Source organism: Babylonia areolata, chromosome 4 (assembly GCF_041734735.1).
Source record: "Babylonia areolata isolate BAREFJ2019XMU chromosome 4, ASM4173473v1, whole genome shotgun sequence".
Taxonomy (NCBI): Eukaryota; Metazoa; Mollusca; class Gastropoda; order Neogastropoda; family Buccinidae; genus Babylonia; species Babylonia areolata.
Genome location: NC_134879.1, coordinates 39310245 through 39380460, shown reverse-complemented (window position 1 = coordinate 39380460; position 70216 = coordinate 39310245). Strand labels below are relative to the sequence as shown.

At 46.4% G+C, this 70216-nt stretch overlaps 2 protein-coding genes across 5 annotated transcripts in view; one reads left to right on the top strand and one right to left on the bottom strand.

Annotated features, from left to right (window-relative positions):
* Positions 1-20553, bottom strand: part of LOC143281165 (uncharacterized) — a 25512-nt gene extending 4959 nt beyond the window's left edge. Inside the window, exons 1-8 of one of the 4 annotated variants that reach the window (XM_076586190.1) lie at positions 20407-20553; positions 15302-15628; positions 12015-12222; positions 11585-11700; positions 11057-11262; positions 8832-9000; positions 6739-6907; positions 3829-3923 (exon numbers count right to left, since the gene is read on the bottom strand). In XM_076586190.1, coding sequence (XP_076442305.1) covers positions 3829-3923; positions 6739-6907; positions 8832-9000; positions 11057-11262; positions 11585-11700; positions 12015-12222; positions 15302-15628; positions 20407-20499 — 1383 coding nt within the window. In that variant the 5' untranslated portion in view covers positions 20500-20553. Of the gene's footprint in view, positions 1-3828; positions 3924-6738; positions 6908-8831; positions 9001-11056; positions 11263-11584; positions 11701-12014; positions 12223-15301; positions 15629-15905; positions 15928-16473; positions 16626-20312 lie in introns of those variants that run through there. The other 3 variants (XM_076586192.1, XM_076586191.1, XM_076586193.1) reach the window with 3 other exon arrangements.
* Positions 20554-38894: 18341 nt separating this feature from the next.
* Positions 38895-68724, top strand: LOC143281164 (putative 4-coumarate--CoA ligase 1). The gene is made up of 12 exons (XM_076586189.1): positions 38895-39014; positions 41661-41986; positions 46293-46500; positions 48216-48331; positions 49371-49576; positions 50824-50992; positions 53504-53672; positions 59490-59587; positions 60873-61017; positions 62421-62503; positions 64654-64819; positions 67364-68724. Exons 1-12 carry the CDS (start codon positions 38954-38956, stop codon positions 67483-67485), a joined length of 1869 nt encoding a protein of 622 aa, XP_076442304.1. The 5' UTR covers positions 38895-38953; the 3' UTR covers positions 67486-68724.
* The last annotated feature ends 1492 nt before the right edge of the window (positions 68725-70216 follow it).

Sequence of the window (70216 nt, the reverse complement as noted above, 5' to 3'; positions counted from 1 at the left end):
CCGCCCGCCCAAGCTGGGCAGCCCCCAGCCAGTTAGGTGCTGTCCCGCCACGACCTGCCTTCTTCTATGGGTGTATGAAGATTAGGAGAACATCCGACAAACAGGTCGTTAATTTCCGCACCAGGCAAAAAGAAAACTTCAAGAAACGGATCAACAATGGAACTAGCCTGTTGGAATGTCCGGACAATGATGCCTGGGCTCTCCCAAGATCTGCAAGACATCAGCGACGCCAGAAAGACGGCCGTCATAAACAGCGAGCTGAAGAGACTAAATGTGAACATTGCCACTCTGCAGGAAACACGGCTGGCTGACTCAGGAACACTAAAGGAGAGGGGCTACACCTTCTTCTAGCAAGGAAAGAGCTCTGATGCCCCAAGAGAGCACGGAGTAGGCTTTGCAGTCAGGAACAGCCTGCTGAACATGATCGAACCAGGCAGTGGCGGATCAGAACGACTATTGACTCTCCGCCTCTACACCTCCGAAGGCTATGTCACTCTCGTCAGCGCATATGCTCCAACACTGTCCGCCTCTCCAGACGCCAAGGATGAGTTCTACGAAAATCTTGCATCAACCATAAGGAACATCCCCAGGACAGAACAACTTGTTCTCCTGGGCGACTTCAATGCCAGAGTGGGTGCAGACAACGATTCGTGGCCCTTCTGTCTCGGTTCCTTTGGAGTGGGGAAAATGAATGAGAACAGACAGCGACTACTTGAGTTTTGTACCTGCCATGAACTGTGCATCGCCAACTCCTTCTTCAAGACGAAGCCCCAACACAAAGTCTCCTGGAAGCACCCTTCTCTACACTCGCTCTTACCACAGCGCAGACTGCGAGACAGACCACTCTCTGGTATACTGCAAGATCAGACTGCAACCAAAGAAGTTCCACTGCTCAAAGAAATAAGGGAACTCTCGCATTGAAGTCAGCAAGATGTCTCAGCCAGACCTTGTAGAATAGTTAGCAGAGGCCTTTGAGAGAGAATTCGATGCATAGCAGCCCAGAGACTCTGCCACAGAAAGATGGGAAATGCTACGAGACACCATACACCGCATTGCTATGGCCACCTTTGGGAAGAAAACCGCGAAGTCCGACGACTGGTTTGAGGCCAAATCATCAGAGATGACTCCCATTATTGAGGCCAAGCGCACTGCACTCACCGAGTACAAATGGTCACCCAGTGAGAAGAACCTGCAAATCCTCAGGGCCGCCAGGAGTAAGGTTCAGTTTAACGCCAGGCGATGTGCAAATGAGTACTGGACAGAGCTCAGCGAAGAGATACAGAATGCTGCTGAAAGAGGCAACATCCGAGGGATATATGATGGTATCAAGAAGGCACTGGGACCAACACAGAGCAAGACTGCCCCCTCAAATCCTCCACTGGGGAAGTAATCAACGATCCCAGCCAGCAGATGGAGAGATGGGCGGAACACTACTCCGACCTCTACTCCACAGAAAACACGGTGTCCACCTCAGCCCTCGATGCCATCAAATGCATGCCGGTCATGGAAGAACTTGACGCAGAGACAACTGAGGACGAACTCAGCAAGGCCATTAACAGCCTGACATCAGGCAAAGCACCTGGCAGTGACGGAATTCCCCCAGACCTCATTAAACACTGCAAGACTACTCTTCTGCATCCTCTGCACACAGTCCTCTGTCAATGCTGGAATGACAGAGCTGTACCGCAGGACATGAGGGACGCCAAGATTATCACCCTATACAAAAACAAGGGTGAAAGGAGTGACTGCAACAACTACAGAGGCATCTCACTTCTCAGCATTGTAGGCAAAGTCTATGCTCGGGTCCTAATCCACCTGCAGAAACTGTCCAAACGCGTTTACCCGGAATCACAGTGCGGTTTCCGAGCAGAGAGATCCACGGTAGACATGATCTTCTCCCTTCACCAAATCCAGGAGAAGTGCAGAGAGCAGAGGATGCCCCTGTATGTCGCATTCATTGACCTCACCAAGGCCTTTAACCTAGTCAGCAGAGACGGCCTTTTCAGGGCTCTTCGAAAGATTGGCTGCCCCCCCCCCCTGACGCCCCCACCCACCCACCCGACGCCCCACCCCCACCCCCAAACTGCACACCTTGATTGAGTCTTTCCACTCTAATATGAAAGGGACGGTGCAATTTAATGGTAACCTCTCCAAGCCCTTCGATGTAGGCAGCAGTGTGAAACAAGGCTGTGTCCTCGCCCCCACCTTATTTGGAATCTTCTTTGCTCTTCTCCTGAGACATGCGTTCAGCACAGCGCAAGAAGGGATCTACCTGCGGACCAGATCAGATGGCAGGCTCTTCAATCTCGCCCGCCTCAGAGCAAGGACAAAAGTCCGCGAAGCCCTCATCAGAGACATGCTCTTTGCTGACGATGCCGCAGTTGTGACCCACACCCAGCGGGACTTGCAGTCACTAATGGACCGCTTCTCCCAGGCCTGCAAAGATTTCGGCCTGACCATCAGTCTCAAGGAGACAAACGTCCTAGACCAAGACACGCCATCTCCACCAGCCATCACCATTGATGACTACGAGTTTGAAGCCATCCATCAGTTCACTTACCTTGGGTCCACCATCACTATCAACCTCTCCCTTGACACCGAGATTGACAAGAGGATTGGGAAGGCAGCCACAACGCTAGTCCGCCTCACACCAAGAGTGTGGATAAATCCCAAGCTGACCACGAAGGCAAAGATGGCTGTATACAACGCCTGCGTCCTCAGCACTGTGCTGTGTGGCAGTGAGGCGTGGACCACACATGCTCGTCAAGAGAAAAGGCTCAAAACCTTCCACCTGAGAAACCTACGGCGCATACTCGGCATCTCCTGGCAAGACAAGGTGACAAACACCGAAGTCCTGACTCGCGCTGGCCTCCCGACCATGTATACCATGCTGAGACAGCGTCGGCTGCGCTGGCTGGGCCACATTGGCCACGTGGAAGATGGTCGCATCCCAAAAGACATCCTTTATGGAGAGCTCGCCACGGGGAAGAGAAGCATCGGCCGCCCACAGCTGAGATGCAAAGACGTTTGCAAACGTGACATGAAGACACTTGAGATCAACACTGAGTCATGGGAAGACCTTGCAGATGACCGCAACAGATGGAGAAGCACTCTCAAGAATCAGCTACGGATTGGTGAGGACAAACTGTCAGCTGCTGCAGCAGAAAAGCGAGCTCGCAGAAAAGGGACGACAGCTAACAGACCAGCATCAGCTTACACATGTGACCACTGCGACAGAGACTGTCTCTCTCGCATCGGTCTCCACAGTCACAGGCAACGCTGCTTGGTCCAAGCAGACAGACCAATCAGACATTAGGTCGGATATACTCTATCCATGGTCAGCCATGACCGAAGGAGGCCTACTACTTGTTCGTTGTCATTCTCCCCCTTACCGTGATCACTGGCCTGAGTGGTCGGCGAGGCTCTAAGCATCATGATTTTATTTAATTTGATTTGCCGTGATCACCAACATCACTACTGTTTTGCTGTTATCATCATCGTCCCCTCCCTCCCCCTTAAACGGAGTAAGACTGCCTACATGATGGGGGTAAAAACAGTCACACACGTAAAAGTCCATTCGCGTGTTCGAATGAACGTGGGAGTCGCAACCCACGAACGAGAATAAGAATCATTATCACAACATTATCAGTATTGCTGTTTCTGCCATTATAATTATCATTATCAGCAGCAGCACGACCTTCCATCCCCCCTCCACCCAAGTCCCATCATGATCACGGTTGTTGTTGCTGCCGTTGAAGCTATAGCCTTCATCATCAGTGCAGTGTGAACCCCCTCCACCCCACCCCATCCCATCCCCACAGGACTGACCTTGACCCTGGTGTTGGGCAGCACCTGTCCCACAGTTCCCGGATGTCCCGGGCTGCCGTCAGCAGTGATCACCAGACCCTCCGTCAGCCCGTACCCTGCCACAGCGGTCACCACAACGCTGCACACTCACCGCTATCACGTGCTTCACAGTGCAGTCGTCACTACAGTCATTGCATTCTTGACGACACTGAACACAGCCACAATCGTCACGTTTCTCATAACACGGTCACAATCATCACGTTTTTCATAAAACAGTCACAATCATCACGTCTTTATAACACAGTCACAATCATCACGTCTTTCATAACACAGTCAAAATCATCACGTTTTTCATAACACAGTCACAATCATCACGTCTTTATAACACAGTTACAAACACCACCTCTTTCATAAAACAGTCACAATCATCACGTCTTTTTTTACACAGTCACAATCATCACAATTTCATAACACAGTCACAATCATCACGTCTTTCATAACACAGTCACAATAATCACGTTTTTCATAACACAGTCACAATCATCATAACACAGTCATAATCATCACGTCTTTCATAACACAGTCACAATAATCACGTCTTTATAACACAGTCACAATCATCATAACACAGTCAAAATCACCACGTTCTTCATAACACAGTCACAATCATCACGTCTTTCATAACACAGTCACAATAATCACGTCTTTATCACACAGTCACAATAATCACGGCTTTATAACACAGTCACAATCATCACGTTTTTCATAACACAGTTTCAATCATCACGTTTTTATAACACAGTCACAATCATCACGTCTTTATATACCATTGCGTCTTTCATAACACAGTCACAATCATCACGTTTTTCATAACACAGTCACAATCATCACGTTTTTCATAACACAGTCACAACCATCACGTTTTCTTAATAGTCACAATAATCACGTCTTTATCACACAGTCACAATCATTACGTCTTTCATAACACAGTCACAATCATCACGTTTTTCATAACACAGTCACAATCATCCCGTCTTTATGATACATTTACAATCATCACGCAGGAATCTCAGTAGCAGAGTCACAGTGACAATCATGTTCTTCATAACAAAGCCACAGTGACAATCATGTTCTTCATAACACAGCCACAGTGACAATCATGTTCTTCATAACACAGTCACAGTGAGAATCGTTACGAAAGGGTTGCCACGAAAATCTTTCTTTATCCCTACCCCACGGCATATCACTGCACAAAGGGTCATGGAAATCCATCAATATCTCACGCTATCACACTGTTACCTTTCATCCTGTCACACGGGTGAAAAAAAAAATCCTTCCCTGGATCCTAACACCGGTACGAATCCTCCAACCCCCTCCCCTCACTCCACACCTACATCCTATCGACTGGTCGTTGGTCCGTCGCGGAGATATTCACAGAATTACAGAACACACACACACACACACACACACACACACACACACACACACACACAAAAATTTACAAAGTTTGCGTCGTCCGGCTGACAGACAATGAATAACAAAATCGGAGTAAAAACAAAACTTCTTGATGAAGGAAGGCTGGATAACAATGGCCGTGCTGTGCAATACAATGACTGTGCGCTGCCTGTCCCTTTTTGTTTTTCCCGGACTTTCTTGGGTCGACCACCGTTTTATTTCGTATATGAATTCATTATAACAATTCATAGTAGATGGAAAAGAAAGGGGAAAAAAACAAAGAAAGAAAAAAATTTGAATACAGTGAACATTAACAATAACATCGTCATCATCAGTCATTATACTTATATTGTTCTTTTTCTTTTTTTCTCTTTTTAAAAAAAAAATCAATTTGGTCAAGGTGGACACATTTTCATCATGTGTAACAGTGCAGTTTTATAACATATAATAGACATTATACCTAGCATCGGCACAGAGTTATGGACACTTTGCTTAGCTAACGTAATATGAAAAGAACACAACCCATACATTTTTTCTGAAAGAAAAAAAAAGGAGTATCTTATGTATGAACACATTTCCTCTAGTTTTCTATATGTGACTATATAAAACACTCATTAGACAGTCATGTTAAACATTATTGCTGCAGACACATAAGTGCACATGAATACACACATGCATATATATTATTTACATATTCGCATACTTACACATTCACGTACATCTGTTCTTCAAGTATAAAAATATATCATTGAGCCTCCATTATTGTTGTGCATTTTGATCTTTCATCATATTTTGTTATGGGTTATTGTTTTCAAGAAGTTTTATATATGGACACCATTTTCTCGTAAATACAACGCTTAACATTTCCGCTGAATGCATATTCCATTATTTATTAGTCGTAACAATGCAGTCCATATAACACAATACGAAACGTTTCTTTATTTATTACGAAGTGGAAGCCGCCGCGACATGAAAGTCCGTGCCTTCCAGAGATTTTTCTTTAGAAAAAAAAGAGTTCTCCAGCTAGAAATAACAAGCGTATTTTGCGAGTGTATTTGTTTTGAATTCAGAAAGGGATTTTCTACAGAACTTTACCAAGGGAAACCCTTTTGTTACCGTGGGTTATCTTTTACATGCACTAAGTGTATGCCTGCGCAAGGGACTTCGGTGTATCGTTAAGCACGAAAGACCTTTTCCCAACACCATGACACCTCTTTAGAAACGCACGCACGCACAGAGAGAGGGAGAGAGAGAGAGAGGGAGAGAGAGAGAGAGAGAATGAATGACATTTTACTGACTAAACACATATCTCCATTTCAAGCTCAGCTCCCCCACAAACAAGTTGGATCAAAGAATAGAAAACTGGATTCCAAATGCATTCACGCGTATTTATGTACATGATAATACGCACCTACTTGCCAGCCCGCAGAGAGAGAGAGAGAGAGAGAGGGAGGAGTATTCAACACGCCCACCTACCCTGGAAGATGGGAATCCCCAGTCGGGCGTAGCACTCCTCCATGAGGGGAAGTCCCATAGGCGCGGCTCCGGCCAGCATGTAGGAGACGGAGGTGAGGTCGTAGTGAGCCACTGAGGGGTGTCTGCTGAGGAACAGCACCATGGGGGGTACCGTGTGCAGCACAGACACCTGCACACACACACACACACAGAAACACACGAAACTCAGAATAAGCGCACATGACCTAAAGATTGAGAAAGGTAGATATTTAAATATTCCACAAGGAGACAGATTGTGCAACAAGTGTAACATCCTGGAAGACGAAATCCATCTTCTTGATCATTGTATTAAATATAAAACCTTAAGGCAACAATTTTTAAAAGATATTCAAAATTCGAATAACACAGGAAATATTCCCAGTCAGGTGATGCTAACAGATGATGAATATATACAAACAAGATTAGGAAAATTTGTTTATGAATGCTGCTGCAATTTACTGCATTAACTGATTGATTAATTGTGTGTTTTTCATTCATTCATTTATTTACCATTGCACTTGTGTCTTATAAACCTTACGGTTTCATGACAATAAAATCTATTCTATTCTATTCTTCTATTCACACACACACACACACACACACACACACGCATACACATACACACACACGCTCGCACACAAGCACAGACACACACACACGCGCGCGCGCGCACACACATGTACACGCACGCATGCACACGCACACGCACACACACACACACGCACGCTCGCGCACACACACACACATACACACACAAACACACACACATACACACACACACACACACACACACACACACACACACAAGCACTGACACACGCATACACACACACACGCGCGCGCGCGCACACGCACACACACACACACACGCACGCACGCACGCAAGCACACACACACACACACACACACACACAGTGTCTTTTTTCCCTTGACTCAACGCTCATTGCTGCAAGCCTACAGCTGGGCCAACAGCAAAACGACAGCAGTATGATAAATGGTTTCTCCACGGCAATGTGATTTTATTCACAGCTCAGTCTTTTGTGAAGGACTATGAAGTGAGTGGGGTGGAATTTTGTTTTATGTCCCGTCACGCATACCTGTGATTGAAGACATTTTGTTGGAAGTATTAATTATCACATTTGAATGTTATCGTTACATAGAGGTAACGCGTCCGCCTAGGAAGCGAGAGAAACTGAGCGCGTGGGTTCGAATCACGGCTCAGCCGCCGGTATTTTCTCCCCCTCCGCTAGACCTTGAGTGGTGGACTGGACGCTAGTCATTCGGATGAGACGATAAACCGAGGTCCCGTGTGCAGCATGTACTTACAGCATGTAAAAGAACCCACGGCAACAAAAGGGTTGTCCCTTGAAAATTCTTTAGAAAAAAATACACTTCGCTAGGAAAAACAAATAAAACTGCACACAGGAAAAAAGAAAAGAAAAGAAAGAAAGTAAAAAAAAAGAGGGTGGTGCTCTAAGTGTAGCGACGTGCTCTCTCTGGGGAGAGCAGCCCGAATTTCAGATAGAGGAAATCAGCTGTGACAAAAAAGAGAAATACAGATACAAAAGATAGGAGAGGAAAAGAGGGTGTGTGTGTGTGCGAGGGGGAGGGGGGCCGGGGGGGGGGGGGGAGTTAGTGGTGAGTTGGAAAAAACATGGTACAAGGAGGGTAGAGACAAAGATGACTACTTGAAATGAATATTTTAGTACGTGAAAAAACAACAAAAACAACAACAAAATATATCGACGTTCCCAGTGATTTGTGGTGACATATTTTCGTGCAGGTTATGGCTTCATCAAACCACAGTCAAAAAGTATGTTTAACTAGCATATCACTGAAACAAATGCCCTTGTTGTTCTGAACTTCACCAAGTCTGTTACGTAGGCAGAAAACATTCCATCCATCCAATCGCCTGCCCAGATGGCCCTTGCGGTTGGATGGACTATCAACAACATGAGTTTGAAAAACTGCACACAGCACACACACACATACACACGCACGCACGCACATACACACGCACGCACGCACACACACAGCAGCAGCAACAACAAAACAGCCAGCGCCGGAAGCCTGACCTTGTTCTGGTGGATGGCCTTGAGGAACATGTCCGGGTCAAAGTGCGGCACGGTCACCATGTGGGCGCCTTCAATGAAGGAGCAGAACTGAACCACCATGAAGCCGTAAATGTGGAAGAAGGGCAGCAGTCCTAGGGTGGTGTCCTCTGGGGTGATGGGCACCATGGACCTGCCAGCACACAGGCCTTTATATCTTTATTCATAGCTGGCCTGTGAGAACCATCCCAACGCCCTGGGGTGGTGGGGGTGGACATGACCAGCTTACTTTACTTGGGAAAAATTGCACTAGCTCTTAGTGCTGCAGCCTTGGGGGCAAGTTGGCCTTTGGGAATCATCCCCAGTGCCGACTGCCCTGAAACCCTCGTGGCCGAGAGAGTGGGGATGTAACTTGGGCAAGACACTCTCCACCGTAGCCCGGATAGTCGGGACAACAGTCACCTCTTCTGCTGTTCTGATGGTCATAGTCGAACAAGACTGAGAAGATATCAAATACTGACCAGTGCCCTTGTCACAGGCCCACAGACCCCCTCCCATATCCTGCAGTCCTGCTCCACCTTCGACGCTCTGAGACGCCAGGCCAGGTGGAGCTCCAGGAGAAACTGTGGGGACCGGCGGGGTCCCTGTGATCGTGGACTTCGCTGTCCTGACCGGACTGAAAATCTAGCGTGGCCAGGGAACGCGGAAGAAGAAGGAAGAACAAGACTATCATACATATCATACATGGGGACCATACAGCCGTTTACATCTTTATTCATGGCCGTCACACAACCGTTTGTATCCTTATTGACACTATATACCTGACATCACTCGACGGTTTATATCTTTATTGATGGGCACTATAGACCTGTCATCACACATCTGTTTGTGTCTTTATTGATGGGCACTATAGACCTGTCATCACACAGCCGTTTGTGTCTTTATTGATGGGCACCACACAGCAGAGTATTCTGCGAAGTCAAGAGTGCATCTGAGAGATGTAGACATTCCCAGTGGAGGGATACACGGCAACAGCTTGGAATGCATGCAGCACTTTGATCCCCGTGATTCCATGGTCAACGTAATGTTCTGCACAGAGGCGCGCCATGTCCCGTGGTAGGACAGCCCAGTCCTTTGTTGTTTCAATTCGTAAGCAGGTCTACAACTGTGTCATCAGCCATGATCTGTACATCAGTATCACACCAGCGTGCGGGCTGATGCACTACACTACTTGTGCTGTATGAAAAAACAAAAACAAAAAACCCCAAAAAACAACAGTATGCTAAACATTGTGGATTGCTTGATTCATGGTCTTGTAACTGATCCTGTCAACAGAATTTAATTATCAATGACGGTGTCAAGTTACTTTTGATGAACGATTTGCAGAGCTGCAGATAAGAGGCAGGAATTTAGTGGCGATAGAATTGTTGTTATATTACAGGTATAGTTTTATTTTTCATGCATCCTTTATTGAAATATTTACCCTTTTTTATACACACAGACAAATGTCATAAATACCGGTACACTCACAAGTGCTTTGTTACTCTCAATAATGTGTACGTAGGCCTATTTGCCGCAAAGCACGTAACCAAGAAAAATCAACTAACACTGTTTCTCTCATCCCTGCACCCATCTCTCTCTCACTCTTCGCTATGCCTCTCTCTCTCTCTCTCTCTCTCTCTCTCTCTCTGTGTGTGTGTGTGTGCTCTCTCTCTCGGTCACAACTTAATTCATAGTATCAATATGAATTTTCATCACAATAATTATATTAAGAACAAAAACTAGACACTGTATTATCGTAATTTTGGTTGTGTGTTTTCTGATTTCCCCTTCAGTTAGGGGTTTAGGTAGGTCTAAACATTTCGCATTCGCATTCTCTCTCCTCTCTCTTTCTTTTCCCTCGACGCTCTCGCTCAGTCACACACACACCACACGCATGTATGCACACCCGCACGCGCGCACACGCACACGCACCCACACCATTCCAAAGGAAAGCGGCAGAACAAAAACTAACGCAAGTTACAAAAGTAAACTGGTGCCCCACTTAGAGAGACAGACAGACAGAGAGACTGACTGACAGGCAGAGAGAGATGAAGAGAGAGAGAGAGAGAGAGAGGGGGGGGGGCATGGAGGGAGGGGAGGGAGGAAGGGGAGACGGTAGAGAGGGAGGAGGAAGACACAGAAAGAGAGATGGGAAGAGAGAGAGGGGGGGGAGAGGGAGAGTAAGACAGAGGGAGAGAGAGAAAGACCTGATTTGCAGCATGTTGGCAATGACGTTGTAGTGTGACAGCATGACCCCTTTGGGCATGCCGGTGGTGCCGCTGGAGTAGGGCAGAACCAGGATGTCCCTCATGGGATCCACGTCCACGTTCTCCGGGAACGCCTTCCCATCATCCTCCATCAGGACGTTGAAGAACTGGCAGCCCGGCTCCGCGTGGCCAAACGTGAACACCGCCTGCAAGGGGACACCACTCCCACTGCTGTCATCAGGAGGACGAGGAGGAGGATAATGATACAGTGACAGAGATCAGTTTCAGTTTCTCGCGTTGGTGTCATTGCGTTCGCATAAATCCATATACGTCACTCCGCATCTACTGGGCGGATGCCTGACAGCAGCATGACCCAACGCGCTTGTCAAGCATTGAGTGCATGAACACACACACACACACACACACACACACACCCCCACCCCCACCCCCCCACCGCCACCCACACCTCTCCTCATGAACCCAATTCGAGAAGACAATAATTATGTGTTCGGCTTATCTGAAAGGTACCTTGACATTGTGGGGAAGATCTGGATCCTCGATAGCCTCGCGCACTTCAGATATCAGCTGGGGAATTGTGAAGATGGCACAGGCTCCGTTGTTGGTTAAAATGTGACTCAGCTCCGCTGTGACACAAAACGCCTTGAATGAGATAGAGAGAGAGAGAGAGGGAGGGAGAGAGAGAGGAAGGGAGGGAGAGAGAGAGAGCGTGGTTATAGTGGAGAGTGTGTTGCCCAAGTTAATCCCCACTCTCTCGGCCAAGAGGGTTTGAGGACAGTCGGCATTGGGGAAAAAAAAGGCCAACTTGCCCCAAGGCTGCAGTACTAAGACCTGGTGCAATTTTCCCAAAGTAAAGTAAGCTGGTCATGTCCACCCCCCCCCCCACCCCCGCGCCCTCTTCCCCCCCCCCCTTCCACACACACACACACACACTGCTGACCTGCCTTGTAGGCGGGGTTGGCAGGGGAGATAATCACCCCGAGACAGACAGCGGCCAGGGTCAGGATGGAGAACTCTGGCAGGTTGATGGTGAAGGGAGTGATGACGTCCCCTTTCCGGAAGCCCTGGCGGTGGAGGGCACTGGCCACACGGATGGCGTATTTCTTCAGCTCTCCGTACGTGTACTTCCGGCCTGTGGGGTGATCAGACTGTCCACACACACACACACACACACACACACACACACACACACACACATTCAAAACTCGGCAATGAATGGAGTTCATAAGAGCTGAGTAAAGAACATATGTTGGTATCGCAAAAATGCCAGACTTTGCCGTGTTATATATATATATATATATATATATATATATATATATATATATATATATATATATATATATATATATATATATAAAGTAGTCATCAGCGAAGTGGTCAGCGTCGCAGACTGATGGCCTGGTCCGATTCCCAGCGGAATAAGGCGGGAATTATTTTGCGCGTGGCCGGCTCCTACCCAGAGTTGAGTGTGCTATGGGCTTAAATGGGAAGACTGGGAACACACAGTCGAATATCACACGCTTCACAGTTGCATCTTTCTGTGTGCTGCTCAGGTTTCCTGACCAGCACTTCAATAAATGTATGTCTCTCGGTACCGGGTAACGCCAGGATATAATTATGAAAGGAAGCTTAGAAAACAGCCTTGTGACATAGTCCTACACCTTGAATGGACCTCCATGGCAGCATCGTCATCCTCCTCTTCCTCTTCCATTAAAGAAAAAAGTCCCAGCTTCTGTGGTCTTTTATGCCCTGCTCTCATGATGACCTCAGTTTCGATCGCCCTCCACTTCCGTGCTTGGGATGAATCATGACAAGGTCTTTGGTGTTGGCAGATTCATGGGGGACTGTTGTTGAAGGGACGTCAGTGGTGGCGGGCTCCATTCTGGTTGGGAGTGGGGGAGGAGGAGGGGGGACGTGCACTCAGTCTAGCTTCGCGACTAGGCGAGTATTGTCGTCAGTGGGGATCTTAGTAGGCTAGTGGAGTGATGGCCTAGAGGTAACGCATCCGCCTAGGAAGCGAGAGAATCTGAGCGCACTGGTTCGAATCACAGTACAGTCGCCAATATTTTCTCCCCCTCCACGAGATCTTGAGTGGTGGTCTGGATGCTAGTCATTCGGATGAGACGATAAACTGAGGTCCCGTGTGCAGCATGCGCACGTAAAAGAACTCACGGCAACAAAAGGGTTGTCCCTGGCAAAATTTTGTAGGAAAATCCACTTCGATAGGAAAAACAAATAAAACTGCATGTAGGAAAAAATACAAAAAAAAAAAAAAAAAAAAAAAAAAAGGGTGGCGCTCTCAGTGGAGCGACTCGCTCTCCCTGGGGAGAGCAGCCCGAATTTCACATAGAGAAATCTGTTGTGACGAAAAAGAGAAATACAATACAATACAATACAATACAATACAATACAATACAAATAGATGGTGGCCTGAGTCCGTTAAAACAAAACAGGCACTGGGCGTACTGACCACCACCGAAGTGAATCGGCAGCAGTGCAGGGTCCCCTCTGGTGTGTGGTCGTGTTGTATTACATGTTGTCACAACAGATTTCTCTGTGTGAAGTACAGACTGCTCTCCCAGGAAAGAGAGCGCGTTGCCACAGTACAGCGCCACCCATTTCCCCTCATATTTTTTTCTGCTTGCAAGTGAATTCCTTTTCCTATCAAAGTGGATTTTTTCTACATAATATTGAAAAGGAAAACCCTTTTGTTGAGGTGGGTTCTTTTACGTACCCCGAATGCATGCTACGTACGGGACCTCGGTTTATTGTCTCATCCGAATGACTAGCGTCCAGACCACCAGTCAAGGTCTTGTGGAGGGGGAGAGAATGAATACTGGGGAGTGTGGGTTTCGATCCCTGAGCGCTCAGATTCTCTTGCTTCTTAGGCGGACGTGTTACCTCAAGGCCCCCACAAATTCCAACGTACGCACTCCACTGTCGTTGTCTGTCTGCGCTGATAATTGCCACCAGCCCTGATATGGCCCAATGTGAACGTTCGGCTGAAGTACTTTTAAGATAAAGACAGCTGCCGCCATCTAGTCTTATCATTTAAAGAACAAAGAAAGCGAAGATCACAGCAATGGCTTAGGCAATCAGTATATCATAGAGCAAGGGCTTGCCAGACTACAACAACAACAGACTAATGAAAATATAGTAGTAGTAGTAGTCTGATGAAAAATCATATAGCGCCTTTCGAGCCATGCAAAACATGCTCAGTTTGGCTGTACATTGTTAAAAAAATCTACAAGTAAAACATGCAAAATGAAAACGACAGTGCATTGCCACAACCAGTCTGTACCGGTCCCACTCACCACAGCCAGTCTGTACCGGTCCCACTCACCACAGTCAGTCTGTACTGGTCCTACTCACCACAACCAGTCTGTACCAGTCCCACTCACCACAGCCAGTCTGTACCGGTCCCACTCACCACAGCCAGTCTGTACCGGTCCCACTCACCACAGCCAGTCTGTACCGGTCCCACTCACCACAACCAGTCTGTACCGGTCCCACTCACCACAACCAGTCTGTACCATTCCCACTCACCACCAGTCTGTACCATTCCCACTCACCACAACCAGTCTGTACCGGTCCCACTCACCACAACCAGTCTGTACCATTCCCACTCACCACCAGTCTGTACCATTCCCACTCACCACCAGTCTGTACCATTCCCACTCACCACAACCAGTCTGTACCGGTCCCACTCACCACAACCAGTCTGTACCATTCCCACTCACCACCAGTCTGTACCATTCCCACTCACCACCAGTCTGTACCATTCCCACTCACCACAACCAGTCTGTACCGGTCCCACTCACCACAACCAGTCTGTACCGGTCCCACTCACCACAGCCAGTCTGTACCGGTCCCACTCACCACAGCCAGTCTGTCAGAGTACCGGTCCCACTCACCACAGCCAGTCTGTACCGGTCCCACTCACCACAACCAGTCTGTACCGGTCCCACTCACCACCAGTCTGTACCATTCCCACTCACCACAACCAGTCTGTACCATTCCCACTCACCACCAGTCTGTACCATTCCCACTCACCACAACCAGTCTGTACCGGTCCCACTCACCACAGCCAGTCTGTACCGGTCCCACTCACCACAACCAGTCTGTACCATTCCCACTCACCACAACCAGTCTGTACCGGTCCCACTCACCACAACCAGTCTGTACCGGTCCCACTCACCACAGCCAGTCTATACCGGTCCCACTCACCACAGCCAGTCTGTCAGAGTACCGGTCACAGCAGCGGAAGAGGAAGGTAGCGAAAGACTCCACAGGGATGTCCACCTCTGGCAGGGCGCTGGGCATGTCGGCAGGGGTGACCACTCGCCCTCCGCTCTGCAGTCTGGCCGACACCGCCCCGGGGGTTGCGGGCCGTGGAGGGTTGCCGCCATCACTTGGCGGGAGGGAGAGAGCGGAGTGCCGGCACGCCGAGAGGCCGCCCAGGACAGGGTGTCGGGAGGTGCACGGCCAGGCCCCGAGGTCCCGAAAGACGTTCCGCAGCATCCTCGTCGTCAGTGCTCGGATCATTGTGACGTGCTGGAAATGGAAGGGTGTATTTCAGCTTCCTATTTTATTGCACCTACTGCCTGTTACATTTTCATGGTTTGTGGGAATGAAAACCGGAAAAAGCAAGACTGATGGTGGATCGTTAGTTTAGTGACTTAATCCGCATCAAAATTTAGTAAAATAACGAACAAAATAAGAGTCGAAATCCACTAAAAATGGGTTGCATCATCTACTGATGGTAATGTCGTTTCATGCACGTATCACACGAGAGGAAATTCGCGTGTATCTCTACCCTACGTGGTGTTACCCTAAATGGAATTGTGGAGTCATCTTCATCAACTATCACACGAAAGGAAATTCGCGTGTCTGCTATCACACGATGAGAAATTTCGTGGGTTTCTACCCAACGACTATCACGGGACAGGAAGTCATGGATTTATCCCTATAACAGTGTGAGAGATTGGTTGTTCTAAAGAAGGAAGCTTTGTTTTTCAATGAACTTCTTCCTGGTAGGCAACGACATTTATTCATAGACTAAAACGACATAGAGCACCAGGTGGAGAGACAGAGTGAGACGAGAAGAACGTCATCACTATCCTGACATGACACAGTGAAGGTGTGCGAACATGTTCTTCAAACCTTCAATCACACAGAGAAGAAGCAAGATATAAATTTGTTAAACACAGACACGGGCAGTAATTAAATGCCTAGCATCTCATTTATTCGTACTTACTACACAAATGAATTTATTGAAATCAAACATTTCTAAATCAAGCAACATCCTCTAAGTATTTCCATAGCAGACAACATCCTAGGCATCGCTAACTTCAGAATACTACTCCCTAGAATATGGAGGCTATGTTAAAGATCCATACCTGCTGTGCAAAGAAGAGTCGTGTCTAGCTCTCCCCGGGCTACTCTGGGATTGTGTAAAAAAAAGTATATAAAATAAAATATATCAAAGAAAGGAAAGAAAGAAAGAAAGAAAGAAAGAAGGAAAAAAAAACTCGCGCACCCACACTGGCATACGCACACACTGACACCAGTGTGTGAATGTGACTTATCAATAATTTCCACATTTTGATTGGCCTACTATCGACTTATCTAAAGTCAGTTGACTCAGCGACCCGTATTTCAGTAATTGGTTGAAGTGACGGAGTCACACAATACAAAGTTCAGCCTGAAACCTTCTTTTCTGTCACACGCACGCACGCACTTCACTGCTCTTCACCTTCGCCGTTTGACCGTAACAGACACCGACACACGCACAGGCGTGTGTATGTAGTCAGTGTGTGTGTGTGTGTGTGTGTGTGTTTCGTGTAGTGTAGTGTAGTGTGCATTTGGGTATTGCGGGGTATGGAGGAAAGATGACCAAAGATAAATGTTTCGATTTTTCTCTTTCCTCCTTCATGTACCATTTCTCGCTGCTATTCTTGTTGTGCAGCGCGAACCAAGAGATTACAGTGTGTGTGTGTGTGTGTGTGTGTGTGTGTGTGTGTGTGTGTGTTGTGTTGTGTGAGGTGAGGTGCGGAGCTATATATATAAACCCCCCGAAGCATCAATAAATATTGTTGTTGTCATGAAGATGAAAACAGGCGGGTCAACAGCCAGTGATCTAGAAACCCACAGCAAGCGATCTATCATCCAGTCACAGTGTGTGTCAGTGCATTGCATTCACACTGAAGGAGCGCTATGTGTTAGTGTAGTGCTGCGTGCACCCTGCTGCGAAGAATGTTATACAGAAAAGAAATATGTTTGATTTTCATCTTCTTCTTCTTCTTCCCGTGAAATCCCAGTTATTATGCAGTAACGCAGTGGGGCACAAACAAGCGGGAATGGAGGGGTGTAGCAACAGAGGCATGCAGAAGAAAACGAGAGAGAGAGAGAGGGAGAGAGAGAGGGGGGATTTGGGGGGGAAGGAGACAGAGAAACAGAATACTGAAGGCTGGCATGTTAATTGTGCCATAAACAGGCCATGCCGTCTTGGCCAGAATGTAAACGACAGGGGCATGGGGAAGGCGGGAAGGTGGCAGGCGTACTGGCAATTTTCAAAACATGGACATATGCATATATCATCATGTAAAAAGGGGTGGGAGTGGGGGTAAAAGGGGAAGAAGGAGAAGAAGAGGTAGGATAACAGGCAGAGGATAGGTGTACAATCCACTCTCTCCTCGTACCACAGCAGGGTCTTTTATTAAGATGAATTGAGGTGTTTATTTCCCTAACTTCACACAGCACTTAGCAGCACATCCTAACTTTGCAGTTAGCAGCTAGCAGTCAGGAGCAGCTAGCATTTAGCAGCACACCTGGAACACATACAAAAACCAAAACCCAGGTCAAAACAATACCAAAACACATGCTAAACATCACTGCCATGAAAGGCTAGAATAACATGCAAACATCAATATGTCGTTGGACCGATTCAAACACACACTCAAAAATATAACCTTTCGCCATGTACGCAAATGTATATACTCTCCTCAAAGGAATCCATGTAGAATACAGAAGCTCCATTTACTTTAGCTTATTCTCAACCAACAGTTAGTGACATAAAATATTGTACCAAATATATGACTAATACAAACTGTGCACCAAACATGTCACTGACTAAAATACAAACTCTTAGTGTTCATAACCACAGTTAAACCACCATACAAAAATAACTGTTTACAAAGTGCCGAACATATCTTCCCTTTGTCTCTACAAAGTATCTCACTGGTAATCATAGTACCAAGTAAATTGTCTCTGGTAAAATATTTAGCAACCTGTGTGCACCAACATAGGACTGACTCTCAGTGGTCTCAAATCTTTTAAACACATTACAGTTATGTGTTGTCCCACTGGCATTTAACACATGACAGCAGCACATGGGAATCACAACTACCAACTAGTCAAACATGTCTCCCGTAACAGTTTGCTGTATCAACCTGGTGCACACACACACACACACACACACACACACACACACACACACACACACATGGAATATCCTCCACACACAGTTAGCCGATATATTTGTTCTCCTTAAATATAACCGTCACCACCTAAAATACAAACAGGTAGGTAATATCTCTAACTCCATGAGCAACTTAACAAAACATTCTGTTCCACACACAGATACTACACACAATTATCATCTTTATAGCTTCTCATAGCACAATGCTTACATTATTCCCACAGTAGGTCAACAACTGATAAACAACCGACGTATTACTGAACATTGTCATTTTGCGAGCCAAGATACAGCACCACTTAAACCAAAACATGATACCAAAACATCATACCATAATACCTATAGCAAAATAGCATGACAAGGGTTGGGGGGGAGGGGAGGGGGGTACTCAAAGACTCAAACCAGTATTTCCATTCAGCAAAGTATTGGCTACATTTTATACCTTAACCACTTTTCTTTCACTCAACAAGTCACACATACTGGCTGTACTCTGACACAATTCATGGTTTCTGAATCAAAAATATGTTTGTTACACTTGTAATTATGTGCAGTAGCACATCAGCTTGATGGTTCTATCAGTGTTTATGTGATAAACATCTGTTCACTTCGTGTTGTGACGGAACACAATCCCACTGGGTCAGTGTGACAGTGTAACAGAACCCAATACTTGAAATCAAACATTCAACCAAGTCCAAAAAATAGATCCTCGTTCACTACTTACACCCCTCCTGGTCAACAGATGTCTTTCTCAGTGGAGCCTCAGTCTCTCAGTCTGGCTCCCTAGTTTGCTAACAGCAGGGAAAAGGCTGTAGCCATGTGAGCTCGCTGTTTATATTCATGCTTTCCTAACTGGTACAACCCAACACTCCGTCTGTATCTATGATTTAGAGACACATCACCAGATTGGTTGTAAACACACTATGTGTATAAAATGTTCCAGGACACCTCTGGTTGGTCAGAAGAGGATGACCAATAGCCAGGATGCAACACACACACTGTCCTAATCCCTACAAACACTTCAGCAGGGAAAGGGTGGGGGAGGGATGAGGAGAGTGGGGGTGGTGGAGGAGGGAGTTGAAGTGGTGTCTGAGAGGCTAATTGTCCTGGCTATGTTTGACTGTGAGGTGCCTGCAAGTGGCTTAACAACAGAGCAGGCATGTGGGCTTAGCATGGGAGGAGAGGGCTGGGAGAGAGGGAGGGTGGGGGCGTGGGGGGATGGAGAGGAATGGGACTTCCTGTGACCAACAGTCTCAAGTGGGGGAGGAGTGGGGATGGGGGATGGGGGGGGGGGGAGAGTAGGGGGGAGTTGGTAAACAAGGGGTAGTGTATTGTGGCTTGGGGATGCCACAACCCAACCATAACCTTACACTATAACAATCAGTAAACTCGTTTCTACCTGTTCATTGCAGGAAACATGAGACACACGCACGCGCGCGCGCGCGCACACACACACACACACACACACACACACACACACACACACACACTGTCACATACACAGCACCAAGAAAGAGACGGACAGACAAGCAGAGGGCAGAAACAGAAACAGAGAACTCAAAACTGAATTGCATGGCCACCGCCCTGTTTGCAAAGAAAGTTGCCTACATTCAGACAATCATTTCAGACACCCAGTGCTCGCAAAAAAAACAAAACAAAAAACAACAACAACAAAAAACAAAAACGCGCGCGGCAGCAAAATCGCAAGGATTAAGTTACGATGGTGACTCCTTTTGACATACACATATCTTTTCTAATTCTTACTTGCTGACTTTCCCTTGTCTTCCAGATGATCTTCACTGTCAATAGCGGCGTGGTGAAAGCTTGTCAGAGCCCGAAAAACAACCAGCAGACTTACCTCACTGACACACAAAGCAGTACCAACTGCACTACAAAGCAGCTGTGTTGGGACTGAAATTCGTTCTCTCCATAGGTTGAGAGATGATCTCATTCCTCGATACACGTTGTTGTATGCTGTCTGGTGCTGTCAGCGCCTCTGTGCACAGCAAGACGTCGTCGCGGGCCTGTGATTCGGTAACTGGGGTCACCCGCTGTGTGCAGCGGTGTCAGGAGCAATGCACGCATTACTGACGTGATACCACTCGATCTTCTGTCGCCTTTGTGCACACTGTCACCTACTTAAGGGTGTAGAATAGAATAGAAAATGTCTTTATTACCAAGTGTACCGTGATCTCAAGGGATATTGAGGGGGATAGTACATTACGAGGTACGAACATAAATCGAAAATCATACACACACGTGTGTGTGTGTGTGTGTGTGTGTGTGTGTGTGTGTGTGTGTGTGTGTGTGTGTGTGTGTGTGTGTGTGTGTGTGTATTATATCATATTATGGCGTTGTCAATAAACCTGCTATTTTCTATGTCAGACAAGTCTCAGTGAAACGTTTGCTATGAATATGAACACGTTTGCCTCTTCGTTATCACTATCATGGACAGACAGGATTACCATACAGGCTCCTCCAAGTCACTTTGGGTTCTGCACTTCTTCTTCCGTGTTCCCCAGGTCAAGCTGTCAGATGGTCCATCCGGTCTGTAGCGCGAAGTCCGCTGTCCCCTGCAGTGCAGCAGGTGTTCCCCAGAGATTCTCGTGGAGTTCCACCAAACAGGGCCAGGTTTTCCTCCTCAGTGCACCAAAAGTTGGCCAGAACTGTAGCAAATGCTGTGGTGTCTACGAACCCATGCCGCATGGGCATTCATCAGTCTGTAGAGGTGGGAAAGAAGCCTACAATGTCCAGTTCTCATTCGGAAGAGGACTACTTGCTGTGCTCTGTTTAATGACCAGAGAGCATCCTCCTCCGATCCAGCTTGGTGTTTGTATCTCCACTGCTCTGTGAACTGGCTCTTGCTTCTCTATATGAGAATATCTTTCTGTTCCGTATTGCTGCCCAACGTTGACAGCCTGTCAGCCTCCTCATTCCCGCTGACTCCACAGTGCGATGGGATCCACTGGAGTGTCAGCACTGTCCTCTGGATCAATGTCCCCAGTGCCTGCCTGACGTTTCACAGGATCTCACTTTCTTCTCCTGCAAGGAGACTTTGCAGCACTGATTTGCAGTCCGTCAGGAAGAGCATTGGCAGCTCTTCTGCATGAAGCAATGCACACACCTCCGCTCTCAGTGTAGTTTGTGGACAGCTGACTTGCAGGGATGGACTTTGTGACACGGCTGCTATCTGGGAATCTGATGAGAAGACCCCCGCCACTATTCTTTACAGTGCTCTCAGCAGAGCCATCTGTGTAGTCACATGGATAGTCTTGATCGGTCCAGCATCTCGAGGGTCAAGTTGCTCAGTTCCGCATCAATGGGTTCTGTAAAGCTCTGCATCAAACCAAAATTTGATAGGTGAGATGGTCGGTCTGATACTGTTAGACAGCTGATCTTGTTTCGGACAGTTGCAGCTGCCTATTCACGTACATTATGTTTTAAATAGCTGTGTATGTATGTGTGTATGTATGTAGGTAGGTAGGTATGTAGGTAGGCAGGTATATGTGTGGGTGTGAGTGTGTGCATGTATATATGTGTGAGTGTTAATGTGCTTTTGTGTGCATTTATCAGTATGTATTTATGTATGTATGTATGTGTATACCTATGCACATGTGCTTCTGTTATGAATTCAAACAGTGATTCGTGTGTGTGTGTGTGTTTGTGTGTGTGTGTGTGTGTGAGAGAGAGAGAGAGAGAGTCAGTGTGAAGTGTGTATGTGTGCGTGCGTACGTCTGGGTGTGGGTGTGCGTGTACGTTAGTGTGTGTGTGCGTGCATGCGTACGCGTGTGTGTGTTTGTGTGTGTGTGTGCGTGCGTGCGCACGGAGGGACGTGGGAAAACATGATGCAGGGACATCCAGGCCTTACAGGTGCAAACTGCTTCATGGTTCCATGTTCATATCCAGCGTGTATGTATTGACTTTCAATCTGTGGGGCCTGGGTTCGAATCTCGGTATCGGCGCCTGGTGGGTAAAAGATGGAGATTTTTCCGATCTCCCAGGTCAACATGTGCGACCTGCTGGTGCCTGAACGCCCTTCGTGTGTATACACAAGCAGAAGATGAATACGCACGTTAAAGATCCTGAAGTTCATGTCAGCGTTAGGTGGTTATGGAAATAAAAACATACCCAGCAATCCCGAAAGCGAATTATAGCTGCCATCATGGTGGGGCAAATAAACGAAACAGTCATACACGTAAAATATTAAATGTCTGTGTGCGCGCCTTAACTCTGATGGAATGACACAGGAAATGAAAAATGAGCGCCCAGTGGCAGCTGTCAGTCAGCTCTACCCAGACAGGCAGCCTGTTGTGCAAATGACCCGGTGTTTGTAAAGCGTTTAGAGCCTGGTCTCTGACCGAGGATATGCGGTTTATAAGTATCCGTATCAGCTGCTCTGTGCATCGCTCTAAACATCAGGGACACCTGGATCTGGCACACATTGTGCCTACAGGGGATCAGGTTCAATCCTTTAGACAGCAGCATATATACAGATTTTCGTGTGTGTGTGTGTGTGTGTGCGTGCGTGCGTGCATACGTATATATATATATATATATGTGTGTGTGTGTGTGTGTGTGTGTGTGTGTGTGTGTGTGCCCTGGAATTTTGAGACGTTATAAGTTTTGTTTTCATTGATCTCAGGCATGAAAACGGTTCTTCGGCATGACAGGAGAGTTCAGTCGATCACAGCTGTTGTCACTAACACTACCGTTGTCACCACTGCACAGTGTATGTATCGACCTCTCCTTTCCATCTCCTGTGTGTGTGTGTGTCTGTGTGTGTGTCTGTGTGTGCGTGTGTGTCAATGTCTGTGTCTGTGTGCCTGTGTGTGTGAGAGAGACAGAGACGGAGAAAGCCGTGGGAAAGGTAATGTTTTTGAAGGTGGTTTGGGCAATTGTGTTGTTTTATTGTTTCTGGGAGTGAGTTCCAAAGGGTGGTGCCTGAGTAAACTAGACTGGATTTGAACAAGTCAGTTCTTGGGACTGGAATATGAACTTTTGGGGGGCTCCTTGAAGAGAGAGAGAGAAAGAGACAGACAGAGAGAGACAGATAGAGAGAGAGAGAATAGTTTGTCCTTTGCAGTCTTACTTCATTGAGATCTGCATATTTCATAGGTCTGTCACCACAGTTGTCATCAACACACTGAGTGTCACGTATCTCCGTTCTCTCTCTCTCTCTATGTGTCTCTCTCTGTTTCTTGTCTATACTCATGTACATCTCTCTCTGTCTATTTCTCTCTCTCTCTCTCTCTCTCTCTCTCTCTCTCTCCTTCTCTCTCTCTCTCTCTCTCCTTCTCTCTCTCTCTCTCTCTCTCTCTCTCCTTCTCTCTCTCTCTCTCTCTCTCCTTCTCTCTCTCTCTCTCTCTCTCTCTCCTTCTCTCTCTCTCTCTCCTTCTCTCTCTCTCTCTCTCTCTCTCTCTCCTCTCCTTCTCTCTCTCTCTCTCCTCTCTCTCTCTCTCTCCTCTCTCTCTCTCTCTCTCTCTCTCCTTCTCTATCTCCTTCTCTCTCTCTCTCCTTCTCTCTCTCCTTCTCTCTCTCTCTCCTTCTCTCTCTCCTTCTCTCTCTCTCTCTCTCTCTCTCTCTCTCTCTCTCTCTCTCTCTCTCTCTCTCTCTCTCTCTCTCTCTCTCTCTCTCTCTCTCTCTCTCTCTCTCTCTCTCTCTCTCTCTCTCTCTCTCTCTCTCTCTCTCTCTCTCTCTCTCTCTCTCTCTCTCTCTCTCTCTCTCTCTCCTTCTCTCTCTCTCTCTCTCTCTCTCTCTCTCTCTCTCTCTCTCTCTCTCTCTCTCTCTCCTTCTCTCTCTCTCTCTCTCTCTCTCTCTCTCTCTCTCTCTCTCCTTCTCTCTCTCTCTCTCTCTCTCTCTCTCTCTCTCTCTCTCTCTCCTTCTCTCTCTCTCTCTCTCTCTCTCTCTCTCTCTCCTTCTCTCTCTCTCTCTCTCTCTCTCTCTCTCTCTCTCTCTCTCTCTCTCTCTCTCTCTCTCTCTCTCTCTCTCCTTCTCTCTCTCTCTCTCTCTCTCTCTCTCTCTCTCTCTCTCTCTCTCTCTCTCCTCTCTCTCTCTCTCTCTCTCTCTCTCTCTCTCTCTCTCTCTCTCTCTCTCTCTCTCTCTCCTCTCTCTCTCTCTCTCTCTCTCTCTCTCTCTCTCTCTCTCTCTCTCTCTCTCTCTCTCTCTCTCTCTCTCTCTCTCTCTCTCTCTCTCTCTCTCTCTCTCTCTCTCTCTCTCTCTCTCTCTCTCTCTCTCTCTCTCTCTCCTTCTCTCTCTCTCTCTCTCTCTCTCTCTCTCTCTCTCCTTCTCTCTCTCTCTCTCTCTCTCTCTCTGTCTCTCTCTCTCTCTCTCTCTCTCTCTCTCTCTCTCTCCTTCTCTCTCTCTCTCTCTCTCTCTCTCTCTCTGTCTCTCTCTCTGCCGTTCCTATAGGGAAACAGCAGGTGAGACAAGATTGCAAAAGACAACTGTTGTACGTTGCATTACTGAACTTGATCATGTACTGACCCTCAATAGTGTATGAAACGTCCCCACCCCACACACCCACCCACCCCTCTCTCCGCCTCATCACACATTTGTGTGTAGGGGTTGAGGGTCATGGTGTGTGTGTGTGTGTGTGTGTGTGTGTGTGTGAGAGAGAGAGAGAGAGAGAGAGAGAGAGAAGATGGCACAGAAACAATTGTGTGTGTGTGAACGGTGTGTGAACGCGCGTGCTCGCGTGCGTGCGTGTGTGTGTGTGTGTGTGTGTGTGTGTGTGTTCTGCACGTATTTGCCTCGAACACGGAGTTTGTATGTGAAAACCCAAACCGGTTTGCTTATTATTAATTGCTCACATGCACATATCGGAGAGACACAAGGCAATCTGCCCGGTTTCTTCTCATTTTTTTTCTCCTTTATTTTATCCACCGAACGCTTTATATCCAGCTCATTTTAAAGCTTTCACACCAGACAGATGTTATTTTTTTGCTCACACAGGCACCTTTTTTTTTCTTTCTTTAGTTTACTCCACGGAACGCTTCCATAACTGGCTGATCTTAAAGCTTTCACACCAAACCGAGTTGGGTTTTGTTACGCCTTGCCCCTTTGCTCACTCCCCAAACAGCACACGGTGTGGGTTTCGTTTCGAGTTTTCACATTTCATGTCTGCGGCGTTGTAAAAAGAGAAGAGGTGGACTCTGGACTTTGAGCCAGCGTTGTTGTGTTTCAAATAGTTCTTATTCTCTCCGGGTCTCTCTCTCTCTCTCTCTCTCTCTCTCTCTCTTCCCCTACCCCTTCTTCCAAAAACACCCTCCCCGACCTGTCTCACTTTTTTCCCAACCTCTGCCAAGTAAACAAGCAAGCGCGCACACACTCATACGCGCGCGCGCATACAGAAACACGCGTGCGCGCGCGCATGGCACACACTGACACTTGACAATGTCACGATTCAGCTGTTGGCGGATTTTCATCATTGTCAGTGTTGGAATGTGTGCGTGAGTTGGAGTTAATTTTGAAATGAAGAAAAGTATTATTATATATGTGTGCCAGTGTGTGTGTGTGTGTGTGTGTGTGTGTGTGTGTGTGTGTGTGTGTGTGTGCAAGGGTGTGTGTGCCGTGCGGCAGTGCAAACTTGAGGTGTGTGTGTGTGCGTACAGTAGTGCAGTGTGCGTGCAAGGGTGTGTGTGTGTGTGTGTGTGTGTGTGTGCAGGTGTGTGAGCGTGCAAGGGTTTGTGTGTCACTCACGGAGTGTGTGCATTTCGTCAGTTTCTGCGTGCTTTGTGTACTCAGTGGTCTCAGTGCACCGGTGCGGCAAATACTGTGAACAAACTGAAGCAGTTGACCTGCTGGTCATTCACCAAGGGGATTCGAATTGTTCACACGGGACAGAGAGAAAGAGACCGGGACAGAGCAAGCGGTGAATACCGTTGGTCGTTCAGACCAACTGGGCAGGTGAAGACGGGAACGTCGCCTGCTGTGTCGACAATGAAATGTTTTCGGCCGAACCGAAACCGGATCCTCTGAAATATGAACGTATTCAGGTCAATGTAGCGAGTTTTGCTCAGCAGTCCGCTACTTGTTCAACAGTCACGCGCCTGCGCCACGGGTCATACAGCGGTGCCTGTTGTGATTTGTGAATCTCCGTAATTCAGCCAATGGCAAAGAGTGGACTGGTTGCTGCATAATATTGGTATTAGACCTGAAAATGCCCGTGAGAACAAACCAAAGCAGAATCCGGGGTACGCCACGTTTGATTGGCTGAAACGGAGGTTTTTGCCAATGAAATGCAACGTTAGTGCGGAGAGTTGTTGGCAACATGTTTGTATCAGTGCTCAAGAGCCGCTGTGTCGACTGTGTTCATTGGGCGCTACAACCGACTTCCTTGTGAGCCAGAAAAAGGCAGACGATACGAAAGGTATGTTGTTTGTGAACCACAGGTGGGGTGTCAGCAGGTTTTTAAAAAAGGTAAGCTTTAACAGTTCTCTTCCACTTTGCTGTCTATGTGTTTGTGAGAGAGAGAGAGAGAGAAGGGGAAGTAATGTTTTTAGGGGGCTGCGAGACCTGTCATTGTTATTCTCAGAACATGAACGCGAGTGTCAACTGGGTCAGCCTTCACAGCTGACCTGGTTTCCGGTGGACCGAGAATGTGGACCAACAGGGGTAAACATTGAGATACTTGTGTGGTGCTCTTCTCTTTCTCTCTGTCTGTCTCTCTCTCTCTGTCTGTCTGTCTCTCCGAGTCTCTCGGCCGTCTCCCCCCGCCCCTCTCTCTCTCTCTGTGTCTTTCTCGTTCTCTCTCACTGCCTTTCTCGCCAGCTCGCAAGTTCATATTGTTACAATGTTCTTACGGTTGATATGTTTAGCCAGATCCTCCTATTTATTCAGCTGCACAACAATAGTAATGTAAATATCACCAACGTTGCACACCTGAGTTGTTCCGGCGGCGACATGTTAATGTCAGTATGATTATAAGCAAGGACTGAAGGAGAGGAGAGAGGGAGTGTGTGTTTGCGGGGACAGGGTTATACTGAGTACAACAGTGTCCGATACTTTGTGTGCACACGACCCACAATTACGTATACATTGTATGTCAAAGTGATTGTTTCAGTTCGCTCTAAAGCTTGAATTGACCGCAGATCTCTCTCTCTCTCTCTCTCTCTCTCTCTCTCGCTCCTATGTATTTTACTAATATCATGCATGTGCCTGTATGTGCACTCTGTCTTTCTCACCTGGTCTCATTCCGTCTCACCGTCTCTCTCTCTCTCTCTCTCTCTCTCTCTCTCTCTATATATATATATATATATATATATGTCCACGTGATGTAAACGATGTAAAGCTGAACATAAAAAAATCTCTCAATGCCTCTGTCCCACCCTTTCTTTCTAACTCATGATCTCTTTCTTTCAGTATGTGTGTGTGTGTGTGTGTGTGTGTGTGTGTGTGTGTGTGTACTCGCATGCGCTAAACTATTTCTTCCTAACAACGTAGCAAACAAAACTGCCCATTTCACTTCCTCTTCTCTATCTCTATCTGTTCCCGTCTCTCTCTCTCTCTCTCTCTCTCTCTCTCTCTCGGTGTGTGTGTGTGTGTGTGTGTGTGTGTGTGTGTGTGTGTGTGTGTGTTTCTCAGTTTATGGCGCGCAGTTCCGTGGTGGGGCTTGACACGGTTTTCACAGGATCGATGATTTCCTTGCGCTGTGTTCATGGCCTTGACCCGAAAATCGTGACGCCGCTGTCGATTTCCATAGAGCCCAGCGCAGGCAGTGGGGCTCGCTTTCACGTCCGTTGGGCTTGTGGTGTGTGCGACACTTGGGCTGCGTTAGTTGTCCATGGAAAGCTTTGCCAGTGATTGTACTGCTTCCTTACTGGTCTTTATTTCGTTTGTTTGCTTCATTGGTACGTGTTCTTGGTGGTGAGTCTGTTCGCTTTGACCGTAGTCTCTAAACTGATCGTTATTTATTGGCTTCGTAGACCTACATGGTCCGCGGTAAGTTTGCTGAGACGATGGTCTCTAAATTGGTATTTATTTGTTTGTTTATTGATTTATTTGTTTATTTATTTATTGGCTTCGGACGTGGTCCGCGGTGAGTTATATACTGTTCAAGAAAAGAAACGCAACAACCCATTACATTGAACTGATTTTTTTTTTTTTTTTTTTTTTTTTTTTTTTTTACCAATCGGGGAAAAAAATGTGGAAAAATAACGGAAGAACCGAGAATTTCGGTAATTGGACAATAACTGTCCAGTGAGCCAAGTCAGAATCAGTAGGGGGTGTGACCGCCCTGGGCAGCAATGACTGCTCGGCGATGGCGGGACATGGACCTGATGATGTGGGTGATCACTTGTGGGGTGGCATGTCACTCCTCTTCGAGTGCCTGGAACAGATCCTGCAAGTTTTCCGGCACGTTGACCCTGGCGCGGAGTCGTCTGTCCAGCTCGTCCCACATGTGCTCAGTTGGATTGAGATCTGGAGACAGTGAGGGCCAGGGCAGTGTGTTAATGTTGTTGACAGCCAGGAAGGCCTGGGTATAACGTGCCGTCTGTGGTCTGGCATTATCCTGCATTAAAATGGCGTGTGGGGCGGCCAAAGGTGGGAGAGCTTGAGGCGGCAGGGTATCAGCCACACAGCGCTAGGCGTACGGAGCCCCGTCGACTCTCACCAGTTGACTACGTCCATTGGCACTGATGGCACCCCAGACCATCACACCCCCACCACCACGAGCAGGTGCTTGGTCAACGCAGTTTGCTGCATAGCCTTCGTTCATTCTTCGGAAGACTCGTCGTCTCCTGTCGTGACGTTGCAGAAGGAATTGCGATTCGTCACTGAATAGCACTTGGTTCCAGTGACGGGCTGGAGTCCAGAAGCGATGCTCGGTGGCCCACTGGAGGCGGTCTAAGCGGTGGCGCCTTGTGAGGACAGGTTCTCTGACCGGACGTCGAGCGTGCAGGCCAGCTGCGTGCAGCCGATTGCGGTTGGTCTGGTTGGAGGCATGTGGCACTCCATTCAGTGCATGGACTGTGGATGAGGCTGAAAGGAAACGGCTTCACAGATGTCGTAGGCGAATAAAGCGGTCCTGGGCTGCTGTTGTCGCTCTTTGTCGTCCACTGCGTTGTCTGTCTGCTGTGACACCAGTGGCTTCCAGTCTGGCCCACAGCTGACTGATGGTGCTTCGTGCCACGTTGAAATGTCGTGCGACATGAGCTGGAGATTGTCCAGCCTGCAGTCGGCCAATGGCGTTGTTTCATTGTGCTTGAGTCAGACGGGGCATTTTTGCATTTTTTGTTTCGTTGCCTTGGAATGGAGTACGATGTCAGGTCTCATGCCGCTCTTGCTGATGATTTCCGGGTGTTTCTTCCCCTCTGGTAGGTCAACTGTACAATCCCAAACTTCGGCACCATCAAGCAGCCCATGTTTCATTGCTTTGGATGTTACAGCTGTTCCTGGCCAGACTTTGTCTAACGTCTGGAAACTTTCCTGATTCATACAAGTGTTCTCTGGTAAAACCTTTGCTAAAAAAAGCCTTCACTTGATCCCGACGAGTTGAAGAATTACCGTCCTGTTTCACTGAAATCTTCCCTTTCTAAGTTATTAGAAGGTCTCGTTCTTTTGCAACTTAGTGACTGTTTGACTCACAACAACTTACTTAGCCCTTTGCAGTCAGCATACAGACCTCTTCATAGCACTGAGACTGCATGTGTAAAGATCGTGAATAATATTGTAACATCCCTTGACAGTGGTAAAATTTGTGTTCTTACATTGCTTGATCTTTCTGCCGTTTTTGATACCATTGACCATGCTATCTTCCTGAATTGACTTGGATACTCCTTTGACATTTCTGGCTCCGCACCGTCATGGTTATAACCTTACCTTAGAAACAGAACAGAAACAGTCACGGTAAATGGCATCAATCTTTCCCATCATCAGTTACATATAGGGTTCCACAAGGTCTGTACTTGGACCAGTGCGGTTTATTCTTTATAGTCATCAACCACTTTTCAATGTTGTCGAAAACCATTCTGTAGATCACCATGCCTTTGCTGATGATAGCCAGCTATACAAAGAAACGACATTTGCCGATCTTGACTCTTCCACTGGGGCACTTCAACAGTGTATTGCTGACGTTAAGGCATGGATGAATCAAAACAAACTACAACCAAATGGTAGTAAGACTGAAGCTGTCATTATTTCTTCAAGCAGACTGTCTATAAACAAGTCTTTACCTTCCTCTCCTAAAATTCGAGACTCAGATGTAGACTTTGTATCTTCAGTGAAAAATCTGGGTGTGACGTTTGATTCAAAACTTTCAATGAAGAAACACATATACAGTTTCTACAAGGCTGCATACTTAGTTCAGATTCGAAAGATCAGTTCCATCCGACGTCCCCTTACTGCTCAAGCAACACAAAGTCTGGTGTGCTCTCTTGTCTTGTCCACACTTGATTATTTTAACTCGCTCCTCATTGGTTGCCCCCAATACTTAATACATAAGCTCCAGAAGGTTAAAAAAAAAAAATTATAAAAAAAAAGCAGCAGCAAGGTTAATCTTTGAAACCAGAAAGAATGGCAATATCACTCTTCTGCATTCTCTTCACTGGTTACCAATATCGGCCCGCATTCAGTATAAAGCAACAACTCTTACCTTCAACCCCATTTCGTGTACTGCCCCTCAGTATTTGAGAGAAGTCATTCAAACCTACACACCCCCACGACAACTCAGATCATCTTCCGATTCACGTCGGCTACTCGCTCCCCGAGTTCCGTGTTGAAACCCAATCCTTCGGTGATTCTTCCTTTTCTCATTCAGCTCCACCTGTATGGAACAGCTTACCTAGCGATCTTCGCCACTCTTTCAAGACAGGTCTGGCGGTAAACATCTGTTTGAAACGCCTATATATAGGCGTTCCTTCTCTTTCCAATGACATTCAGTTGTAATCCATGCAGACTCCTCGCGTGCGCGAGTGTGTGTGTGTGCGCGCACACACACACTGGCACGCACGCACGCACACACACACACACACACTCGCACACACACACACACACACACACACACACACACACACACACGCACGCACGAACGCACACACACACACACACACTCGCAAGCACGAACGCACACACACACACTCGCACGCACGAACGCACACATACACACACTCGCACGCACGAACGCACACACTCACACTCGCACACGCACTCGCACGCGTGAAGGCACACACACACACAGATTCCGTGTGTGTGTGTGTGTGAAGTCAGTGACACGGTGACCTTAAAACAGTAGTAACCATGTAACATGTTTAAGGTCATCACTTTATCATATAAATTGTCTTTTTTCAGGCCAAGTCAGCTGAACAGAAACAGGTGACTGACTCAGACGCACGGACACCAACCTGCCGCCGATTTTCTTCTGTCGAGACCTGGCAGCTGTGTTAAGGTGAGTTTGTGTGTTCGGGTTTGTTTGTTTGTTTGTTTGTTTTGTTTTTTTATGTTGGGTCTGGAAAGACTCACACCCCCACCCTTCTCCTGTCCATTATCGGGACTGAGAAAGATAACTTGCCTGCACCAAGCTTGCGGCGCTCTTCAGTAAAGTGGCGGCAGAGGTAAGTAAATAGGCCTGTGCTGTGGAAGACAGTGGTTTAGCTGTTGGCAGTAGTTGGGTTCCGTCTTTGTTTTGCTGGGAGGGGAGGGGAGACTACAGACTATCTCTTTGTCTTGCCGTGCTGTTTGCTGCTGGGTGTTTGTTATTTTTGCTCGTTGTTCCGACTCGCTCGAGCGAACGTTCAGGTAAGAGTGACACGGCATGCTGTGTGTGTGTGTGTGTGTGTGTGTGTGTGGTGTGTGTGACCGCGTGCGGGTTTTTTTGTGTGTGCGCGTGTGCCGGTTTGTGTGGTGTTTCAACTGAAATTTTGCGTGTGTGTGTGTGTGTGTGTGTGTGTGTGTGTGCGTGCCAGTGCGTGCGTGTGTGCATGCATGTGTTTGTGTGCCGGTGTGTATGCATGTGGCGTGTGTTTGTGTGGTGTATGTGTGGGAAGTGTGTGTGCCAGTGTATGCCGTGTGTGTGTGTGCGCGCGCGCGTGTGTGTGTGTGTCACTAATGTTCCTGACCAATGTCTCTCAGGTCAGGGAGAAATGTAAAACCCCGCAAAGACAGCTTTATACTCTGCAAGGGCTGTCTCAGTTTTGTCGTTGCCTTCTCCCTCGGGCAGACGGAGTGTGCGTGGTAAATGGGAACAATGTAAACAAGTGAAGGGTACAAAGTACAAGAGGTGTGCATGTCGGCAAGAGAAGCCTGAAGGGCCCGGTGTCTGTTAACATGTACTTGTGCAGTGTTTCTTCCCTGCGATCCATCCAGCTGACAGCGCAATCATTCACGCTGTGTTAGAGTACTGAGGAAGGTGGCAGAATGGTTAGGACGCTTACCTCAGTGCCAATACAGAGTCCGTGAGGGTGTGGGTTCCAATCCCGCTCTCGCCTTTTCTGCCAAGTTTGACTGGAAAATGGAACTGAGCATCTGAGGCGATAAACCGAGGTCCCGTGTGCAGCACGCACCTGGCGCACAGAAAAAGAACCCATGGCAACGAGAGTGTTGTCCTCTGGGGAAAATTCTGTCGAATAAATCCATTCTGATAGGTACATGCATATGTATGCATGCACTCAAGGCCTGACAAAGTGCGTTGGGTTATTATACTGCTGGTCAGGCATGTGCCTAGCAGATGTGGTGTAGCGTCTATGGGTATGTCCGAATGTAATGACGCCTTCATGAGAAACTGAAACTGAATGAAAGACATGACCGCTGCACTTCGCTGCCAGGGTTTCCAATTGTTGCACAGCAAACAACTAAACTGAAGCGAGCATGTATGTTATTTAATACGACAATTTCAATGTTTCGTACTGTCACGTGTGGTTTTTCTATTCAGGTCAGTTCAGTTCAGTAGACGCGACTGTGAGTGGTGAAGGGGGGGGGGGAGGAGTGTAATGGGGGAGGGGGTGATAAGATGGTAGCACAGTTTTATGTTGTGATAGTAGTTCGAGATTTTGCCTCGGGTCATCATAATTCTTTCATCGGGAGCCCCTCTCTCTCTCTCGTTTACTTCTTACCTCTCCGCGTGTGTGCGTGCGTGCGTGAGTGCGCGCGCGCGCGCGCGTGTGTGTGTGTGTGTGACTGACTCTAGTTTACCTCAGGTCATCAAAATACTTTAATTACGTGCCTGTCTATCTCTCCCTCTGGTCTCGTCTGTAGTGTGTGTGTGTGTGTGTGTGTGTGTGTGTGTGTGTGTGTGTGTGTGTGTGTGACTGCCTGTCTCTAATTTACCACAGGTCATTACAATACTTTAATCATGAGCCTCAGTGTCTCTCTCTCCTTCTCCGTAGTCTCGCCTTTGTGTGTGTGTGTGTGTGCGCGCGTGCGTGTGTGTGTGTGTGTGTGTGTGTGCGCGTGCGTGTGTGTGTGTGTGTGTGTGTGTGTGTGACTCTCTCTGACTCTCTCTCTCAGTCTCCCATCTCCCTCTGTCTGTGTGGTGTAAACGACCTTGAAGATCATTATGTACTGTTTAATTAAAACCGATGTGTTTGGATCATGTATATTTATGTGTGTGTTCATGTGTGTGCATGTGTGCCTCTGTCTGCCTCTTTGTCGGGGGGTGTGTGTGTGTGTGTGTGTGTGTGTGTGTGTGTGTGTGTGTGTGTTTATGTGTGTTTGTGTGGTGTGTGTGACTCAGTCTTTTTTGTCTCATTTTCTCTCTCCCTCACCACCTCCCTTCTCTCTCTCTCTCCCCCTCTCTCTCCCTCCCTCCCACGCTCCCTCTTCATATCTCTCTCTCTCTCTCTCTCTGTGTCATCCTCTCCCTTTGTATCCTTGGTATAAACGACGTCAAAGGTCAGTGAATACTGTTTCGTAATTAAAGCCCATGTGTTTGGATCATGTATAATAACGCCAAAAGGGTGAAGGTGTGGGAGGGGAGGAAGGGGGGGAGGGGGCGTGAGGAGGGAGGCAGTGTAGGTGATGTGCTTCAAGAATGTCAAGAATGGGCAGGGTCGCCATATAGTAAACACGTGAGATAACGTGAGATGATAAATCCCTGTATATAGGTCACAGCTGCCGCAGTCGGTGTTCAGTGTGGAATGGCTTTACATCCTGTTCGTTGGCACGTTACCTATCTTGGGAATGATGTTTATATCACATTTCTTCTTCTTCATGTCCATGCATATCACTGGAAGAAAAATAAAAGGGGCAGTGAAGACTGTTTGCAGCGGGTCAATATTTGGCAACTCATTCGTTCTTTTTGTTGTGGTGGTTTTAGCAAGAACACGGCCTTTTTTTTTCTTTTCTGGGTACATTCTTTTCATGTAAGAAAAGGACATGCAATATGTCGGTCGGCTTACAACACATTGAGAGGATTTGAAAGGGGGGGGGGGGGGGGGTTGAACACTCCATGATCCCCCAGCCCCCGCCCGCGTTGTTTGTGCTTCATTTTTTCTCTCTGAGCTCTTTCCCCGTTCAAGTTGTTTGTGATGTTTCTTCAGATGTAAAGCCGTTTCCCCAAAACAACACGTTACTATATTTCATCCCAAAATAACACGTTACTATATTTCATGTACCATTGAAGGGTTTATCCGCCAGCACATGGCCTCTCCACAGCCAGCCCCGTGCACAATTGCCTCCCTGTGGCGACACAGGGAAATAGGGTACCGCGATGCTCCTCCCAGGCTCAGCTACACATGCAGAGACAGGGAGGAGGTTTGGCACTCACACGTGTGGCATGCAAGCCAGCAGGTAGAGAGGGGAGCAGGGCAGAGGGATCCCTTCAGCATTGATAAGCAGTTCCTGTTCGAGGACTGAGGAGGTTTTGGCCCCCGGATGTGTGGCATGCATTCCCACAGGCTTGTGGACATGCCCTGCTGCCCACAAATCGAACCCCCACCTCTACTTATGGGTTGTACAGCCAAGTAATCGGGGCTCAGTCAGTCAGGGATCGGATGGTATCCTACCACAATCTCTGATTCCAAACTTCTCCAGCCTTGCGGCTATTATACTCATTTATGAGTAATGTAACGGGAGTGAACCCGCGGGGAAAAAAATCCGGATTCAAGATCGAGTCCCAAGCCGCGATCTAGTCCTGCGGTGCAACATCATTCCGGCAACTGACTCCTGCGACGCCGTCAGTGCCAGACGTAATGGTCCTGCCCTTCTGCTGGATCACACTGATGTCGTGGAGAGTATGAAGATGACGACGTTCGGCTGTCTCTCCGTCACTGAAATCCAAACTGACTCACTGCGCAAGTCATGACGCCCACGTCATCACATTTCCATCCCCAAGTCCTGCAGTGACAGGAAAGTAGCGAAGTGACAGGTGAGAATACACTGGCAGCCATAGCTACAAACCTGCACACTGGCAGCCATAGCTACAAACCTGCACACTGGCAGCCATAGCTACAAACCTGCACACTGGCAGCTTCTGCATAGCTACAAACCTTCACACTGGTAGCTACTGCATAGCTACAAACCAGCACACTGGCAGCTACTGCACAGCTACAAACCTGCACACTGGAAGCTATTGCATAGCTACAAACCTGCACACTGGCAGCCACTGCATAGCTACAAACCAGCACGTGTGGCAGCCACAGTTACAAACCAGCACACTGGCAGCTACTGCACAGCTACAAACCTTCACACTGGCAGCTACAAACCTGCACACTGGCAGCTACTGCACAACTACAAACCTGCACACTGGCAGCCACTGCATAGCTACAAACCAGCACGTGTGGCAGCCACAGCTACAAACCAGCACACTGGCAGCTACTGCACAGCTACAAACCTGCACACTGGCAGCTACTGCATAGCTACAAACCATCACACTGGCAGCCACTGCATAGCTACAAACAGCAAGTGTGGTAGCCACAGCTACAAACCAGCACACTGGCAGCTACTGCACAGCTACAAACCTGCACACTGGCAGCTACTGCACACTGGCAGCTACAAACCTGCACACTGGCAGCTACTGCACAGCTACAAACCTGCACACTGGCAGCTACTGCATAGCTACAAACCATCACGTGTTGCAGCTACTGCATAGCTACAAACCTCACACTGGCAGCCTCTGCATAGCTACAAACCTTCACACTGGCAGCTACTGCATAGCTACAAACCAGCACACTGGCAGCTACTGCACAGCTACAAACCAGCACCCTGGCAGCTACTGCACAGCTACAAATCTGCACACTGGCAGCCACTGCATAGCTACAAACCTTCACACTGGCAGCCACAGCTACAAACCAGCACGTGTGGCAGCCACAGCTACAAACCAGCACGTGTGGCAGCCACAGCTACAAACCAGCACACTGGCAGCCACTGCATAGCTACAAACTTAACACTGGCAGCTACTGCATAGCTACAAATTTGTACACCGGCAGCCATAGCTACAAACCTGCACACAGGCTGCCACTGCATAGCTACAAACCTTCACACTGGCAGCTACAGCTAGAAACCAGCACGTCGGCAGCTCAGGCCTAAGGGTCGCTCTCCAACCGGAGCACAGTGAGGCAGCATTGGGTTTCGGCAACATGTGTAAACGTCTGAGCAGCCCTGTTTCAGGACATCACTGCATGGTCAGCTCACAGCCAATGGCCGGCGGGGACTCCCCCTTCAGCGATTGAAGCTACTAGAACATCAAAAACCCATCGAGTTCGCTCATTCTAGGTGCGTGGAACGTGCACACCCAGTTTGATGGGGATGGGGCCAGCAGACCCGAAGAACGAACTGCTCTGGTAGCTGAGGAGTCGACGAGATTTTAAGTCGGTTTTGATTTCTTTGCCGTTTCTTCATCCGTGTGTGTGTTGGGGCTTATGTACGTTTATGTGTATTTCACTGTGCTTTCATATCTGTGAAACTGCATGTTTGGTGCATATCTGTTATACATATGTGGGTGTATGTGTGAATGTGTGTCTCCATGTTTTACATTTATTTGCTTACTATTTATCATCATTGTTGTCTTATTTATTTATTTATTATTATTATTACTACCTTTTTATATTATAATTATTATTTATTTATTTACTTATTTATGTACGCTTATAGTTGACTTCATCAAGTTTTTGCGCCTTATACATATTATTAGTAGTGGTAGTTTTTTTTGTTTTTGTTTTTTTTCTCAAGGCCTGACTAAGCGCCTTGGGTTACGCTGCTGGATTTGTCCGAACGCAGTGACGCCTCCTTGAGCTACTGAAACTGAAACTTCATCCGTCAGTGGACCAACCCAACGTAAAGCTCATGCTCACCTTCGCGGGAGGCTTGCGAAGGAGAAACGAGAAGCAGCTGACTGTGCAAAGGGGGTGGGGGATCGAGGGTGGCAGAATTAAATGGTTAAGAGGTTAATCTGCCAATACAGTGTCCGGGTGTCCGATTCCGGGTCTTGTGGCCCTTTCAGTCTCCCAAATTTGACTGGAAAATCAAACTGAGCGTCTACATAGTCACTGTTCGGTTTAGACGATTAACCGAAGTCCGGCACACACAAACGCAAGCAAGCGCGCGTGCACACACACACACACATATGTATGTATACATGTATGTATGAATGTATGTATGTATGTGTCTATTTATCTATCTAAATACTGGCGTGCGCGCGCGCGCACACACACACACACACACACACACACACACACACACACACACACACACACTGTGACGAATGAAGAAGAATGAGCATGCGCAAAGTTACGGCATTACTAGCGTGGCGCCGGTGTTTACATTGATAGTAAACAAACAGGTGCACTAAAGACAAGAGAGGGTGCCGTGTAAAGCAGATCAACGGCTGGTCTTCAGGATACTGTACACAGTCACAGGGTGTGTGTGAGTGTGAGAGAGAGAGAGAGAGAGAGAGAGAGAGAGACTCGCCTGTCTCATTCTGACCTGTGTGTGTGTGTGTGAGAGAGAGAGAGAGAGAGAGAGAGAGAGAGAGAGACTCTAGCCTGCCTCATTCTGACCTGCCGAGTACTGTATACACTTAGTCACACGGTGTGTGCGTGTGTGTGTGTGTCTATCTCATTCTGGCCAGCAGGGTACTGTACACACAGTCACACGCCAACAAGTCTACAGAGCTCTTCTACACGTGCACTACACAGCGTATGTGTTTAGTAAAAGGCCATCGACACCCTAGACCTCGAAGTGAAGGTAAAGTCCTACTTTAGCATTCTAATTTCAACTCAGGAATGTAGGATCCTAAATTCCTGGAGCTGAATTTCGAAACAGAAAACTGACCCCTCTCCCCCCTCCCTGCCCTCCCCCACCCCTCCACCCACCCTCCCCCAAAAGCAAGAACGATCGCTTCTTTTGGCTGTCAACAGCAGACGGTTCACCTCTTCAGCAGACTTCAGTTTGCCTGAATCTCCTGTGCTATTGGCCTTTCCCCAGTGGGCCAACTCAGTCAGAGCCTGAACTGGCGACGTATTGTGGCAGATTGGATGTGGGGAGGAACGCCGAAGAAGAAACCAAGTTACAGGGGCACTGTTTTGTGGCTGAGTGGTGCGACTTTTGGCTGTACTGAGCGGTGTGGGGATAACATCACTGGAACTCTGTGTGGGGGGTGGAGGTGGAGGGGACGGATGAGTGTTATGGTATTCGTCTGTGTGAGAGTGTGCGATAGTGTGCTGTTGTTTTTTTTTAATGAAATGTATTCCATTCCAATCCAGTAAGCATCGTTTTATTTGATTCACTTATATGTTGTATTTTTTTGTACGCGAGTATCATTAACTACTGCCGGTGTCCATTCCCACAATAGTTTGCACTTTGTGGTTTTAAGTCGGTAATTGCTGACTTGAATTTGAATTACAAGCGGCATTTTTTTTATCGTCTGTAATTAAAACCGACCTCGTGTGTGTGTGTGTGTGTGTGTGTTGGTCGCTATCAATGTTGGTGAGTTTAGCCACAGCACGATTGGTATGTGCGGGCGGAAACTTTTCCTTGTTTTATGGACAGTGAAAGTTGTATCCTGTATCTTGTAATCAATGCTGAATACCAGCAGCACTGAGAGGCAGCACAGGTTGACGTGAATAACATTTTGTTGGGTACAGTACCTTTCCAAGTCAGTGTGTGTCTTCACAAGTCATTACGTCTCTTTTCCAAGTCACTGTCTGTCTTTTACAAATTCATTGTGGATCTTTCCAGTCAGTGCTTGTCTTTCCGATTCTGTACGTATCTTCACAAGTCATTGTGTGTCTTTCCAAGTCACCTTCTTTCCAAGTCTTTGTCTGTCTTTCCAAGTAATTGTGTGTCTTTCCAAGTCATTCCGTGTCTTTTGAAGTCATTGCATATCTCAACAAGTCGTTGCTCATCAGTCCAAATTATTGCATGTCTTTCCAAGTCACTGCATGCTTTTCCGAGTTGTTGTGTGTCTTTCGAGTCTTTCCAAATCATTGTTCATCTTTCCAAGTCATTGTCTTTACAAGTCCATTGTATGTGTCTCTTTCCAAATTACTGTTCATCTTTCCAAGTCGTTGCTTATCTTTCAAAATCATTGTGTGTCTTGCCAATTCATTGCATGTCTTTTGTGTCTTTTCAAGTGTACCTTTCCAAGTCCTCGTGTATCTTTTCAAGTCATAAAAAATGCTATCATTGTAAGAGGGGGTCAGGGTGGAGGATGGGGGGTGGGGAGCAGGGGAAGACATGGTAGAAGACTTTGAGCAGGAGGAAAAACAAAAGAGCAGAGTGGTTTCCTGAAACACAGCTTGACAGGCACACTTCATTATAGATCACTGATCAGCAATAACTTTTTGTTTTGCCATCAGTGACAAGTGCACACCTAGCCTCTGGACTGTTAATGACTTTTCGATTAATCTGCAGGTTAAAATGATACCGAAGCTCCATAGTCAGCATACTGTTTCGTCACCGTGAGGGGCGTAGATGAGTGCTGTGAAATGAGGGACCTGGATGAGTGCTGTAAAGATGAGGGACATGGATGAGATGAGTGCTGTGAAGATGAGGGACATGGATGAGTGCTGTGAAGATGAGGGACCTGGATGAGATGAGTGCTGTGAAGATGAGGACATGGATGAGATGAGTGCTGTGAAGATGAGGGACATGGATGAGATGAGTGCTGTGAAGATGAGGGACATGGATGAGTGCTGTGAAGATGACGGACCTGGATGAGATGAGTGCTGTGAAGATGAGGGACATGGATGAGTGCTGTGAAGATGAGGGACCTGGATGAGTGCTGTGAAGATGAGGACACGGATGAGATGAGTGCTGTGAAGATGAGGGACCTGGATGAGATGAGTGCTGTGAAGATGAGGGACATGGATGAGATGAGTGCTGTGAAGATGGGGACATGGATGAGATGAGTGCTGTGAAGATGAGGGACGTGGATGAGATGAGTGCTGTGAAGATGAGGGACATGGATGAGATGAGTGCTGTGAAGATGAGGGACATGGATGAGATGAGTGCTGTGAAGATGAGGGACCTGGATGAGTGCTGTGAAGATGAGGGACATGGATGAGATGAGTGCTGTGAAGATGAGGGACCTGGATGAGATGAGTGCTGTGAAGATGAGGGACCTGGATGAGTGCTGTGAAGATGAGGGACATGGATGAGATGAGTGCTGTGAAGATGAGGGACATGGATGAGTGCTGTGAAGATGATTGGTCAGAGCAGATATATCCTGTCTCCACTTTTCTGCTTTTCAAGCTGCCACACGTTATTCTTGCCCCTCACTTCTTTTCTTCCCTTCTTTATGCCCATGTATCTGCCATATGTGATTTATGTTCAGTTATCTCAACCAGGCCAGCACTAAATGTTAGTGATCTAAATGTCAAAACAGAATGATTTCAAAAAGTTGTAAGTCCTTTCAATTCCCAGTTTCTTTCAGAAATGTTACAACAGAGTGATTAAAAAAAAAAAGTTGTAACTTCATCCTTAATTCCCAGTTCTTCAGAAATGTCACAATAGAGTGATCTTTTTTTCTTTCTTTTTTTTTAAAGGGGGTTGTAAGTCCTTCCTTCAAATTGCAGTTTCTGAAACAGAAATGTCACAACAGAGTGATTAATCCCAGTGTTTCAGAAATGTTACACCAGAGTGACTGAAAAATGTTTAAGTCAGTTCTTCAGTCCCCATTTTTTTCAGAAACATAACAACAAAGTGACCAAAAAGGAGTTTAAGTCCTTCCTTCAATTCCAGTGTTCCAGAGCACCATGAAGAGAGCAGTATCCAGTCCTGTGAAGCAGGCGCTGAGACATGTTCTACAAGGACACGGCTCCCTCGGCTCAGGTCGACCACACCTGGGCCAGGTGGTGTGCAGGAGACTACACCTGTCCCAGGATGGCATTGCCACAGTTCCGAAGTTCACAAATTGCACCACTGTGTCGGCAAGATCTCTGAGCTCAGGGCAGGTGGTCTCCCCTGCTGATATACGCAGTCATTTGCCGGACTTGGACATTCCCGTGCTCTCTCTCCAGGAGTTTATCTTCCCCAGGTGTGACATGTTCAAAGACAAAGTGGCTGTGGTGAGTACACTGGTGTTTTGACATGGAGTGTGGATAGTGAGGCATGGCACAGACTATGTCTTGTTATAATAATAATAATAATAATGGTATTTATATAGCCTCCCTTGCCTGCCCTTCCTTGTCTTTAGTTTCATTTTTGGAAGAGGTGGGTTTTAAGGCCAGACTTGAAAGAGCTGAGAGTGGAGACTTGACGAAGTGAAAGAGGAAGTTCATTCCAATGGCAAGGTCCAGAGACAGAGAAAGAATGGCGGCCAACGGTCGAGTGTTTGAATCTGGGTATGCGTAAACAGAGTGGATCCGAAGCCGATCGTAGTGAGCGAGATGGAGTGTAGAGGTGAAGGCAGCCACAGAGATAGGAAGGGGCAGTTTTATGAATACATTTATAACATAGAGTGCTGATCTTGTATTTTATTCGGTGTGAGACAGGGAGCCAGTGGAGATGTTGACGTAGAGTGTAGATAGTGAGGCACAGAAGACTATGTCTTGTTGATGTAGAGTGTAGATAGTGAGGCACAGATTGTCTTGTTGACATAGAGTGTAGATAGTGAGGCACAGATTGTCTTGTTGACACAGAGTGTAGATAGTGAGGCACAGAGTATGTCTTGTTGACATAGAGTGTAGATAGTGAGGCACAGATTATCTTGTTGACATAGAGTGTAGATAGTGAGGCACAGAGTATGTCTTGTTGACATAGAGTGTAGATAGTGAGGCACAGATTGTCTTGTTGACATAGAGTGTAGATAGTGAGGCACAGAGTATGTCTTGTTGACATAGAGTGTAGATAGTGAGGCACAGAGTATGTCTTGTTGACATAGAGTGTAGATAGTGAGGCACAGAGTATGTCTTGTTGACATAGAGTGTAGATAGTGAGGCACAGATTGTCTTGTTGACATAGAGTGTAGATAGTGAGGCACAGATTGTCTTGTTGACACAGAGTGTAGATAGTGAGGCACAGAGTATGTCTTGTTGACATAGAGTGTAGATAGTGAGGCACAGATTGTCTTGTTGACACAGAGTGTAGATAGTGAGGCACAGAGTATGTCTTGTTGACATAGAGTGTAGATAGTGAGGCACAGATTGTCTTGTTGACATAGAGTGTAGATAGTGAGGCACAGAGTATGTCTTGTTGACATAGAGTGTAGATAGTGAGGCACAGAGTATGTCTTGTTGACATAGAGTGTAGATAGTGAGGCACAGATTGTCTTGTTGACATAGAGTGTAGATAGTGAGGCACAGATTGTCTTGTTGACACAGAGTGTAGATAGTGAGGCACAGAGTATGTCTTGTTGACACAGAGTGTAGATAGTGAGGCACAGAGTATGTCTTGTTGACACAGAGTGTAGATAGTGAGGCACAGAGTATGTCTTGTTGACATAGAGTGTAGATAGTGAGGCACAGATTGTCTTGTTGACATAGAGTGTAGATAGTGAGGCACAGATTGTCTTGTTGACATAGAGTGTAGATAGTGAGGCACAGAGTATGTCTTGTTGACATAGAGTGTAGATAGTGAGGCACAGAGTATGTCTTGTTGACATAGAGTGTAGATAGTGAGGCACAGAAGACTGTCTTGTTGACATAGAGTGTAGATAGTGAGGTATAGAAGACGATGTCTTCTTGATGTAGAGTGTGGATAGTGAGGCACAGAAGACTATGTCTTGTTGACGGAGAGTGTAGATAGTCACAACAGACTGTGTCTTGTTGATGCAGATTGAGTGTAGATAGTGAGGCACAGAAGACTGTCTTGTTGATGTAGAGTGTAGATAGTCATAGAAGACTATGTCTTGTTGATGTAGAGTGTAGATAGTCACAGAAGACTATGTCTTGTTGATGTAGAGTGTAGATAGTCACAGAAGACTATGTCTTGTTGATGTAGAGTGTAGATAGTCACAGAAGACTATGTCTTGTTGATGTAGAGTGTAGATAGTCACAGAAGACTATGTCTTGTTGATGTAGAGTGTAGATAGTCACAGAAGACTATGTCTTGTTGATGTAGAGTGTAGATAGTCACAGAAGACTATGTCTTGTTGATGCAGAGTGTAGATAGTGAGGCACAGAAGATTATGTCTTTGAATTCACTGCCATCCAACAGTCAGCAATTTTGGGGGGAATCATTTTTTTTAAGATGAAGACTACTTTCCACAGTGTTTCAAATGAGACAGTGTTTCCATTTATTGAAGCTGATATTTAAACATTTGGATTTGACTATTCTGTTGATAAAGCTAAACTTGTTTTTGTTTTATTTTAACTTATTTATTATTTTCATTTATTTCTTCATTTATCTATCTATTTATTCATTCCTTTGGTTATTTGTTTATTTATTTATTTAGTTAGTTATTGTATTTTGTGGACATTTTTCAACTCAGATTTTTTTTTTTTAATGATTGGCTGTGATTTAAACCACATGAATATAACATTAACATGAATAGGTTGGGGTGCAGGTTGCTTGGTCAGTTGAGTGTTGGATTTTTATTTTAATTTGTTTCAATAGATATAACAATAAATTAAAAGGAAGTGGTTTCTCAGATCAAGGCCTAGATCTGAAGGTTCCTATTTCCGGTTTGTTTAAAGTGCATTGAAATCTGCCCAGCATTTTTGGTCACTGTTTATAGACGGACTGTGGATGGAAAGGTACTCCAGGGGAATGCCGGAGGCTTTTTCAATTTCAGTTTCAGTTTCTCAAGGAGGCATCACTGCGTTCAGACAAATCCATATATGCTATACCACACCACATCAGCTAGTCAGATTCCTGACCAGCAGCATAAACCAACATGCTTAGTTAGTAGCCTTGTGTTCATGCAGATATATTTGTTTACCTATCAGAGTAGATTTCTTCTAAACAATTTTGCCAGAGGACAGCGCTCCTTGCCATGGGATTTTAGCACGTGCTGCACCACAATTTTGCCAGAGGACCACGCTCCTTGCCATGAGATTGTAGCACGTGCTGCACCTTGAACCTCAGTTTATAATTTCATACGAACGACTAGATGTTTAGTTTTGATTTTCCAGTCAAACTTGGGAGAAAGGGTGATAGAGTGAGTCAAATACAGACCCACACGGACTGTCTGTATCGGTAGATGATCATCTTAACCATTCTGGCATCTTCCTCTTTCAGCATAAACAGTATCCCCACTTTGTGGAAAATCTGTGCTAGATATTTCATCATTTCTATCACTATGTTTTTGGTTGTTGTTTTTTTCTTTTCTTTTTTTCTATTTTTTGGGTCGCATTTTTGATTGTCTGCCTTGTTGATCCATTCAGCTTAACTTTTCTGGAAAGCTTTAGTTGTTGTTTTTTTCTAGTTTTGATAATGGGGCATGATTAGTGTGATGTGTTTTTCATTGTATTCTTTTTTTTTTCTTTTCTTTTTTGATGTGTAAGGAACCTGACTCGGATTTTTGGGTTTTGTATACCTGTGACTGTAGATATTTTTTGTATTATGTATGATGATGCTTATATTATATGGTAAGATTTAAAAAAAATAAATAAAAAAAAGAGAGAGAGAAAAAAAGGTGTGTGTGTGTGTGTGTGTGTAATGTGGAAACACACACTGTATCACATCAGCATGTGCATTAATTTGAGGTATGTGTGTGCTGTGTATGTGCCCACAGTCTGACCACTGTATGGAGTGGCAGTACACATTCAGTGTCTGTGTAATATGCAAGTACATGCTGTAACACATGCTGCATGTGTGCATTGATGTGAGGTATGTGTGTGCTGTATGTCTTTTTATTTTATTTATTCTTTTTTTCTTTCTTTTCACGCATTCTGTTTTATTGTACTGTCTGTTTATGTTTTTTTATGTTATCCATTTATTTATTATCTATTCATCCATTGATTTAATGATGTATCCATTTATTTGTTTGTGCACTTTTTTTTCCTATCAAGGCCTAAGCGTGTTGCATTACGCTGCTGGTCAGTTATCTGTTTAGCAGATGTGGTGAATTTGTCTGAATGCAGTGATGCCTTCTTGAGTAACTGAATTGAACTGAACTGTGTATGTGCCTGCAGTCTGACCACATGTAGTACATGTCAGGTGTCTGTGTAATGTGCAAATACATGCTGTATTTTCATGTTGTATGTGCACTGATTACAGGCATGTGTGTGCTGTGTGTGTCATGTGCAAATACATGCTGCATGTGCGTTGATTTGAGGAATACATGTGTGTGCTGTGTGTGTCATGTGCAAATACATGCTGCATGTGCGTTGCTTTGAGGAATACATGTGTGTGCTGTGTGTGTCATGTGCAAATACATGCTGCATGTGCGTTGATTTGAGGAATACATGTGTGTGCTGTGTGTGTGGACAGTCTGACCACATAACGGGGCGGAAGTACACGTACAGAGAGCTGAAGAAATACGCCATCCGTGTGGCCAGTGCCCTCCACCGCCAGGGCTTCCGCAAAGGGGATATCATCACTCCCTTCACCATCAACCTGCCAGAGTTCTCCATCCTGACCCTGGCCGCTGCCTGTCTAGGGGTGATTATCTCCCCTGCCAACCCCGCCTACAAGGCCGGTCAGTGGTGTGTGGAGGTGTGGAGAAGATTTCAGAGTGGTGGTGTATCTCTATAGTTATCACTGTTGATGAATAGCCAGAGAGGCAAACTGTTATGATTTCGCCGTATTTTGTTACGCTCGATCGCAGTTTGTTCCGATGTTATGCCAACGTCAAATTTGTTCCGATGAGTTCATTTTTGGCTACAAAGCATGGTCACATGCTTTCCCTGTTGTAACATAACCCAGACACTCTAGACCTATCGATCACGAGGCCAAGGCAGTCACTGCTAACCTTGGTCTCATGCGATGATGCTCAGCTAAATGTTCCTACCAAAATTCCTTATTGTTCCTACAAACACTTGACAGGGGTTTGCGTCTCAGTGTAGCACTGCTGACCAACCTATCTATCCCATAGTCTAGTAGACCGTGGGGGCACCACACAGTTGGCAACCAGCCTCCTCCGTCCATCACGGTTGTCTGTCCTTCTGATTGTCTCACTCAGGGTTAGACCTGTTCACTCACAGTTGTCCTCCCATCTCTTCTTCTGCCTGCCTCTTCTCCTTGCTCTATGCACTGTTCCCTGCTGGAAGGTCTTGGCCAGTCCTGGTGAAGTGAGATGTTGCTATGCCACTTCCAATTTCCTTTTCTTTGCAGTGGTCAGCATGTAGGAGGACGAGGTGTAGAGTGTTGTGGCCACACACTCATAGCATGCTCACGTCCAACTCTCCAATCACTTTTTTTTTTTTTATTCAATGCCAAATGAAAACCTGAATAACAAAGAAAAAGAAACAAAATGAGCAGAAATTTAATAGCAATGAAACAAAAGTGTAATTACTATGTCAACATGATCAGATGAATCCATAATAATCAAACAAAAGGGTTTATACCGTGTCCACATGATCATGGTAAATTAATGGTGATTGACAAAAGAATTTATTACCATGCCCGCATGATCATGGCAAAACAGTATGAAAACAAGAACAACATCTACCATGTTCACATGATCATGGCAAATTAATGGTGATAAAACAAAAGAAACCATTACCATGTCCACATGCTCATGGCAAGTTGATATTATCTTGATGAGTACACAAAAGAAGTTATGCCAATTACAGATTCATTATCAAAACATACAATGAATGATGATTGTCTTAACCATTCTGCCACCTTATCCCTGATCAGCAGGCCACATGTGTGTGTGTGTGTGTGTGTGTGTGTGTGTGTGACTTTATCTCTCTCTCTCTCACTCACTCACTCACTCTCTCATATTCTCACTCGTGCTCATTCTCTCACACTGTCTCTCTCACTGTATCTGTCTCTGTCTCTCTCACTGTCTCTCTCTGTCTCTCTCTCTGTCTCTCTCTCTCTCTCTCTCTCTCTCTCTCTCTCTCTCTCAAGGACAGATTGGAAGAATAGGCTATGCCTAAAAAATCTTAATCCTTGAATAAAAACGTTCTGAGTTCTGAGTTCTTATTCTGACTCTCTCTCTCTCTCTCTCTCTCTCTATCTCATTTTCTCTCTCTCTCTATTTGTCTCTCTCTCACTGTCTCTCATTCTCACTGTCTCTCATTCCCACTGTCTCTCTCACACTGTCTCTCACTGTCTCGCATTCTCACTCTCTCTCTCTCTCTCTCTCACTGTTTCTCATTCTCTCTCTCTCTCTCTCTCTCACTGTCTCTCATTCTCTCTCTCTCTCTCACTGCTCTCATTCTCACACCCTCTCTCTTTACACAGCGGAGCTGAGTCACATCTTGACGAGCAGTGGATCAAGTGCCATCTTCACCATTCCACAGCTGATGCCGGAGGTCAACGATGCCATCCATGACCCTGACCTGCCCCACAATGTCAAGGTCATTAGTCTGTAATGAGACTTCAACTCTTCAGTGCTTTGTCCTCATCTTTTATGTTTGTTTATTCATTAATTTCATCAGTATTGTTATTCGTATATTATACATATTCTTCATGTTATTGTTGTTATTATCATTATTATCATTGTATTATCATTATCATCATCAGTGTAATTTATGTGCAGACCTGCTATTTCCTAAACCCCCCTCGATGTGTATACACATTCAAAAGATCAAATGTGCATGTTAAAGATCCTAAAATGATGACAGTGTTCAGTCAGTTCTTGAAACATGAACATAACCAGCAAGCACACCCCTGAAAACAATGCGTGGCTGCCTATATGGCAGGGTGAGATGGTCATTCACACAAAAGCACATCTCTCTCTCTCTCTCTCTCTCTCTCTATATATATATATATATATATATGCACACACACACACATGCATCCATCCATGTCAGTGACCTGGGACCTGCAGCCCACAAAGGCAGAGAGAAAGAAAAATCCTTGTGACAGCAGCTGGAGGGGTGTCCTTTTGTGGGCGGATTTGTCTGAACGCAGTGACACCTACTTGATAAACTGAAACAGATCTCTGTCACTATATCATTTTCATCTTCTTCATCATCCTCGTTGTCCTCATGACAGCAGCTGGGGTGCTGTGTCCCTCTGTGGATGCTGATGGACTTCTTGAAAGAAGTGAACATTTTGAATGAGATTTGAAAGTTTTAAACTCTGGAAGGTTTTTAAACTTTGAGTGGGAAGTTTGAAGCAGTGACTAGTTTTTATTGTACCTTTTTTTACCCTTGACTTGAAGTAGATGCTAATATGGCGATAGTCTTGAGGTGGCCTTATTGGTCGGCGAGGCTCTAAGCACCATAATTCGATTTTGATTTTAGCATGAGTGGTGCCCCCTTGCAGGCAGATTTGTCTGAAAGCAGTGATGCCTACTTGATAAACTGAAACTGATCTGTGTCACTATATCATCATCCCCATCATCATCCTTGTTGTCCTGATGACAGCAGTGGGAGTGATGTCCCCTTGCAGGCGGTGTTCACATTCGGCCACGCGGAGCCGGGCTGCCAGTTCTTCAATGTCCTGATGGAGGATGATGGGAAGGCGTTCCCGGAGAACGTGGACGTGGATCCCATGAGGGACATCCTGGTTCTGCCCTACTCCAGCGGCACCACCGGCATGCCCAAAGGGGTCATGCTGTCACACTACAATGTGGTGGCCAATATCTTGCAGTTCAGGTCTGGCTTTGTGTGTGTGTGTTTGTGTGTGTGGAACGATGCGCGTGTGTGTGTGTGTGAGGCTGCTCATGAGAGACAGGGAGAGAGAGAGAGAGAGTGTGTGTGTGTGTGGAGGGTTGCATACATTGTACATTCACATGGTAAATACAGAAGGACCTAAAACAGATTTTGAACAATAATCAGCAGCTAGCTGTTAAGCTGGAGAGCAGTACACTTGTGAATCAGTTGGTGTTTGACTTGAAAAGAAGAAAGAGTTCCTATTGTTCAACCAACTGGTTCTGTCTTAGGTATCCATGTTACATGTGTGTGTGTGTGCACATGCTACTAACAAGACTGTGTGTGGGATATACAAGTTTTGTGTACTTGTGTGTGAGAGTGCATGCAAATACTGTTAACTTTTTTCAAGACTGCCTGTGTGTGTGTGTGTGTGTGTGTGTGTGTGTGTGTGTGTGACACATCTACATGTATGTCTTCAGTGTTTGTGCCTGTGCACTGGCAGGAGGGTTTGGGGGAAGGGTCAGGTGGATGAGATGACCCAAGACTGATGACTGTGTTGACTGTTGTTGACAGCTTAGACCCAAGGAGGAGTGACAGACAGTGATGATAATGATGATGACAATGATGATGATCTGTCTGTTGGTGAACATGTGAAACAGGGTGGTTTTTTTCCCCCATAACATTTTTATGTGAGGAATACTCATTTTCAAACAGGCTTTTTTCTTCTTTTTTCCTTTTTTTTTTTACAGTGATATATATGTATCATGTGAGAAAAAAGAAAAATAGGGAAATTGTGTGAATGAATGGGGAAAAAAAAGATAGAGTGAATAATTTTAAGAAGTTAATGAAAAGAAAGCAAAAAGAAAAGAGAGGAAGCAAAGAAAGAAGGAAATAACGAAAAAGAAACAACAACAACCAAACTTTGCCAAGAACAGAAGGAAAAATGCCAACAGTCTGAGAAATTGGGAAAATGATGATGATATGGATACTTGAAAAGTGCCTATCCTTGGTTACACTTACAGACCAAGCTTGAAGCGCTTTACAAACACAGAGGCACAAGCAGGTCTGCACATTTTGTTATCCTGTAAGATTGAAAAAAAATCTCCTTTTACCCACAAGGCGCCGTTACCGAGATTCAAACTGGGGACCCTCCAACATTTTAACGACTCAGCTATTGTGTCTGTCGACAGATGATTTGAAAAAAAAGTAAGAAAGGAATAAAGCCAGTATCCATGGACTGTTTGACACAGAGAGTTGTTGGCAGTGACCCCAGAGGACACCACTTTGGGCCTGTTGCCTTTCTTCCACATCTACGGCTTTGTGCCCATCCAGTTCGGGTCCATCTACGATGGTGCTCACCTGGTAACCGTGCCACGCTTTGAACCCCACCTCTTCCTGAACACCATACAGGAGGAGAAGGTGGGTCTGGGTGCTGGGGGGTGGGGTGCTGGTTGATGGGTTTGTAGGCTGGTAGGTTGATGGAATGGCAGGCTGGTAGGTTTATGTGTTGGTAGGTTGACGGGTTGTTTGTAGACCCCTTCTCTCTCTCTCTTACCCTCTCTTTGTGTTTGGTGTGAGGCAACTGGATTGGTTGGCTGGTTTTTGATTGCTGGGTGGGGAAGATGGTGGTGAGTTGTTAGTGAGCTGTTGGCTGGTTGGTGAGTTAGTGGCTGGTTGGTGAGTTAGTGGCTGGTTGGTGTGTCAGTGGCTGGTTGGTGAGTTAATGGCTGGTTGGTGAGTTAGTGGCTGGTTGGTGAGTTAGTGGCTGGTGGTTGGTGAGTTAGTCACTGGTTGGTGTGTTAGTGGCTGGTTGGTGTGTTAGTGGCTGGTTGGTGAGTTAGTGGCTGTGTTAGTGGCTGGTTGGTGTGTTAGTGGCTGGTTAGTGAGTTAGTGGCTGGTTGGTGAGTTAGTGGCTGTGTTAGTGGCTGGTTGGTGTGTTAGTGGCTGGTTGGTGAGTTAGTCACTGGCTGGTGTGTTAGTGGCTGGTTGGTGTGTTAGTGGCTGTGTTAGTGGCTGGTTAGTGAGTTAGTGGCTGGTTGGTGAGTTAGTGGCTGTGTTAGTGGCTGGTTGGTGTGTTAGTGGCTGGTTGGTGAGTTAGTGGCTGGTTGGTGTTTTAGTGGCTGTGTTAGTGGCTGGTTGGTGAGTTAGTGGCTGTGTTAGTGGCTGGTTGGTGTGTTAGTGGCTGGTGTGTTAGTGGCTGTGTTAGTGGCTGGTTGGTGTGTTAGTGGCTGGTGTGTTAGTGGCTGTGTTAGTGGCTGGTTGGTGTGTTAGTGGCTGGTTGGTGAGTTAGTGGCTGGTTGGTGTGTTAATGGTTGGTTGTGAGTTATTGGTGAGTTAGTGGCATGCTGTGAGCTGTTGGTGAAGTAGTGGCTGGTCGGTGAGCTGCTCAGTGGGTGAGCTGTAGGGATGTCTGACTTTATCAGGCTGTGTAGCTTGTTAGTCAGTTGTTCAACAGAGTGTGGTTTACTGTTTGGTTGGAACTGTCCTTTGAGTTGCTAAGTACATTTAAGATTTGTTTGCTGGAGTTGGGTGGTTCTGTTCACTTGGCTGGTTGGGTGGTTGTGAACTGGGTCATTTAAATGTGACAGTTCATTTCACATGTGACCACCATCCTCCTCCTCCTCCTCATCATCATCACCCTGCTCATTTTATAGAGATGATTATTAATCAAGTATGTATTTCAGCAGCGTCTTCCATGATGAAGTGGGAATTGTTAGGACATGATTATAAGTACCTTGGGTTGGTTTGTTTGTTGTTTTCAGGTATTGTGTGAATTATTTGATTATTTTGATTTAAACACTATTTTATTTGGAACATTTCAAAATACAACACAGTTATAAATGAACAGGACAAAAAGAAAATCTTATAGAAAGTCCTGTCCTGATGCGTCTACATACTAAGTAAGTGACGGATGTTGTTATAGCTAGAAGTGTGAAACTGACCATACATGAATTTTAACAAAACTAAACTAAGATGTAAATAATTACCACTCTTTACTATTTGTTTATCATTTCATCTCCTGACCTCATTGTTTGTTAATTTCCAGCTGAAAAACCACCGAGGCAAGCATGTTTTTGTTATGTATTGTCCATGTGTTCTGTGTGGCTTGTTCAAGATTAAAGAGGCTATGCCAGTCTTGAATAAAAGCTTATTTGTGTTGCACATTTCTTCTGTCTTTGCTGCTGTGTGCACGTCAGATGATCTGAAAAGGACAGGCCCGGCACTTCCTTTTTTGAGGGAAGTGTCTGGGTTTGTTCCAGTGTACCTTTTATTTACCTGTGTGCCAGCTGAATTGGTAGCATAAGCAGCACTGACTGAAGTTGTGTACCTTGTGAATGGAGAGAGTTACCACTCTTTACTATTTGTTAAATAATTAATAATAATGTTTGGTTATTTAAATATGTCAGATTTCTTTGTTGTTTTTTTTCAGGTTTTACTGGGTCAATGATTACAGTTTTCAGCCCCAGTATGGCTCTGTGTGGTCAGCTGGGGTCGAAGCGACAAAAGATAAACAATATTAGCTGTGATGATGTGCATGCAATGCCCCCTTTGGTACAAAGGTAGATAACTCTTTATGGTGATGTGCAGTTCTCTCCATGCTGCATAAATCATGGTAACAGTGTCTGGTGGGTAAAGGGTGGAGATTTTTCTAACCTCCCAGGTCAACATATGTGCAGACCTGTTAGTGCCTGAACCCTTGTTGTGTGTATACGCAAGCAGAAGATCCAATACGCATGATAAAGATCATGTAATCCATGTCAGCGTTTGGTGGGTTATGGAAACAAGAACATATCCACCATGCAACCCCCCGACAATGGAGTTTGGCTGCCTGAATTGTGGGGTAAATGAACACATGTAAAATGTTGCATGTCTGTGTGTGTGTGTATGTGTGTGTGGTACAAAGGCAGATAACTTTGTGATGATGTGCAGATCTCGGTGCTGCATGCCGTGCCCCCTATAGTGCTGTTTCTGGCTAAGCAGCCCATGGTGGACGAGTTTGACCTGACCTCCATCAGGTTCATGGTGTCTGGTGCTGCCCCTCTGGGGACCTCCCTCACTGCCGAGTGCCAGGAGCGCCTGGGAGTCTCCATTTACCAGGGTGGGTGGGAGACTGGAGGGGTGGTATGAGGGCCTTCCCATGGAGAGGGTGTCACTGTCTGGAAGACGTTATTTGGGATGGAGTCGTGGGTTGGGTGGGGGAGTTGTGGGGTGGGTTTTGGGGTGGGTGGGGACTGGAGGGGTGGTATGAGGGCCTTCCCGTGGAGAGGGTGTCACTGTCTGGAAGACATTATTTGGGACGTAGTTGTGGGTTGGGTGGGGGAGTTGTGGGGTGGGTGGAGACTGGAGGGGTGGTATGAGGGGCTTTCCCATGGAGAGGGTGTCACTGTCTGTGGAAGACGTTATTTGGGACGTAGTTGTGGGTTGGGTGGGGGAGTTGTGGGGTGGGTTGTGGGGTGGGTGGGGACTGGAGGGGTGGTATGAGGGCCTTCCCATGGAGAGGGTGTCACTGTCAGTGGAAGACGTTATTTGGGACGTAGTTGTGGGTTGGGTGGGGGAGTTGTGGGGTGGGTGGGGACTGGAGGGGTGGTATGAGGGGCTTTCCCATGGAGAGGGTGTCACTGTCTGTGGAAGACGTTATTTGGGACGTAGTTGTGGGTTGGGTGGGGGAGTTGTGGGGTGGGTTGTGGGGTGGGCGGGGACTGGAGGGGTGGTATGAGGGGCTTTCCCATGGAGAGGGTGTCACTGTCTGTGGAAGACGTTATTTGGGACGTAGTTGTGGGGTGGGTGGGGGAGTTGTGCGGTGGGTTGTGGGGTGGGTGGGGACTGGAGGGGTGGTATGAGGGGCTTTCCCATGGAGAGGGTGTCACTGTCTGGAAGACGTTATTTGGGACGTAGTTGTGGGTTGGGTGGGGGAGTTGTGGGGTGGGTTGTGGGGTGGGTGGGGACTGGAGGGGTGGTATGAGGGGCTTTCCCATGGAGAGGGTGTCACTGTCTGTGGAAGACGTTATTTGGGACGTAGTTGTGGGTTGGGTGGGGGAGTTGTGGGGTGGGTTGTGGGGTGGGTGGGGACTGGAGGGGTGGTATGAGGGGCTTTCCCATGGAGAGGGTGTCACTGTCTGGAAGACGTTATTTGGGACGTAGTTGTGGGTTGGGTGGGGGAGTTGTGGGGTGGGTTGTGGGGTGGGTGGGGACTGGAGGGGTGGTATGAGGGGCTTTCCCATGGAGAGGGTGTCACTGTCTGTGGAAGACGTTATTTGGGACGTAGTTGTGGGTTGGGTGGGGGAGTTGTGGGGTGGGTTGTGGGGTGGGTGGGGACTGGAGGGGTGGTATGAGGGGCTTTCCCATGGAGAGGGTGTCACTGTCTGTGGAAGACGTTATTTGGGACGTAGTTGTGGGTTGGGTGGGGGAGTTGTGGGGTGGGTTGTGGGGTGGGTGGGGACTGGAGGGGTGGTATGAGGGGCTTTCCCATGGAGAGGGTGTCACTGTCTGTGGAAGACGTTATTTGGGACGTAGTTGTGGGTTGGGTGGGGGAGTTGTGGGGTGGGTTGTGGGGTGGGTGGGGACTGGAGGGGTGGTATGAGGGGCTTTCCCATGGAGAGGGTGTCACTGTCTGTGGAAGACGTTATTTGGGACGTAGTTGTGGGTTGGGTGGGGGAGTTGTGGGGTGGGTTGTGGGGTGGGTGGGGACTGGAGGGGTGGTATGAGGGGCTTTCCCATGGAGAGGGTGTCACTGTCTGTGGAAGACGTTATTTGGGACGTAGTTGTGGGTTGGGTGGGGGAGTTGTGGGGTGGGTGGGGACTGGAGGGGTGGTATGAGGGGCTTTCCCATGGAGAGGGTGTCACTGTCTGGAAGACGTTATTTGGGACGTAGTTGTGGGTTGGGTGGGGGAGTTGTGGGGTGGATTGTGGGGTGGGTGGGGACTGGAGGGGTGGTATGAGGGGCTTTCCCATGGAGAGGGTGTCACTGTCTGTGGAAGACGTTATTTGGGACGTAGTTGTGGGTTGGGTGGGGGAGTTGTGGGGTGGGTTGTGGGGTGGGTGGGGACTGGAGGGGTGGTATGAGGGGCTTTCCCATGGAGAGGGTGTCACTGTCTGTGGAAGACGTTATTTGGGACGTAGTTGTGGGTTGGGTGGGGGAGGTGTGGGGTGGGTTGTGGGGTGGGTGGGGACTGGAGGAGTGGTATGAGGGGCTTTCCCATGGAGAGGGTGTCACTGTCTGTGGAAGACGTTATTTGGGACGTAGTTGTGGGTTGGGTGGGGGAGTTGTGGGGTGGGTGGAGACTGGAGGGGTGGTATGAGGGGCTTTCCCATGGAGAGGGTGTCACTGTCTGTGGAAGACGTTATTTGGGACGTAGTTGTGGGTTGGGTGGGGGAGTTGTGGGGTGGGTTGTGGGGTGGGTGGGGACTGGAGGGGTGGTATGAGGGGCTTTCCCATGGAGAGGGTGTCACTGTCTGTGGAAGACGTTATTTGGGACGTAGTTGTGGGTTGGGTGGGGGAGTTGTGGGGTGGGTGGAGACTGGAGGGGTGGTATGAGGGGCTTTCCCATGGAGAGGGTGTCACTGTCTGTGGAAGACGTTATTTGGGACGTAGTTGTGGGTTGGGTGGGGGAGTTGTGGGGTGGGTTGTGGGGTGGGTGGGGACTGGAGGGGTGGTATGAGGGGCTTTCCCATGGAGAGGGTGTCACTGTCTGTGGAAGACGTTATTTGGGACGTAGTTGTGGGTTGGGTGGGGGAGGTGTGGGGTGGGTTGTGGGGTGGGTGGGGACTGGAGGAGTGGTATGAGGGGCTTTCCCATGGAGAGGGTGTCACTGTCTGTGGAAGACGTTATTTGGGACGTAGTTGTGGGTTGGGTGGGGGAGTTGTGGGGTGGGTTGTGGGGTGGGTGGGGACTGGAGGAGTGGTATGAGGGGCTTTCCCATGGAGAGGGTGTCACTGTCTGTGGAAGACGTTATTTGGGACGTAGTTGTGGGTTGGGTGGGGGAGTTGTGGGGTGGGTGGGGACTGGAGGGGTGGTATGAGGGGCTTTCCCATGGAGAGGGTGTCACTGTCTGTGGAAGACGTTATTTGGGACGTAGTTGTGGGTTGGGTGGGGGAGTTGTGGGGTGGGTTGTGGGGTGGGTGGGGACTGGAGGGGTGGTATGAGGGGCTTTCCCATGGAGAGGGTGTCACTGTCTGTGGAAGACGTTATTTGGGACGTAGTTGTGGGTTGGGTGGGGGAGTTGTGGGGTGGGTTGTGGGGTGGGTGGGGACTGGAGGGGTGGTATGAGGGGCTTTCCCATGGAGAGGGTGTCACTGTCTGTGGAAGACGTTATTTGGGACGTAGTTGTGGGTTGGGTGGGGGAGTTGTGGGGTGGGTTGTGGGGTGGGTGGGGACTGGAGGGGTGGTATGAGGGGCTTTCCCATGGAGAGGGTGTCACTGTCTGTGGAAGACGTTATTTGGGACGTAGTTGTGGGTTGGGTGGGGGAGTTGTGGGGTGGGTTGTGGGGTGGGTGGGGACTGGAGGGGTGGTATGAGGGGCTTTCCCATGGAGAGGGTGTCACTGTCTGTGGAAGACGTTATTTGGGACGTAGTTGTGGGTTGGGTGGGGGAGTTGTGGGGTGGGTGGGGACTGGAGGGGTGGTATGAGGGGCTTTCCCATGGAGAGGGTGTCACTGTCTGTGGAAGACGTTATTTGGGATGGAGTCGTGGGGTGGGATGATGGTGGATGGGATTGGGGGATCGGTGGGTGGGGTGGGGTAGTGGTGGTTGGGGGTTTTGGGGTTTCATCCTTTGAAGGTGTGTGTGTGTGTGTGAAAGGCATTTTGTTTGGATTTGTATTTGTATTTCTTTTTATCACAGCAGATTTCTCTGTGCAAAATTCAGGCTGCTCTCCCCAGGGAGAGCGCGTTGCTACACTACAGCACCACCCATTTTTTTGCATTTTTTCCTGCGTGCAGTTTTATTTGTTTTTCCTATCGAAGTGAATTTTTCTACAGAATTTTGCCAGGAACAACCCTTTTGTTGCCGTGGGTTCTTTTACGTGCACTAAGTGCATGCTGCACACGGAACCTCGGTTTATCCTCTCATCCAAATGACTAGTGTCCAGACCACCACTCAAGGTCTAGTGGAGGGGGAGAAAATAATCGGCGGCTGAGCCGTGATTCGAACCAGCACGCTCAGATTCTCTCGCTTCCTAGGCGAACGCGTTACCTCCAGGCCACCACTCTATGCTGGATAGGGGCTGGAGAGGAGAGAGTGGTGGTTGGAGTGATGGGTAGAGTAGATAGAGATGGGGTGGAGGGATGTGGTGGAGTGGATAGAGTAGGTGTGGGGTGGACAGAGTGGGGGTGGGGTGGACAGTGTGGGGGTGGGGTGGACAGTGTGGGGGTGGGGTGGTGTAAGGCATGGAACAGCAGGTACTGTCGGTTGACAGTATTCACAGCATGAGGTGAAACCACAGCAGCTGATTGCAATGGGGTAGTTTTTGACAGAATGAACTACACACCTTCAGGTTACAAAATGAAGAGGTGATACCAGAGGAATTTGTTTTGTCATGTGTGCATGGCGTGATGAGTGAAGGTGATGATGGTGTCATGGCTGGCTGTGTTGTGACCACTACAGTGTCATGGCTGTGTTGTGACCACTATGGTGTCATGGCTGTGTTGTGGTGACCACTATGGTGTCATGGCTGTGTTGTGGTGACCACTACGGTGTCATGGCTGTGTTGTGACCACTACAGTGTCATGGCTGTGTTGTGACCACTACGGTGTCATGGCTGTGGTGTGACCACTATGGTGTCATGGCTGTGTTGTGGTGACCACTATGGTGTCATGGCTGTGTTGTGACCACTATGGTGTCATGGCTGTGGTGTGGTGACCACTATGGTGTCATGGCTGTGTTGTGACCACTACGGTGTCATGGCTGTGTTGTGGTGACCACTATGGTGTCATGGCTGTGGTGTGGTGACCACTATGGTGTCATGGCTGTGTTGTGACCACTATGGTGTCATGGCTGTGGTGTGGTGACCACTATGGTGTCATGGCTGTGTTGTGGTGACCACTATGGTGTCATGGCTGTGTTGTGACCACTATGGTGTCATGGCTGTGTTGTGGTGACCACTATGGTGTCATGGCTGTGTTGTGACCACTATGGTGTCATGGCTGTGTTGTGGTGACCACTATGGTGTCATGGCTGTGTTGTGGTGACCACTATGGTGTCATGGCTGTGTTGTTGTGACCACTATGGGGTCATGGCGGTGTTGTGGTTACCACTACGGTGTCATGGCTGTGTTGTGACCACTATGGTGTCATGGCTGTGTTGTGACCACCATGGTGTCATGGCTGTGTTGTGGTGACCACTATGGTGTCATGGCTGTGTTGTTGTGACCACTATGGTGTCATGGCTGTGTTGTGGTGACCACTATGGTGTCATGGCTGTGTTGTGACCACTATGGTGTCATGGCTGTGTTGTTGTGACCACTATGGTGTCATGGCTGTGTTGTGGTGACCACTACGGTGTCATGGCTGGCTGTGTTGTGACCACTACAGTGTCATGGCTGTGTTGTTGTGACCACTATGGTGTCATGGCTGTGTTGTGGTGACCACTATGGTGTCATGGCTGTGTTGTGGTGACCACTATGGTGTCATGGCTGTGTTGTGACCACTATGGTGTCATGGCTGTGTTGTGACCACTACGGTGTCATGGCTGTGTTGTGACCACTATGGTGTCATGGCTGTGTTGTGACCACTACGGTGTCATGGCTGTGTTGTGACCACTATGGTGTCATGGCTGGCTGTGTTGTGACCACTACGGTGTCATGGCTGTGTTGTGGTGATAACGATGTCATGGCTGTGTTGTGGTGATAACAATGTCATGGCTGTGGTGATGACTACGATGTCATGGCTGTGTTGTAGTGACCACTGATGACTGTTGCAGGCTATGGGCTGACAGAGACCTCTCCTGTCATCAGTGTGGACTGCAGTCCTGGTCACCCCGGCACCATCGGTCATCTGCTGCCCAACACACATGCCAAGGTCACTCTGGGGAGGGGGGATTCTTGTTCTTTCTCTTCGTTTGTGGGCAGCATCTCCCATGTTCATTCATATGTACATGAGTGGGCTTTTGCATGTATGACCGTTTTTGCCCGACATGTTGGAAGCCGTACTCCGTTTTTTTGGGGGGGGTGCATGCTGGGTATGTTCGTGTTCCTTTCTGCTTTGAGTGATATTTGGTTAAAAAAAATATATATCTTGATTCAGATGACATATGTCTGTAAAACGAATCTTGCAGTGCAATCATTCATTTCATGATTGCACAAATTTAATTTTGGTGTGGATTGATAAAGTATCTTTTATTTTATTAATCTGATTTGATTTGCCCTATGAAAAGTTACAGAATTTCCCCAAGAATATCAAAACAGTGCACACAGAAAAAACGAAGCTCTTAATTGTGAGCCTTGTTGTTTCTCATAGTAAGGTCATGTCAATGTTTTTTATTTTGTTTTTTGTTTGTTTGTTTGTTTGTTGTTTTTTTGTTTTTTTGTTTTTTGTTTTACATATGTTCTAACTCATCATTACTAAATGTGAATCATCCTACCCCAAACACAACACTGTTATTTTTCGCTGCCCCCTTTTCTTATCACCTGTCTCTGTCTCTCTCTGTATTTCCTCATCTGTCTCTCACCTCCCTCCCCCGCCATCACACCCTGCAGTGTCCCCCCCTCCCCCCCCCCCCCCAGCATTGTGTGCCCCTCTGATCACATCCCTGTTCCTGTCTCACACTTTACCTCTGTCTCTCTTTCTTTTTATTTGTTTACATTTATTACTATAATACTTTTTTTTTTTTTTTTTTTTGCAATTATTGAACTGAAATCATTCATATGTAGTGTTTGTGTTTGTGCATGAAATTTCTTGTGATTGTGTGTTTCTCACTCTTGCTTTTTTTTAGATTTATGTTACATTATATTTACGCATGTATTGATTATGCTCTCTCTCTCTCTCTCTCTCTCTCTCTCTCTCTCTCTCTCTCTCTCTCTCTCTCTCTCTCTCTCTCTCTCTCTCTCTCTCTCTCCTCACACACACACACACACACACACACACACACACACACTCACACAAACATGCATGGACGCACATGTACAAATATACGTATGTACACGTGTGTCTGTGTTTCTGTTAAAATGATGCAGATATGTAAGTCAGCCAGCATGCTAATATCTCCCATGGTGGAAAACAAAGAATCACTCATGCATTCACTCATTCATTTACGCATTCCTCCATGCAATGATTGACTAATCCATTGATTGATTGATTGCTTCAGCTGGTGGACCCCGAGACCGGAAAGCCGGTTGGTGTGGGGGAGATGGGGGAGTTCTGTATGCAGGGACCACAGAAGATGATGGGATATTACCACAACCAGCAGGCCACAGACCACATGATTGACAGCCAGGGATGGCTGCATACAGGTAATATACCTGATGACTGACCACATGACAGATAGCTGAGTGGTTAAAGCGTAGGACTTTCAATCTGAGGGTCCCGGGTTCGAATCTCAGTAATGGCACCTGGTGGGTAAAGGGTGGAGATTTTTCCAATCTCCCAGGTAAAACACATGTGCAGACCTGCTAGCGCCTGCACCCCCTTTTGTGTGTATATGCATGCAGAAGATCAAATATACATGTTGAAGATCCTGTAATCCGTGTCAGCATTCGATAGGTTATGGAAATGAGAACGTTCCCAGCATGCACCCCCCAGAAAACAGAGTATGGTTGCCTGCATGGTGGGAAAATGAACAAAACAGTCATACATGTCAAATGTTACATGTCTGTCCGAGTGTATGTGTGTGTGTATGTGCCTGAAATCTGATCGAATTACACAGGCAACAAATGATGAGCGCCCAATGGCAGCTGTCAGTCGGGACTACCCAGGTAGGCAGCCTGTTGAATAATTGACTCCGTGTTTGTAAAGCGCTTAGAGCTTGGTCTCCGACCGAGGAGAGGCGCTGTATAAGTATCCATATCAAATCAAATACCTAGTGACTGACTGATCACCTGATTGACAGCCAGCGATGGCTGTGTACAGGTATTCACTCAGGTGGCTGCCCCTCTTCGGGACGCCGTGGGATCTTTCAGTACTAATGGTGTCTCCTCCTTCTGGAATTTCTGTGCTAGAAATTTACCTCTTTTCTGTCGCTCTGTTTCTGGCTTTTTTTTCTTTCAGTTGTCTGTTCCTTTGACTTGGACTACACGATGAATGTGATGTGTGTTGATAGGTGACCTGGGCTACATGATGTGTTGACCTAGGCTACATTATGTGTGATGTGTTGACAGGTGACTTGGGCTACATGATGTGTAATGTGTTGACAGGTGACCTGCGCTACATGTGTTGTCTGTTGACAGCTGACCTGGGCTACATGTGTGATGTGTAGACAGGTGACCTGGGCTACATGATGTGTGATGTGTTGACAGGTGACCTGGGCTACATGTGTGATGTGTTGACAGGTGACCTGGGCTACATGATGTGTGATGTGTTGACAGGTGACCTGGGCTACATGATGTGTGATGTGTGTTGACAGGTGACCTGGGCTACATGATGTGTGATGTGTTGACAGGTGACCTGGGCTACATGATGTGTGATGTGTGTTGACAGGTGACTTGGGCTACATGATGTGTGATGTGTTGACAGGTGACTTGGGCTACATGATGTGTGATGTGTGTTGACAGGTGACCTGGGCTACATGATGTGTGATGTGTTGACAGGTGACCTGGGCTACATGATGTGTGATGTGTGTTGACAGGTGACCTGGGCTACATGATGTGTGATGTGTTGACAGGTGACCTGGGCTACATGATGTGATGTGTGTTGACAGGTGACCTGGGCTACATGAGGGAGGATGGGTTTGTGGTGATTGAGGATCGTCTGAAGGAACTCATCAAGTACAAAGGATTCCAGGTATCACCGCCACTTTGGAGGCTACTATTCTGTTTCATTCTTTTCATGTACTTATTTATTTCTGTAGTTGGAGGAAGGTGGCAGAATAGTTAAGATGTTCGTCTGCCAGTACAGAGAATCCGTGAGAATAAAGATTGGAATCCTTTGGTTAAGATGTTCGTCTGTCAGTACAGAGAATCCGTGAGAATAAAGATTGGAATCCTGTGGTTAAGATGTTCGTCTGCCAGTACAGAGAATCCATGAGAATAAAGATTGGAATCCTGTGGTTAAGATGTTCGTCTGCCAGTTCAGAGAATCTGTGAGAATAAAGATTGGAATCCTGTGGTTAAGATGTTCATCTGCCAGTACAGAGAATCCGTGAGAATAAAGATTGGAATCCTGTGGTTAAGATGTTCATCTGCCAGTACAGAGAATCCGTGAGAATAAAGATTGGAATCCTGTGGTTAAGATGTTCGTCTGTCAGTACAGAGAATCCGTGAGAATAAGGATTGGAATCCTGTGGTTAAGATGTTCGTCTGTCAGTACAGAGAATCCGTGAGAATAAGGATTGGAATCCTGTGGTTAAGATGTTCGTCTGTCAGTACAGAGAATCCGTGAGAATAAAGATTGGAATCCTGTGGTTAAGATGTTCGTCTGTCAGTACAGAGAATCCATGAGAATAAAGATTGGAATCCTGTGGTTAAGATGTTCGTCTGTCAGTACAGAGAATCCATGAGAATAAAGACTGGAATCCTGGTCTCGCCCTCTCTCCCTAGTTTGACTGGAAAATCAAACTGCAAGTCTAGTCATTTGGACGAGACAATAAACTGAGTTCCCATGTGCGACACACACTAGGTGCACTGAAAAAGAACCCATGGCATCGAGAGTTGTCCTCTGGCAACATCCTGTCGAAGAATCCACTCTGATGGGTACACAAATATATATGCATGCATTGAAGGCTTGACTAAGCGTTTTGGGTAATGCAGCTGGTCAGGCATCTGTATAGGAGATGTGGTTCAGTTTACATAGTTTGTCTGAATGCAGTGACACACCCTGGTAAAACTGAAACCTGAGGAACTGTAAGTGTAGCGTTGTCTCTCCCTATTCACCCTCCACACATACACACACTTTTACCCCCACGCCCCTCCCACAACCCCTACCCCCATGGTGGTTTGTTTGTTTGTTTGGTTGTTTTTTGGGTTTTTTTTTTTCCATCTAATATCACTTCAAGTGGAAAGACGTTAAACTGAAGATGAACGAAGTGTAGCTGGTTTTTCATTGGTTCTTTATATATTTGATGCTTACAAAATTATTTATATGCATTTCTTTGTGTTTTTAAGAGCAGTTGAGTGAGTGCACTTTAAAGATTTTCAAGTTGGTGAAAGTTTTAAGATTGTGTTTTATTTGCAGAAAGAATTAATGTTTCTCTCTGGACCAGTAAACTGTTGGTGTATTCTGACATTGTTGTGTTAACACATCTTGTCCTCTGTGTGTGTGTGTGTGTGTGTTTGGTGTATTGTTAGAGTTGGAGAATGTGTGTGTGTGTGTGTGTGTGTGTGTTGTATTGTTAGAGTTGGGGAATGTGTGTGCTGTGTGTGTGTGTGTGGTGTTGTGAGAGTTGGGGAATGTATGTGTGTGTGTGTTGTGAGAATTGGGGAGTGTGTGTGTGTGTGCTGTGAGAGTTAGGGTGTGTGTGTGTGTGTGTTGTCAGAGTTGGGGAATGTGTGTGTGTGTGTTGTATTGTGAGAGTTCTGAATATGTGTGTGTGTGTGTGTGGTGTTGTGAGAGGTGTGTATGTGGAGGGGGAGGGGTTAGGTGTGTGTGTGTGTGTGTAGGTGGTAAATTGTTATAGATATGTGCTTTGTGGGATTAACTACTTATATGTATGTATGTGCTTGTGTGCATGTATGTGTGTATGTGCATGTGTAATCCTGCGAAATGACACTTTGTGTTTGTGAACTACATGTAAAGTATTTTATGTAATTGTGTGTGTGTGTGTTGTGTATATGTGTGTGGTGTGTGTATGTTGTGTGTGGTGTGGTGTGTGTGTGTGTGTGCGCGTGTGTGCATGGTAGTGTGTGTGTGTGTGTGTGTGTGTGTATTTACTTAGAAAGAAAATGACGTACTTTCTGAATGACGGTCATAGCGTGGTGGTGTGCTGAACTGACCAGGTCCCCCCGGCAGAGCTGGAGAGTCTGTTGCTGACCCACCCGGCCGTGCAGGACGTGGGTGTGATCGGCGTGCCCAGTGAGGAGGTGGGGGAGCTGCCCAGGGCTTACGTGGTCCTCAAACCAGACATGGCCGCCACGGAGACCGACATCGTTTCCTTCGTGGAACGTCAGTGCCACGTCCCTGTGTTTCTTTGCTCCTTTGTTTTCGTTTCTCTGTTCTGTAGCATTGAGGCAGTGTCCTCTATTTCTTTCCATTCCTCCCTCTCTCTCTGTATTGAGTGTAGCTATATTTCTATGTGTATATGTCTGTGTGTCTCTTAAACAATGGCAGATATATAACTCAGCCAGTGAGCTATCTCCACCGTTGGAAAATAAAGATTCATTCATTCATGCATACGTCATCCTCAAACCCAACAAGGCTGCTTTGGAGCACGACATTGCTTCCTACGTGGAACGTCAGTGCCGCACGGGGTGGTCGGGGTGGTGGAGTAAAGGACACTGTTGTTGTTGTTCTGTTGTTTTTTAATTCTGTCCTGTGTGCTGTTCAAGTGATGTTACTCCCTCGCGGCTCTTTTCGACTCTCCTACACACATGACTGCCTCAAAGCAATACATCTGTACTTTCGTGGAAAGTCCGTGCTGCACAGGTGGAGAGTGGTGGTGGGAGGATTGGAGGGGGGCAGTAGGTGGAGGACTAAAAGGGTGCAGGTCTGATTGGCTCTTACCTGGTTTTGCCTGCTCTTTGATCATTCCACCCCCTAGGCAGACACGTTTTGCTGTCAAAATGACCGCTACAGACTCCAGACTGTCAGTACAAGAGAGGGGCCAGTTTTGAGGAAAGTGAGCCAAGGGGCACACACACACACACACACACACACACACACACACATACACATACACATACACACACATACACACACACACATACACACACACACACAGCAACTGAGTTGGTGAACTGGTAACAGGCGAATTGAGATCACCAAGTTAGTGGTAGGCAAATCGGGGCTAGGCGAAGTGAGGATATGTGAATCGGTAGTAGGTGGATGGGTTTGATGGTGCTGTGATGCTGTTCCCTTATCTACATTGTTAAAGTGGGTGTCATTCCCACACGATTTATTCCAAGTCCCCCGTACACATCCAGGTTTTTCTGCCACAGCCATAGCACCTGCAGTCCACAGGGAATTATCGATTTTAGCATGTTAGGATGTCACACACTAGAGGAGACCCTGCACTGCTGCTGAGTCACTAAGTGGTGTTCAGCAGTGCTTTTTCTGATCGTGTAGGACTCTACCTGCTAACCCCTGTTACTGATGACAATAATCTCTTTGTCATGGAGCTGGACATAGTAAGCGTCCTAGCTGGATTGAAGACCTCCATCATAGCCCAATACCATTCCCATGTGAATCTGTTGACACTGAGAACCCTGACCAGGACATGCATCAGGCAAAGAGGTGGACCTGGAATAGAAGTTGGGTCACTATGAAAGCTGGGTGTGACAGAGCAGAGACTTGCTCCTCTGAGAATATCTGGACATGCATGCGTATCCACATCTATGCTTTGACGCTTACATGTGTGTGCATCTGTTCAGGTGATGTGTGTGGGGTGGGGGTCTGGATGTGTGTGTGTGCATGTGTAAATACACAGATGTGCAGTTTCTGGAATGTATAAAGGGAGGGAGAGATGGTGGAATCCTTAAGAACTAATTGGTTGAAGAAAATCAGGAAAATCCCTACCCCTCTTTTTTGATTACTTCGAAGCCTTCAGTGATGAGTCATTAAAAATGTCTACTTTATTTATCTTTATACTGCATTGCCTGTGACCTCATCAGGAGGAAGTGTGTGGCATGGTCTGAACATCATTATGATGATAATTGTTGAATAATAAAGAAAAGAAATGCACAGGGTGCATATGGGAGGGAGGGTGATGGTGAAAGGGGTGTGAATTTTTTGCTTAAAAATAATCACTCAAAGCAAGATTTCACATCCACTTATGTAACTGGACTGATGTGCTTTCCATAGTGAATAGGTTTGACATTTAATAACTATGTCATTGTGTACATTATATTAAGTAAAGTTGGCAGAACATTTACTCACAAAATTAAGAAGAAAACAGAAAAAATCTTATTGGCAAGGATACTAAAACTTGAAATGTTTCCTTTGTTTTGTGCACAGAAAAAGTCAGCTCTTGCAAAAGTTGTAACAATTCCTTGTTCTGTGTCACAGAAAAAGTCCGCTCTGGCAAAAGTTGTAACAATTCCTCGTTCTGTGTCACAGAAAAAGTCAGCTCTGGCAAAAGTTGTAACAATTCCTCGTTCTGTGTCACAGAAAAAGTCAGCTCTGGCAAAAGTTGTAATAATTCCTCTGTTCTGTGCAAAGAAAAAGTCAGCTCTTGCAAAAGTTGTAATAATTCCTCTGTTCTGTGCAAAGAAAAAGTCAGCTCTTGCAAAAGTTGTAATAATTCCTCTGTTCTGTGCACAGAAAAAGTCAGCTCTTGCAAAAGTTGTAACGATTCCTCTGTTCTGTGCACAGAAAAAGTCAGCTCTTGCAAAAGTTGTAACGATTCCTCTGTGCAAAGTCAGCTCTTGCAAAAGTTGTAACAATTCCTCTGTTCTGTGCACAGAAAAAGTCCACAAAATTAAGAAGAAGAAAAAAAGAATCTCATTGTCAAAGTTTATAAAACGTGTAATGTTTCCTTTGTTTTGTGCACAGAAAAAGTCAGCTCCGGCAAGTGGCTGCGGGGTGGGGTGGAGTTTGTGGAGGAGATCCCCAAATCCCCCAGCGGCAAGATCCTTCGTCGTGTCCTGAAAGCCAGAGCTCTGCAGACCAACTGACGACCACAGCGCCACCACAGCTGGGACAGAGGGAGCAACTCACATCTGCTCAAAACACCAAAAGGACAGTTGGTGTCTGTGTTATAATTATCATTGTTGACCTGTCCTGTTTGTGATTAACCCTTTGCTTTCAGTATCATTGTGCATTATTTCTTGTTGCTGTTTTATTCCCCCACCCCTCCAAAAAAACCACCACTATACATAACTGGTTTGGGTACTATTCTACAGAGTTGAGGGTCAAAGTGTGGGAACTATTTTGCACAGTAGAGGGTTAGAGTTTGGAAACTGTTTACAGACAGAAGGTTAAAGTTTGGGACATATTTTATTTCATTTAACAGAGTAGGTTGAAGTTTGGGAAATATTTTATTCTATTTTACAGAATAGGGGGTTAACATTTGGATGTGATTTTTAACAGAGGGTTTTAGGTGACGTAAAAACTTTTTTTTTAAAGTGATTAGTTTAAAAGCTGGAGACATTGCAGCAGAGCATTTTATGAAGATTGTAAATTATGTCACAGTCAATCATACTTTAGTGTAAATATTGTAAATATCACATTTTAGTGTAGAGAAAAGCAGACTGTTATTTCTAAGAAAGGAAATTTTACAATATTGTGCTGAATTTTTTAATTCTGCATTATGATATACTTCAAAGCTGTGAAATGGCAGATAGTTCTGAAAAGGTTTATTGGCAGATTTCTTTGTTTTGTTTTGTATCAGTTGGATGTCTAGATGATGAAAAAAATGCACAAGGAGGAATAATACCATGTAAATCAGGTACATTTTCCATTTTTGGCTCATATGTGTGCTTACATTGTGTCATTGTAATGACCAAGTGTTTCAGTTGTCTGTGTGTGTGGGTGTGTGTATTGTCATATCTGTGTACCGGTAGGTCTGTAAATTTTGGCAGCTGCTCAAAGCCATCCGCCCTTCAACATCAATGTATTTGTGATGACATGTTACTGAAAAGAAGCCACAAATTTTATTTTAATTTTTTTAGGGCAAAGGCCTCTTCTTTTACTGCGTCATGTCCAAGGACAATGATCTTATTCAGTATTTTTAAAGAAATCTCACACTCAGGTTATTCAGATGTTGCATCATACATGGTCAAATTAAATTTTTCATGAATACAAGCAGCAGTCAACATCTGCCATTATTTGGAAACGTTCAGAATTTTCCTGTAGTGAGAATTTGTTTTCACAGATTCTGATCACAAGAAGCCCTTTTTTTTTTTTTTTTTTTTTCAAATCACAACCTTGATCAGACAGTGGTAATGGACCTTCATTCTAAACTGTTTGATATTGGAGAATAGTCCGAAAGAATTGGATTTGTCGAGAATGATTATAATATATATTAGCCCAAAAATATGTTCTGCAATTTTGTAACATTTCTAGAAGCTGAAAAGTTGTGATATGTTTGAAATTTCAAAAAATATATATAGCGGATGGGTGTGGGCTACTGAAGATAGAATTGCTCTGTTTCCAGCACAGCTTTCAGTTCAACCATTGCTGGTTTCTGATAGTGAGCAAAAGTGTAGTTTGGATTGTTGAAGGTATGTGTTGGTAACCCCACACCACCATCTCCTCTCCTGTCCTCTCCCCTCATCCTCCATCGTCAGTGTTACTGGATCAGTTGTCGTGCAGCAGGAAACACACAGGAGCCATGAGGTCTTTTGCCTCTTGTCTCACTTTTGTAGATCATGATTGCTGCTCAAATAAACATAATCTGCACTGTGCCTATTTCCATGTGGAAGGTAATAGAATTGAATAGCACATGTTATTCCTCCCTGTGCAAACAACTGCAACTTGTTTTGTTTTGCAGATCATGATTGGAGTAAATAACATGGTTAAAGCTTTTGCCATTAGCTTTTGATGAAATTAGATTTACCGTTTCTTTCTCACCATCTTATTTAAGATATAAACTGATTATCATCAGTTTTAAACTTATTAAATGTGATGGATTTGAGATTACGTTTCAGCTATAACAATGCTCAGTATGATATTTATGTTGTGTTGTCATGTCTGTGCATAGTTGACAAGAATGTATTACAAAGATTTAACAGGTTCTGCACTTGATATTTTCTTCTTTTTTTTTTAGCGGGGGGTGGGGGTGGGGGGTGGTTCCGTTGTGTTTGTTGGGTAAAGTATGCAGGGGTGCAAGTGTCTGGACATTCTGGAAATCCAGTTTTCAAGTCATGGCACATCATTTCTGGATTTGCACCTTTGTATATGAGCTTCAAATTTTAAATGATTTTTATATGACCTGATTTTCTTTATTTTTACTGTTTTTGAAAGTTCTGAAATGGGTGCATGATATTGTGATTAGCTGTCTTGTTTGGGACAATTGGCAAAATCATTTTCAGAATGTTTTTATTCCCACCTGGTCACTTGCACCTCTGGTGTGGATGACCACTGGAAATGTTCATGTGGGCATGTAGTTTTATATGACTTGTATATCACCTGTTTTTATACTTGTTGTTTTATTACTCTTTGAAGTCCTGAAATGGATGCATAATACAGAGGGTTTCACTCCCTTCTTTTCAGCTGGACTGTACAATGCTGTACTGTTGTCTTTATATTACTGCATTGGTGCAAAAGGTCTTCAAAGCTTGTAGCACTGACATGTCGAAGGATTCTGTGGGAGTTTCATCTTCTGGCACTGTTAGAAAGATGCAATACACAATCTGTGGCATTGTGTTGCTGCAACATCCCTTTCAGGGTTACTTGTGCATTTAA

What these genes read in the sequence shown, in the direction of transcription:
- LOC143281164 (XM_076586189.1), top strand. Translation starts at nt 38,954, where the DNA reads ATGTGGGGAGGAACGCCGAAGAAGAAACCAAGTTACAGGGGCACTGTT. An exon ending in GGGAGTCTCCATTTACCAGG is followed by an intron (nt 53,673 to 59,489) that starts GTGGGTGGGAGA and finishes TGACTGTTGCAG; the next exon opens with GCTATGGGCTGACAGAGACC. An exon ending in TGCCCAACACACATGCCAAG is followed by an intron (nt 59,588 to 60,872) that starts GTCACTCTGGGG and finishes TGATTGCTTCAG; the next exon opens with CTGGTGGACCCCGAGACCGG.